Source organism: Humulus lupulus, chromosome 8 (genome assembly GCF_963169125.1).
Source record: "Humulus lupulus chromosome 8, drHumLupu1.1, whole genome shotgun sequence".
In the NCBI taxonomy this organism is placed as follows: domain Eukaryota; kingdom Viridiplantae; phylum Streptophyta; class Magnoliopsida; order Rosales; family Cannabaceae; genus Humulus; species Humulus lupulus.
In genome coordinates, this window is record NC_084800.1 from 52,225,166 (window position 1) to 52,297,254 (window position 72,089).

Consider the following 72,089-nt stretch of genomic DNA (forward strand, 5'->3'; position numbering starts at 1 on the left):
AGGTCATAGCTTCCACCTCCAGCTCGTACCACAAGCTGGATGCCTCCTCGACCTGTGGCCTTCATAGACCTGACTTGGTCCTTAAGTAATCTTGGCGAACCTCTTGATACCCCGAGCTAGTGAGGTAGGTCCTGACGACAACAGCTCCGTTCATGGGGGATCCACGTGGGTGATATAATTAGGCCATATCTCAGCTCACTAATAGCCTGTTGGAAAATTAGGGCGTACAGACTCAAAGAGCATTAATGCCGGACTGACCTCAAGTTCAATGAATACTATAAGCGCTTGTCTAGCCAAAGGCTAGTCATTTAGAGCCACGATGACTATCTAGTCACATAGTTGTGGGTGTTGAGCCCGTGAGACTTACCCATCAGTCTCTCATCTGTTTAAGCTAGTGACTACCCATCAGTCACTCATCTGATTAGAGCCATTGCAAGAAAGCCCAAGTAACAGTTTCGTACACGGCTATGGGCACCGAGCCCCATAGTGACTTATTTGACAGTCACTCATTATGGTTTAACAGAACCTCAAAGTGATATTCACCCATCTGTTTTGAGTTATAAGCTCTGTATGATCATTTTGATCATCATATGCATGGATTTGGGTGCTGAGCCCCATAGTGACTTGCTTGTTGGTCACTCAACATGGCTTACCATAACCTCAAGTGTCGAAACACTCATCTGATTAGGATTGACTTGATAGTCATCCTCAGAAGGGCAAGATTTCTTATCTTGGATACCCCAGCATTGTCAGAATTCATTTGCATGCTTGAATAAAGCTATGTTTGCTAGGCATGCCAGATATGATTTGATATCATGATATGACTGTTCATGAGCATATTGAGTATTCTTGCTGGGCTTTGGCTCACGGGTGCTATGTGGTGCAGGTAAAGGCTAAAGAAAGCTGGACCATCCTTGAGTTGGAGAGCTTAGGTGACGATGTGTACATATGCAGCTGCTCGACCACCACGGCCGAGGTTTGAAGGAAAGGAACCAGGGCTAAACCCTGTTTTTCCGCTTAAATCGGTTGGTTGTAAATATTTTCTTGTAATAGACCTTTAAATTATATTTTTGGGATCCCAATGTATACAGTAAACGTTCTAGTAAAATGTTATATCTTAACTGAAATTTTTAATCCCTAAACTGCTAATCATACTTTGTTACACGTTTATGGCCAAATGACTCGATTAGCGAGTTTAGCACTGTTTGCAATGTGCACCGTAACGGTCCCTGGAGTTAGGGCGTTACAGGTTCCAAGAAACAAACCTGTATATCTCATTCCACTATGGAAGCAGAGTTCATAGCTCTAGCTACTACCGGCAAAGAGGCCGAATGGTTAAGGGATCTGTATCTACTATATCGATACATTGTGATAGCCAAGAAACATTGGCTAGACCATACAACGGAGCGTATAATGGGAAGTCTAGACACATTAGTCTAAGACATGGATATGTAAGAGAATTGATTCAAAGAGGAGTCATCTCAATATCCTATGTGAGAACAAGTGAAAATCTGGCGGATCCTTTCACTAAGCCACTAACGAGGGATTTAGTGGCTGCATCTTCTCGAGGGATGGGACTTAAACTCCCTAAAGAGATTCACGATTGATGGCAACATATCTTAACACTAGTTATTCAACTAGTGTTAGGTTCAATAGGTAACAACATGTCAATCAAGTGAATATTAGTTGTACTCAAAACAAGTCCCATCTGAGATATTGAGTACTTGTGTGTTACCAAGTTGAGGGTTAAAACCGAAAGGTTTTTTTAATAGAATTCAGTCTTGTAAAGACAAGTATTTTTGGTAACAAAATACTGTAAGAATTCTACCTATATGGACCTAGGGGTGGTGCCGCCTCTCATGAGAATTGGGAGTATTCTCAAGAACGTCCATGAATGGAAAGTGCACATGGGCATTAACGGTGCAAAGCGAGACATAGAGGTCTCGAGTGAACATCGCAAAGGTGTGTGTGTTATCATCGATTTGTTATCATGAAAAGATGGTTCAATGCCTAGTGCAACCAAATTTTTGACAAATTTTGTGATAATTAAACTATAGTAAAGTTCAAGTTGAAAAACACTTTGCTTTATGCACTAATGCAATGACTCCTATAAGAGAGAGTTCTTATTTAATCAAGTGGGGGATATGCTATATTTCAAAATATAATGATTGATTAAATAAGTGTTACAATAGATAACTATTTAATCTAGTGGGGGAATGTTATATTATTTTATAATATAATGTAATATTATATTATATTATAATATAATGTTTTAGATTAAATAAATGTGACAAAGTGTGTCACATATTGTAACATATAATAGAGAGTTACAATATTTAGATATATGAGATATATTCAAATAATGTAACATATTTGGTATTACAAATTTGTAACTTCCAAATATTACCCTTTATTGTGTAAAATTGTTGTTACACAATATTGTGATGAATTTCATAAAGCCATATGTGATATGGCTGTTAGAGATATGATTTTAACCCCAATAATGTGTTTTGGGAGTTACAAAATCATTTGGGAGGGTTTGGAACCGTTTGGAAAAACAACACATTTTTTAGTGCTGAAAATGGTCGGTGGGCGTGGCCACTGAATGTTGGTGGCCACGGCCTGTGGGACAGAGGCTAGTGGCCGCGGCCAGTAATGTCTCTGGCCGCGGCCACAGGCCAAAAACTGACCATTTTTTCAGTTTTTTCAATCTTTGTTGAACGGCTCAAAAAACCCAAATAACTCCCAAATCTCATTTTTAATTCCATACTAATCCAATTAAACATTGGTAAGAGCCATGGGGGTTGGTGGAATTTGAAATTCAAAGGGTGTCTCTAAACTCTATAAATAGGAGCCTATAGCTCACTTGTAAGACACAACATTTCTATCCATTAGAGCACTTGGCTAGAAACACCTTGAGGCTTGATAATTCCAGAAAGCATTTCCAATATCTGAGAGAGATCCCTTAGTGCTTAGTTAGGGGGAAATAAGCTTTTGGACAAAGGTTTTAAACCTTGTTCAAGTTGGTGATCCCCAACACTCTTCACTTTGGTTGTGTGAGTGAGAGTTTCTTGTTATTTTGTTCTTGTTCTTATTCTTCTTCTATTGTTCTTGTCCTATCATTCTTGTTATATTTACTTGTATCTTCGCTTAGAGTTGTAATCTCATCTTCATCTTTCTTTTTACTACTTCTAGTTTATTTGTATCTTTTTGTCAAAGAGTTGTATTTTTCTATTTCTATCATCTTGCATCTCCTTCTCCTTTTATTTGTAATTTTCAGTTATAGAGTTGTAACTCTTTTTAAATCAATCATTATTATTTGTAATATATTGCATAGAGTTGTAATATTATTATCAATTTCCATTGAGGCAAATTTATATTTTCCTAACAAACTTAACTGCCAAGAGGCTAAACAACTTGAGGTTGATCTGATCGCGAGCAGAAAGGAGACTAAGGAGTTGGAGGGGCGCGTCAAGGAGCTTGAGGAGACAAATGCCAGCAACTTGGAGAAGTATAGGGAAGCCACCCACCTTTGCTTCTATGAGTTTTGGAAGCATAACCGTGGGGCCAACTTCAACTATATTTCTGAGCGCCTGAGGCGAACTCAAATAGCCCGGTGCACTATTTGCCTGGAGGAAGAAGAAAGAGCCAACAATCCTGCCTCCCCAGAAATCTCCTTAGCAACGGGGATTAGTGGCGCGGAAAATGAAGCTGGAACTACTGTCGACCAGGACACTCCTCAAGACCCTCCTGCCTCATAGTATTTTTATTTGTTTATCTTTTAGATAAATGACCTACGGGTCGTGATGTAAAGACAATTTCTATTTTTATTGCTGCATGGACAACTTTTTTCCTTTTAACAAACAATTACATCCGAGCAGTAACTGCTCGCGATGTAAAATGATTCATTTTTGGTATTATAAAATATTTGCATCTTATCATAACACATGTTCGCATGACTGAACTTAGCATAGTACTTTGGTTTGATTTAACAAAATAACAAAATTTTGAAAAATACTCTAAGTACCCTAGCATGCTTTCACTTATTTTTCTCGTGTGTTTACATACCTTTTGATATGCTTTGCTTACTAGATACCTTATATGCCCCCCAAGTGATTGAGGAGCTTTAGGTCCTCAGTCACTTGCTTTGACTAGGACTTGTTCGAGCATTTCTGCTCGTAGGAGAAATTTTAAAATGAGAGTATAGCAAAACAACACACGTAATGAGAAAATACTTGTAATAAATACAATAGTTGGCAAGATTGACTGGTTGCGCACAGTCCCTTTTATTTCTCGTAGTAAATGGACAAAACATGTCTGTATGAGTGATCACCAAAATGATCTTACACTTATAAGCGACCAGTCACATAAAATGACCAACCCTTTTTCATAACTTGTAAAAAGTAAAATTAATACAAGCCAATTCTTTAAGAAGAATTGTTTATTGATAGTACTTGCGCAGGTGTTCTCCATTCCAATAGCGAGGAATGAGATCTCCATTTAAGCAAGCAAGTTTGTAAGTGCCTAGATGGAGGACTTCTTCAATTTGGTACGGTCCTTCCCAGTTAGGTCCGAGTACTCCAGCAGCCTGGTTCCGGGTGTTGAGGAAAACCCTTCTAAGTACTAGATCTCCTACATTGAATTTCCTTTCATGTACTTTAGAATTAAAATACCGGCCGACCTTTTGCTGGTAAGTCGCTACTCGAAGTTGGGCTTGCTCGCACTTTTCATCGACCAAATCTAGAGATTCCATCAATAGCTGGCTATTAGAGCCTTGATCGTACGTCATTCTTCGATGTGATGGCAGATTTAACTAGACAGGCAACATAGCCTCATATCCATAAGCCAAGGAAAATGGAGTATGGCATGTTGCTGTGCGATGGGATGTTCCGTACGACCAGAGGACCTCAGGCAATTGCTTTGACCATGCCCCCTTTGCTTCCTCAAGCCTTTTCTTCAGAGTATCCTTTAGCATTTTATTGACTGCCTCGACTTGTCCGTTTGCCTGAGGGTGGGCAACTGAAGAAAAGCTTTTGATAATTCCATGCTGCTCACAAAAATCCGTGAATAGATCACTATCGAACTGTGTGCCGTTGTCTGAGACAATTTTTCTTGACAATCCATAGAGACACACGATGTTCTTGACCATGAAGTCTAGCACTTTCTTTGTAACGCCCTAAACTCCAGGGACCGTTACGGTGTGCCTTTTAAACAGTGCTAAACTCGCTAATCGAGTGATTTGGCCATAAACGTGTAACTAAGTATGATTAGCGGGTCAGGGATTAAAAATTTTGGTTATGATATAAAGTTTCATTAAAACGTTTACTGTATACATTGGGATCCCAAAAAATATAATTTAAAGGTCTAGTACAAGAAAATATTTACAACCAGCCGATCTAAGTGGCAAAACAGGGTTTAACCCTAGTTCCTCTTTCAACCATCGGCCGTGGCGGTCGAGCAGCTGCATATGTACACATCGTCACCCTAGCTCTCCAACTCAAGGATGGTCCAGCTTTCTTTTGCCTTTACCTGCACCACATAGCACCCGTGAGCCGAAGCCCAGCAAGAAAACTCAATATGCTCATGAACAGTAATAACATGTCATTAAATCATAAGGCACATGCCTAGCAAATATAGCCCTATTCAAGTAGGCAAATAAGTTCACGTAATGATGGGTATCCAGGATAAGGAATCCTGCCCTCCTGAGTGGATGACTATCAAGTCAATCCTAATCAGATAAGTGATTTAACACTGGTGATTTCGGCAACCATGCTGGACTTATAGCCCTAAATAGAAGAGTGACAGTTGTAAAAGTCACTAAGGTGAGTTCCGTTCCCATTAGCCATGTGACGATAGGGTCACCTAGGCTTTACAAATAAGTGATCCTTTCACTAGCTTAAACATGATAGGTGTTTGATGAACTAGTCACCAACATAACCTATCGCATGACCATAGAGTCACAACCATGGGATTCCACTCCCTAGCCACGTGACAAACAGTCACGTAGGCCTTTGGCCTGGCCCTATGTAACTAGTCCTAGACTAGTCAAGCGCTTATAATTTTCATCGACAACATTAATGCTCCTAGAGTCATTCAACGCTGATATCGATTAGATCTAATCTTTTATCGGTTCTGCGTTCATGACGCTCATGCCATTTCTGACTCTCAGTTCAGTAAAACGCGACCAGTGCTGATTCTGAATAATCAATGCCATACACAAGTAAGCAATGCTACCAAACATATATCATATGTCAAATATCCGAATACAGGGCATTCAACATGCTTACTTAACAATAGCTAGCATAATTAAGATCATGCATAAACACAGAGGCTCAAGCTCTGATTAATCTCATATTCAATATTCATGGCATGCCCTATTCACATGTTTCTCGTGCATCACATGCATCACAATTAAACATCCAACATGCATCAAGAATAACCATGCATGTCATATACACAGGGTGCAGTTTTCTTACCTTTGCTCCAAGCACAGGTTACCAATAAATGAGCCACAAGCACGATCCTGATTCCAAGCCTCTAGTGATAACCTAGTCACAACCATAAACGGTGATCCAATAAGTTCAAGTTCTAAAATCAATCCCGGAACCAAGACCTAGCCTCGGAGACATCAAATCCCACTAAACCAGGTAGTAGGAATGATCCCGAGGCCTAAGGTTTGAGCTCCCATGCTCAAAACATCATTTCGGCCATAAATGCCCTCAAGCACCGCGACCCCCAGCAAAACAGAGGTGCCAACATCAGGCATTAGCACCAAGCATCATGGCGCTACTATTCAAGGGTCGCGGCCCCCATACCTCTTCAGAAACCTTCACCTGCTTCATCGAGCTTGGGCCGCGGCGTCCAAGAACAGGGCAACGACCCAACCTCAGACCATCCATTTTTCCCTGATTTCTTCATTTTAAAACCTTCCAAAAACCTATCCAAACATCTCCAAACTCAAAAATCAAAGTTCCCAAACATCCCCATGATCCAAAACCCATAAAACCCAAGCATTAATTCAATCAAAAATTCATCAAAACACAAAGTCCAATTCAAGCTTAAAAACTTTAAAAACTTAGAACTTAAAACTTGAATTACCTCTGATTGAGTTGTTCCCAACTAAATCCTTCGGCTAATAAGCTTTTAATCTTTCTTAGGACCGCTATGCCTCGATCCTCGCTTGAATCCGAGTCCTAAAACTCAAGTTTCCTTCGAAAATGCTATCGGGAGAGAACTTATTGAACGTTCTTTTTATTTCATAAAAGGTTACTTCAAGCTTAAGTAGCCTCAAACAAATCCTAACGCTCAGGGTCCCGAAAACACCCCCGGAGACAAAATAGTCAAAACCCCCCAGAATTTCTCCCTGATCTTACTAACTCCCAATTTATCATCAAATTCTTATTCCCATTACCCAATAACCCGGTAATGCTCTAAATACCCCTTAACTCACTCCGAGTAAAAAAAAAAATCCCGTTGTGACTTTCCCACTAGCTTACCTCCTAGGATCGTCTCGTGTTGAGTAACCCTGGCATAACCAAATAATAATAAAGAACCACACACATATCACATATATGCCAAATATGCCTGAAATGGACAAAATATGAAAATCATCCAATTAATCAGAAATGGGTTCACATGCATATTTAATACACCTAAACGTGCATATTATCATTTAATAACACAATAAATTAATTATGGCCCTCCCGGCCTCCTAATCAAGGTCCTAAACCTTATTAGGAAATTTGGGGCATTACATTCTTGGTCGTTATAGTTGCAAGTGGCTCAGCTTCAGCCCACTTTGTGAAGTAATCTGCGACCACTACAGCATACTTGACGCCGCCCTTTCTTGTGGGCAAAGATCTGATTAGGTCTATACCCCAGACTGCGAATGGCCACAGACTTTGCATCTGTTTTAGTACATTAGGGGTTGCTCGCGGAATTTTGGAGAACCTTTGGCACTTGTCGCACCTCCGCTCGAATTCTATCGAGTCTTCATTCATTGTTGGCCAGAAGTATCCTTGCCTTAGGATCTTTTTTGATAAACTCTGCCCTCAGCATGGTCCCCACAAAAGCCTTCGTGGACCTCTTTCATCAATTCATTGACCTTCTCTTTCGAAATACACCTGAGGACTGGCATTGAGTATCCCCTTTGGTACAAGATTCCATTGACCATGATATACCTAGTAGCCTGTCGCTGAAGGGTCCTGGTTTTGTTTCTGTCCGTCGGTAACACACCCTGCGTCAGGAACTCTATGTAAGGAGTCATCCATGTATCCGCCGCCTGAATTATCAAAGAGGTTTCTTCCGCTTAGATGCTTGGCGCAGACATCTGCTCAACTGGTACTATATTCAGGGCATCAACATCCTTGGCGCTTGTTAATTTGGCCAAAGCATCAGCGTTTGAGTTTTGGTTGAGAGGTACTTGCTGGAGAGTGTACTTGTCAAACTGTGCCAACAGATCCTTTGTTTTATTCAGGTAGGCAACCATCTTTAGACCTCGGGCCTTGTATTCTCCAATGAACTGATTGACCACTATCTGAGAGTCACTGTAGATTTCAAGTGACTTTATGTTCATGTCTCTGGCTAATCGTAATCCTGCGAGCAATGCCTAGTACTCTACTTCGTTGTTGGACACCGTGAAGTCGAATCTAATCGCGCAGTGAAATCGATGCCCTTTAGGCATTATCAAAATCACTCCGACTCCAGTGTGATGCTCATTAGAAGAGCCATCCGTGAACAACTTCCATGAAGGAGTTTGGCGTTGAGGTTCAGGCTTTTCTGTTCCTTCTGGCCGCTCGCTATCTGGAAGACCAGTGAGTTCTGCGACAAAGTCGACTAGAACTTGTCCTTTTATTGCTGCTCGTGGTAAGTAAGAGATATCAAACTGCCCAAGTTCAACCGCCCATTTCAACAATCGCCCTGCAGCTTCTGGCTTCTGCAGAACTTGCCGTAGAGGTTGGTCAGTCAAAACTGTGATTGGGTGAGCCTGGAAGTATGGCCGCAACTTTCTGGAGGCTAAGATCAAGCAATAGGATAATTTTTCAATAGGTGGATACTGCAGTTCTGCTCCTATTAGCCTCTTGCTTACATAATAAATGACCTTTTGCATGTCTTCTTCCTTTCTCACTAGAACAACACTAGCAGCGTATTATGTGATCGCCAAGTAGATGAACAGAGTCTCTTTATGAACCGATTTTGATAGAATCAGTGGTTGTGACATGTGCATCTTTAAAGCTTGAAAAGCTTGCTCGCACTCCTCCATCCATTCAAACTTCTTGTTGCCTCTAAACAGATTAAAAAATGGGACGCATTTGTCCGTACATTTGGAGATAAATCTGCTTAGAGCAGCAATCCTTCCGGTTAAAATTTGAACATCCTTGATCTTCATTGGCGATTTCATATTGACCAGGGCTTTGATCTTCTTGGGATTGGCCTCAATTCCTCACGAGTTTACTATAAATCGCAAGAATTTCCCCGATCCAACTCCGAAGGAACACTTGAGGGGATTCAGCTTCATCTGATATTTGTTCAAGATGTTGAAGCACTCTTGCAAGTCCCCTATATGTCCTTATGCCCTCTTCAACTTAACCAACATGTCATTAACATATACTTCCATGTTTGAACCGATCAGCTCCTTGAACATGTGATTGACTAGTCGTTGGTAAGTCGCACTAGCGTTTTTCAAACCGAAGGGCATTACTTTTTAACAATAAAGCCTTGTATCAGTTCAAAAGCTAGTGTGATCCTCGTCAGGGGGATGCATACTGCATTGATTGTACCCAGAGTATGCATCCATGAAAGAGAGGATCTCGTGCCCTGCAGTGGCATCGACCAGCTGGTCGATCCTAGGGAGTGGGAAACAATCTTTAGGGCAGGCTTTATTAAGGTTTGTGAAATCCACGCACGTTCTCCACTTGCCATTCGTTTTGGGAACCAGTACGGGATTAGAGACCCAGGATGGATAAAACGCTACCCTGATGAATCCATTCTCCTTTAGCTTATCAACTTCTTCCTTTAGAGCTATTGATCTGTCTATGTCGAGCAGCCTCATTTTCTGTTGTACTGGTGGAAAAATCTTGTCTATGTTCAGTACATGGCTAATGACCGTAGGGTCTATTCCAACCATGTCTTTATGCGACCAGGCAAAAACTTCCTGGTTTTTCTATAAAAATTCCACTAATTCTTGTTTCGTTGTTGTCTCTAAGTTTTTACCGACTTTCACAACCCTGGTCGGGTCTGTTTCATTGAGTTGGACCTCTTCAAGGTCGTCGATGGGTCCTCTCTCTTCATCAAAATCCACAAAGTGAGGATCCAAATCCCTGTCCTCACTTTGGGCAACACCCTATTTGGTGACACCATCACCTGATTGGGCTTGTGCGTCACTAGCCGTTTGCAACTCCTTCCCGGCAGCTTCCCTCGATCCACCTTTCTTCGCCTTAGATATCGAGGCGTTGTATCACTCCCTCGCTTTTCGCTGGTTTCCCATCACGCATCTTACCCCTGTATCGGTTGGGAATTTCATGGCAAGGTGCCAAACCGAGGTGACGGCTCGTAGGTCAACCAAAATTGGCCTCCCAATTACAGCGTTATACGCTGAAGGACAATCAACTACTATGAAAGTAGTGAGTAATGTCCTATTTGCAGACGTAGTTCCTGCTGTAACTGGAAGCCTAATCGACCCTGTCAAGGCGAGCCCTTCACTAGAAAAACCATATATGGTTTGGTTGCACGGCTCCAGGTCCTTGACGGACAACTTTATCCTTTCCAGTGAAGACTTATACAAGATATTGATTGAGCTTCCTGTGTCAACCAACACCCTTTTAAGCCTCATGTTGGCAATTTGGACGTCAATGGCCAGTGGATCGGAGTGTGGGAATCGAACGTGCTGAGCATCGTCTTCAGAGAAGGTTATCAACTCCTCCTCTGTTCGAGCTTTCTTTGGTTCGTGATCCTCCACACTCATCATCTCGATGTCCTAGTCGTGGCGTAAGGTCCGAGCGTATCACTCTCTTGCTTTCCCACTATCCTCTACAAGCTGTGGGCTGCCACAGATGGTGAGTAACGTACCTGCCACAAGAGCTGGTTGTAAAGGTGGCGAGCGTTGGCGTGCAGGCGCCTGATCGTTGCCACCTTGAGCCTCTCATTGAGACCCTCCTGTGGCTCGTACGTATCTCCTTAGATGTCCCTGCCTGATCAGGAACTCAATCTCGTCCTTCAACTGGTTACACTTATTGGTGTCATGTCCGCAGTCGTTGTGAAAATGACAAAATTTTGTTGTATCTCTCTTGGAGAAATCCTTCCTTACAGGTGCTGGTCGCTTATAGGGGACATTGGCATTGGTCGCATGGTAGATCTCTGCCCTACTTTCGACAAGGGTCGTATAGTTGGTGAATCTTGGCTCATATCTATTGCCTTTGGGGCGTTTATTTTCAGATGTTGATGGCTCATTGCCTGCCCTTTTTCCACCGTTTCTGCCATTTCCGTTCTCGTTGCCTTTGCCGTTGCCATTGGGTTTATCTGACCCATTGGCGGCCTTGGCAGGATGTTCCTTTGGTCCCTTGTCTTTCGTAGGCGACTTACCCTCGTTGGCGATCGCATCCTTGATCTTGATGTATCGATCAGCTCGATCCAGAATCTCCTGGGTACTCTTTACCCCATTCTTTCTTAGGTTGTTCAAGAGGGGAGAATGGCGTCTAACCCCAGAAGTTAGGGCCATCATCTTTCCCTCGTCGCCCATTGTTTTGGCTCCAGCCGCTGCTCGCATAAAGCGCTGGACGTACTCCTTTAAGGGATCTCCCTCTTTTTGGCATATCTCGACCAACCAGTAGGCCTCAGTGGGGTGTACGCGAACCACGTAGAATTGTCCATAAAATTCCTTTACGAACATTTCCCACGATACTATACTAGCAGGAGGGAACTTAAAGAACCACTCTTGGGCAGTGTCAGACAGAGTGGCGGGGAAGATCCTGCAGCGGGCATCGTCTGAAACCTTCTGAATATCCATTTGTATCTCAAACTTGTTCACATGAGATACTGGATCCCCGTACCCATCAAAGTTTGACAGTTAGGGCATTTTGAACTTGCTGGGGGTTTCTTCCACATCAATCCTCTGCACAAACGGAGTGCCTCTCCTCCGGTCATACTCTATGTGGGATGTCCAGCTCTCGACCAGCTACTGCACCGCCTGGTTCAGAGCATCAATTTGAGCCTGAACCGCGTCTGGGATCGCTGGGGTGACTGGGGCCAGAGGAGCGTACTCATCGTGCCTCTCGCATTTTTCGTTGAGTACGTCCCTCAAGTCATCATCCCTACACCTTTGTTTGCTAGCGCCCAGCCGATCAAAGACGTTATGTTGTCGGGGTTTCCCCCCAGCTTTATGGCTCGTAGGCCTATTTTCTCTTGGTGGGGGGTTTCTATCTCCACCTCTTTCCTCATGCGTTCGACCAGCATTCCCCCTGCCGGAATCAACCTCATTGTAGTCATGACCATCCCTAAATTGCGGCCGACTATGGCGCGACCGGCTGGTCACGCTGTTTCCTCCTCTAGCGGGTATCTCCCGAGCGTCAAAGGGAGGCCTGCCCTGGTGAGTGGGTCCCCCTGCATTATTATGTCGTGGGGGGCCCCTGACCGCAGAGACTGACTCGTTATGCCTTATGTGGGCAGAAGGACGTTGCCCCTAGGTCGGTGGATTTGGCTCATCGTCCCCTGGGCGTCTAGGGCTGCGGGGTGGCTGCTCGGCCCTATTCGGCCTCTAGCACTGGGGATTGCCGCGACCAACTTGAGAGGGTGGCTGTTTCTCAGAATCCCTAATTGGGACATCATCTTGAGCAACAGGTGGCTGCTCCGGCCTTTGAGGGCTTGCTGGCTGGAGCAGAGGACTCGGATTAGGGGCCCGTTGCGGTGGTGCACTTGGTGGCTGATCCAGTTGAGAGGCCGACACATCATGTCCTCTAGCCAATTGAATGGTTGCTTCAAGAGCGGTCGTGGCATCTCTCTGCTGACGATCCATTTCTGTTTGCCGCTCATTCAGCTCCTAGCGCTGACGCTCAATATCCCTTTGTTGCAACACCAAGGTCTCTGATGCATTCTCCTGATTAGCCCTCAGATTGGTCAACTCATCCTGCAACACGCCCAATGTTGCCCTCAACATCTCAGAATCCATTTCCTCCTCCTGAAAATCCAAGTGTGGTTCATTTTTTACCACATTTGGAGGAGGAGGTTGAGATGACGCAGCGCCAGCAGCTTGTCCAGCTCTCTTGGATGTCTTCACCATTTGATCTTCCTAAAGCTTTTTAATTAATCTCTCAATGAAAGCACCAAAATGTTAACCCTTGATTTGGACAACGACACGGGGTCAATATAACTGATTAGTGGTGAAAAATACACATTTATTGATCTTAAATGTCAAAATAAATTAAGTTTTGATTAGTATTTTTATTTAATTAATATGATATATTTTATAAATGAAAATATTTAATTATGATTTAATTTATTGTTATTTTGTAGGAATTAAATTTGTATTTTGATACTTTGAAATGAAGAGAAAAGAAAATAATTAAATCTGAAAAAAGAGAATAGAAAGTGGCATTTTTCTTGAAAGAAAGTGGCCCAATCTGAAGGAGAAGCCCAGGCCTGTTGGCCCAAGCCCAACCTTTTTCTCCTTGCCCAGCTACCAGGTGTCATCTTCACGGCCTGCCACGCATTGCCTAGATGCCTAGCTGCTGCCTCCTCGTGCACCACATGTCAGCTGCCCAGCAGCCTCACTCCAACGTGACCCTCCAAATCCTCCTTTGTAATGACCTAACTACTCTAGACTTTGGACCATTAATGACTGACTACTATACATAGACACTAATTTTTAATAAAACTTACAAGTGAAATAATCATAACTTCATTAAAACTTGTAAAAACAAATGTTAAACTACATAAAATTTAAAGTAGGATATGGGATCCCATTGTTTTAAAAGAAAAACATAACATAATTGTAAATAAATGAATTACATAATAAAGTGCGGAAAATACATATAAAATTTAAAGAGACTTCATCCTCGAATCGAACGCTCGGTCCTTCGATTCCATTCTGCCTCAATACACATCCCCAAGCTTCCAAGAACCTTTCCCGCCACCAAAGCTATTTTCCTACACATATAAACATAAAGGAGTGAGCCTAATGCCCAGTAAGGAAAATCTAACACATAAATCATTTACATAAAATTCATATCAACATATACTAAAACATATCATAACATATGTCACACATACTATAATGGCCATTATTACTTGGGGTCCTATAAACTAAACAAGTCATATGCCCATTTGATTTGTGGGGCTTGCTAGCTAAGCAAGTCATATGCCCATAAATTTATTGGGGCTTGTTAGTTGTACAGGTCATATGCCCAAGTCTACAAACATACATAACACACAAATCATAAGTTAACATAACACATAAATCATAAGATAACATATGGCATAACACATAATATCCTATCCTATTTTCCTTACCAAAAGTACTGGGATATGAGAACAGGTTTGGGACTTTGGAACACTCCTAAAAACCATAAATGAAAGGGTGAGTATGAAGAAGAAAGAGGAATGAAAAGAATGGACGAACTATACCATCACGAATATACTTACCAAAAACCTTATGTTCAAGATCTTAGATATCCTATCCAAAAATAAAGAATAAAGTTAGGGTGTTGAGTAGAAAACTATAAGAACTTAAGGAAAACAATACCAAAAATGAACTAGAGTTTGGAATACCTTGAATGCTTCTATGACCGATCTAAACCTCGAACTGAAATGTGCTATAAACCTTACTTCCCAAGTGTTTGGTAAGCTTATAATGATTAAGCTTATAATCCCCAACCCAAGTGTTTACACTCTCAAAAATAACCTAGCAACTTGCAGCCTCTGAACTTAGCTTGACGAATGAATAAATGGCTGGGTACTAGGTCCTATTTATAGAGTTCAAGAATGAAAAGATCTTCATTTAACTTGAATAAAATAATGGCTTTTTAAGTGAAAAATATTTGAATTATCGTTCAGCAGAGGCTGAAGACTCGGCCAGAAAGATGCTGGACTTATTAAGAGGTTAAAGATTAAAATGAGAATGTTTTCAAAAACATTCAAAAATATACTAAGGGAGCTAATATATCGCCCCTTGTAGGCGATATATCGCCTGGCCAGCATGACCGAGGCTCGTCGAGGTGATCGTGCGAAGTTACGTGTTTTTCGTATCCCCGTACTGCAATATATCGCCCCTATAGCTGTGATATATCGACATACGCTGAATATTTAAACACGAAATTGCACAATTTCAGCTTAATTTGAATTGGGTAAACAACCTTGACTAAGTCTTCTAACGTTTTCAAAGCTGCTGACAGACCCTAGGATATTCAAATATTACTCTTAATAAACTTATTCCTCAAAAATACTTAATTATCATTAAACATACACATGACAAGTGTTACTTTCTCATTGGGTCTATCTAAACCTTATTGTAACACCCTAAGTTGCTAATAAGGTTTAGGACCTTGATTAGCGTGCCTGGAGGGCAATAAATGAATTAATATGATAATATGTGAATTTAAATTAATATGTGATTAGAATGCATGTTTAGGTGGTATAAATATGCATGTGAGCTCCGTTTGCATGATAGGGGTAAATTGGTAATTTTAGCCCGTTGAGGGCATAAATGCGATAATTGTATTGTGTGATTTGTACCATGTGAGTGTGGTGATATCAGTGTGATGCACATACCGAGAAGATCCTAAAGAGCTATTTAGTTTAAAAGTCACAACGGGATTAAATACCCGGCTCGGGAGGAGCCTATGGGTATTTTGGGGATTTTACAATTGGGTTCTTGTGAGTTAGTGGTAACTGGTAATTTGGTAACTTGTGTAACCGTTAGTAACCACTGAGAGTAACAAGTTTGGTTAAAAGAAGTGGTATAATTGTAAGGAAGTAGGAATGACAAAAAGGGCCTTGATGTTTAGTTGGAATGGGAAATAGATGGAAGGGTAAAATGGTCATTAGGCAAGGATTTGGATTACTTCAGCTGAAGGAGAAGGGAATACGTATTACACTTGGTTATATTTTGGTTTATGCTGAATTTGGAAGAAAGAGCTAGAAAGAAAGGGGAAGTGAAGAAGGAGCTGAACTTGTGAGACCTAGGAGGAGATTCAAAGGAGTTTGAGGCAACCAAAACTAGATTTAAGCTAGGATTTCTCAAAGGTAAGAATTATGCTCTGTTTATGTTGAATTCAAGTCTGAATTTTCAGAGATTGAGTGAGAAAACCTAAAGGGAATATGGCTGGTTTTACTTGGAAATTCAATTAGGATAATCAAGAGGAAGGAGGTTGGGAGTTGGAATTGGGAGGAGTTCAAGTTGAGTTTGATTGAGGTAAGAATCTTTAGCATGTTTAATTTTCGTAATTGGTGTGGTTCAAGATTCTAGAGGCATGATTTATAGTTTTCAAGTTCTGGTTTAAGTCTTGGAAGCCATGGTTTAAGTTTTAGGAATTTGAAACTCAAGATGGGATCTTGGGTGTGTTTGTGTGATTGGGGTTGTTTATGATGTTTATAGGTTGTTAAAGGGTTCATTTGGGGTTTTGAAATGATTTTGGGACTTAGGTATTAGCTTGGAATGATTTGGAATGGTTTTAGCTCGGGAAAAACACAAGGAAAAACTCAGATTTCTGGGTTCGCGAAGGAGCGTCGCGGCCCTGTTCTTGGGCGTCGCGGCGCGAGGCTGTTTCTGGGCAGGGGAGGCTTTCTGAATTGCTGGGTGCCGTGGCCCTCTAGGGCTGTGCCGCAGCGCTATGCCATTTTCAGAGCATGAAATTTTGCAATTTTGAGCTTTTGCTCCGGGGGTTGTTTCCGATGAATTGTTTTAGGAATTTGGGGATTCCGAGAGTGTGGGATTGGTCTCGGGAAGTAGTTTTGGATTGATTAGTATTAAAGGATGTTTTTTTATGTGTTGTGACTAGGTCTTTGGAGAGGCTCGGGTTAGAGGACCGTGCTCGCGGCCTTAGAGCATTAGAAAGCTCGGGATACAGGTAAGAAAACTGTAGCACCCGTAGAGCAGGGCTTGGGCCCATAGTTTTGTTGCAGGGCACGGCCCTAGATTGTATTATTGCTAGGATGTAGCATTACATGAATGATTATATATTTGATTGTTATTTGAGAGTGCTAAATGTGGAAATAGCATAATGAACGACGAAGGGTCGGGAACGAAGAAGGGCCGAGAACGGCAGTGGGGCCGAGAATACCACTTAGCACATGGAGTGCTCGTGGTTAAGGTGAGACCCCAGTGGATACTTGGGATATCCTTACGGTATAGACCGAGATCCCAGGCTTTGGTAACGCCTCTGGGACAGCATGGCTGTATATGTGTTTGATTATATGGACCGTCTGACTAGTTATGAGATATATGTTGTAGTGACTGTATATTATGCATATGTTATGTACTGTTTGAGTTTTCTTGCTGGGCTTCGGCCCACGGGTGCTCTGTGTTGCAGGTAAGGGCAAAGAGAAAGTCAACCAGCCATGAGTACGGAGAGCGTGGGGGCGGCACGTACATGTTTGGCCTGCCCAACTACCTGGTTGGGGGTGTTTTGTTGGAAAGGCTGTGTAAACCCTAATTTTGGTAGTTAATTATTTGTGAACTTGTTTTTGAGTTGTAAATATTTTATAAACCAAGTTTTGGGATCCCGAATGTTAAACTCTTGAACTTTTAATGAAATAGAGTACTTTTAAAGGTTACAGCCTTGTCTTTTTGTTTAAATCACACTTTTGTTCTAAAAACCTCGCTTAACGAGTTAATTGCACATTTTAAACTCACTTAGTAACGGCTCTAAGGTAGTAGGGCGTTACACTTAGAATATAATAAATATCACCATCAATATCAGTCATATTAATTAAACCTTAGGTTAAAATTAATATTCTTAAACTATAGGTTAAACTTAGAAAATCTACAAGTGTTACTATGAGTGTCCAATTAAATCCTGGTCTGAACCAAAGTCCACAGTCATAAAAATACTACTACTATTACTATTATACTACTATCTAACTAGCTAAGTAAAGTTCTTGGACTCTACATCCTTCAGCCAGCTTCTCACACACGAAGGCCCAACTCCAGCTGCCCAAAGAGACCCCACGACCTAAGGCACCCAGCAAGCCCATCCAAGTTTGAATAAGCCCAGCTCCCCATCTGCCTTCTCCTCTCCCAGCCAATGCCACGTGGCACCTCCCCATTGGCTGGGAGTGGGTCAAAACCCTCTTGTACCATCAGCCACCTTCAACCCATATTTTGTGGGTATTGGGCCTTGCAAAATTGTCATTTTAAGCTTTAAAGCTCATCTTTTTTGGTGTTTTTGAAAAATGACATTTTGACCATACACCAAAATAACTAGGTTAATATTTATAATAAGATTTTATTTTTCAAAAATCATATTTTATTATTAATATTTCAAATTTATTTTGTAAACCCCAAATTGTCGTTTAATTTCTTTTTAGTCCTTTTCTCCCTCTATAAATAGGGACTCTTCTTTCACAATTTCCATGTAATTTTTAGGTAGCAAAACTCTACCAAATTCTAGTCTCATTTCTCATATTTTCTCTCTAGAATTTCATGAGAATGTCTAGCATAATAGGCTAACCTTCTTAGGAAGGTTAGGATGATCCTATATACACTATGACTTTGTTTGGTATTTTTGATTCACCATGTGCTTAAAGTTTATATATTTTAGTGATTTATTTTCTTTCATCTCTACTTCTTCATCTTGTTATCTATATTTATGTTTACTAATAGTATATAGATTTTGTCATGCACTTTCTATGTATTATCAAATTAGTGAAAATAATATAGATAATATCTTTATCATTTTCTCCATCTAATTCATCTATTTACTTTTGCTAAATTTATATAGAATTAGTCATGCTCTTTCTATGTATTTTATAAATAGTAAAAGTAATATTTGTGTTAGGTTTTATGTCCAATCTCTTATTGCATTATTGCCAATGGTATAATGTCATTTTTAGATTTCTCATAAGATTTATCTCATCTTTCCATGGTAAAGAATAATAATCACTTGAATACATTTTTGTAAAACATATTTGTGCTTTAATGTTAAATCTTCCAAATGAATAGTTGGGATGTGAACTTCTCATTTGTGTAACTTTTGTGAATCAAATATCCAAATAAATAAGTATGCATATTGGTGACTCTTGATCCTTCCTACTTGTTACCTATTGTACATTACACTTTATTCTATCTTTATTTCTAATCTTTAAATTTCAAAAACAACAAAAATATCACTTGTTCTATTTTCCTCACATTATTTATCTCTAAAATTTATTTAATGATTAACTTTATTTCTTTGCCTCCTTGTGGAATCGACCGCCCGATCTATACTACGACTACTGCTAAGTGGAAGTCACGTTTGGGCGTTAAACAATAACAACAAAGAATAAAAAGGAAATTAAGAAGAGAATCAAATGGGAAGAAAGTGACACAAGCGATTTATAGTGGTTCGGCCCCAACTGGGTGGTAATAACCTACGTCCACTTAGTGTTCTTATTGATGTTGAATCCCAATGCCATAATTAAAGAACTAGGGTTCTTGAGTTTCACAAGCCTTAGGAGAATTACAACTTTTTGTGAATAATCACACTATGCTCTCTCTCTCTATGAGTATTCAAGTTCAAGGTTCAAAAGTCCCTTCCTTGAGCCCTCTCATTCATATTTATAGGCTCAAGGGGGTTACATGGGCCAATGAGCCTTAATTATCCTTAATATCAGCGTATCAAGGCAATAAAGAGCAAATATAATAAATGTAGTTATTACAAGATTACGTATCTTAAAGGAAATAAATTGAAGCATGCGACCAGACTGGTCGCATCTAAATGCGAGATCTAATGAAGCAATAAACATCTGGTCGATAAGCGAACATCATCCCTTCACTTTAACGCTGCCACGTGCCAACCACGTGTAATAAATTATTGTCACGTCATCAGGAGCCATTTTTGGCTAAACAATAGTTTTTATGTTATTACTGTGCAAAAATATAGGATTTATACTTTTCTTAATTTGTATAAGAAAATTTATTAAATAAAAAAATAAAGTATGAGAAACACAATTACTAGCTAACTAAAATATGGATGCTAAATTTAAAACCAAGGCACATAAGCCAAACAGGGGTACTATTATAAATTAGAATTCCACTCTTCTCTCTCTCAAACCCTAGCCACACAAATCATTTCTCTCTACAAACACAGCCATACAGTTTTCTCTCTCCCATCTCTCTTCTCTTTCTTTTTGCCGTAGCTGCCACCTCCCTTGTCTTCCACTCGCCTGCCTCACCATCTCCACCTTCACCACATGTGATTCACCTTAGGCGCACACCTATGGGAAACCCTGCCTAGAACACCCATCCCCAATCCGCGCATCTCTGCACGATTCCATTCTCGAGCCCCCAATCCAAAACTACGGGGCTAGGGTGAGGTGAGGGATGTGTTGGTGGTGGTCGGAGGCGAAGGAGAATGGTGGTGCCTGGGCTAAGTGCGATACATGGTGCTTGGAGCTACGCAAAATGACGGGGATGGCTGGGGTTGCGACGGAGTTCTGCCCGCAGGGGACGGGGGGTTCTGGTGGTGGTCAGAGGCAAGGGAGGAGTGTGGTTCGTGGTCAGATCTGTTTTTTTTTTCTTTCTATCTTTAGGTTTGTGGTAATGGGTTACCATCACGTTCTTTGTGTGTATATTTCTGGGGGTAACTAGTTACCTTCATATTCTGATGTGTGTATATTTCTGGGTTCTTTATGGTAATTAGTTACCTATGTTACTAAAATCATATTTACATCTTCTTCCTTTTTTAATGAAGTGTTCTTCCTCTTTTTCCTTCAAATTTGATGTTTCTTTTCATTTCTAATATGAGTGACTTATTACCCCTCTTATGGTAACTGGTTACCCCTCCTGATATTTGGTATTTAACTTAACTCTAGTACTTTTTTTATATAACTGTGAAAAATCAAACGATTAACTGGTTCACCCTTCTTATACATGTTATTTAACCTAGCTCTAGGATTTTTTTTTACATAACTGTGAAAAATCAATCAAGTAACTGGTTACCTTACCTAGACTTTGAAAAAAAATACATACAATCTAAAAAAAAAAGGAAAAAAAGTTTATAATAAATAAAAAAAATAGTAAACACAATTCATATTACAAAAAAAATAATAAAAAATTTGCAAAACATCCAAAGAAAAATTTAATATAAAAATTGTACGCCCTGATTTTCCACGGGCTATTAACGAGCTGAGATATGGCCTAATTATATCAGCCACGTGGATACCACATGACCGGGTGCTGCTGTCGTCAGGCCCTACCTCTTTAGCTCGAGGTAACCAAAGGTTCGCCAAGATTATTTAAGGGCCGAGACAGGAAGATAAAGACCGCAGGTCAGGAAGGCGTCCAACTCGGGGCACGGGCTACAGATGGAAGCCGTGACCCCTTATAAAGTCAACCACGCAATGTAAACGTGCATATATCAGACATCACGTGTCTGATATATCCCTGAATTCTCGGACACGCAGCCTGAACGTGCGTATTCAGGCACCCACGACTGGGTTGGGCCGTGCGGCCCATTATCCCCCTTACCTGTTGATTAGACCACACTTCATTTGTCAGGTTTTAGGAATTAATCATGAATGTCACATAAGTGACATGATGGGTAAGAGGGTCACGGGATGACCCCCCTTACCAACTCCCAGGTGCTCTCTCCTGTAAATATGGAGACCCTGGGAGTTGAAAAGGGTTGGATTCTATTGTGTAACGAAATACCCTGTACAGAATACCAGAAATATAGCTATAATATTGGCTGGTGGAGTAGAAGGATTTTAACCTTTGAACCATCTAAAAACGTAGTTGTGTCATCAGTCCATTTTAAGATCATTTATCTATTTCGGTTCATTATTAAGCACTGATCTCTTTCTCTTATTTTCTTAATTACCTGTTGGCGAAGAGCCGCGTCAACAGTTTGGTGCTTTCGTTGAGAGTTAGTTAGATTGGTGTTATCGCAAACATACAACTATGGTGACCACTCGATCAAGCCACGGTAACGAGGCAGAACAACATGATGGGCAGGAGGCCCATCATGCCGCCATCTCCGGTGAACAAAATCTTGAAGTCCAGCAGCGGCCGGGCAAGCAACCAATAGGCCATGATGACACTGGAAGTTCGGCACCCCGGCCACCTAATCCAAACCCGGATTTTTACACGGCGGTAGAGATGGAGAATGCTCAGCTAAGGAGTCAACTGGCGAAAGCTAGTCAGCAGATTAAGGAGGTGTTGGCCCGACTACCCCCTCTTACAACCGACGCTAACGTTGGAAAGAGGCAAGGTGAGACTCGTAAGTCCCGCCGGGGTAATCGGTCTAGGCATAGCCACTCGGTCAGACCTCCGACGTCCAACTCTACTCCCTCATCGCACCGCCGAGAAGCAAACTTTAAAGAAATACCCAGAGCCGAACAACAGTATAGCCGCTTGGTCCGAACTTCAACTCCTAGCTCACTGCCAACCTCGAGCGCGCCCAGGAGGGCTCGAGGGAATTCTAGAAGGAGATCCGGGGAGGGCTCATAGCACCAGCCCGTCCCGGCCAGCCGTCCTGCACCTCATCCAGATCGCCAGGCGCAAGGCCCGTAAGTTGGCAGGGCCAAAAGGCCCCCACCAAACCTAATCCGCCCTGACGGAACCAGGATTGCATCCCCGGTCAGGCATCCTCCTTCACCGATAACATATCTGTCTCCTCCTCGGCCTATCCGAGATATTCCAGCTTATGGAAGCAGCAGGAGAAACCCGCCATCCGCAGGACCTTCCCATCGTAGCAGGGCGCCCAGAGGAAGCCCGGATCCTCACCCCCAGAGTCGGGCTCCGAGCTTCTTTAACGGGAGCTATAGGACTGGAAGTCGCCGGAGTGACCTTTCTGGTGGAGACCTGCGTCAACGCTTAAGCTCGGCGCAAAGTCCTCGAGCTACCCCGAGGGGCGACCTACGAGATCGCCTTAACTCTCACAGGGAGGACCTGGTAGGTGGTGGCAGTCATGCTCGCTCAAGGGGGGACCTGTCCGAGGTATGTAACGGCGAGAATGTCCCAAATAACCTATCTCAAGATAGGAGGGGCAATAACCCACCAAACGTATACAATGGATTCGGAGCTATTGAACAACCCCGGAGTAACCAAGGAAATCAGGACAAAACCCTCGAGTGCCTGGCTCAGATGGAGGAGCTAATGAGGAAGCTCCTGTCGGAGAAAGAGAAAGACGAATATGATTCGAGGGACGAGCTTGAGCTCTTCGCCCCCAGCATAGCAGCAACGACATACCCGCCCGGTTTCTGTATGCCACACTTGTCCAAATTCAACGGAGACGGAGATCCATCAGATCATCTGGGTATGTTCAATACACTGATGATGGCCCACAACATTGGCCCCGAGCTGAGGTGTCTGATATTTCCCTCCACACTGACTAGGCCGGCCAGACAGTGGTTCAAATAGAACAAGAAGCAGTCAATCAGCTCCTGGAAAACTTTCTCTGTTGACTTCAAAAGAGCATTTCGAGCCTCCCAGGCTGCTCGCGTCAAGGCCGACTCCCTGGCTAACGTGAGGCAACAACTCGATGAGCCTCTGAAGGCTTACCTGAGCAGGTTCACGAATGTTGCCGTTCGGGCCAGGGACACAGATGACATCTCCAAGCTCATGGCTTTGAGAACTGGAATCCTCGTCAGAGGGGGACTTTGGAATGAAATACAAAGGAAGGGAGTCAGCTCAATAAATGAATTCCTAAATAGGGCCCAGGGGTGGATCAACTTGGAGGAGGCCCAAGCCTCAGCTGTAGGAACCAGCCAGGTCCCTGAGCAGCCCGCTGGAGTGGGAACGGAGGTCGTGACAGTGACCCAGAACGTTACACAGAATAACCAGTTCGGTGGAGGCAAGAGAAAGGGGAACGACGAGGGCAACCAGCACAGCCCAAAGAAGAATAAGTCTGTAGGAAAATTTAAGCCGGTCTACGTGACTTATACAGATCTCACCCACTCTAGGGAGAACGTCTTCCTAGCGAACTCTGCTCGCCTCCCCTGAAAGAAGCCAGAGCCGTTAAAGCATCAGAAGGGGAAGAGAGACACCTCCAAGTTTTGCCGTTTCCACAACGACGTTGCCCACAATACCGGTGATTGTAGACATTTGAAAGATGAGATCGAAACTCTCATCAGAGCCGGCCCCTTGGCTCAATACGCACGGAATAGGGTTTCAACAAGCCGACCTACTCCGGAAGTCCCGCCCAGTCAGCCCGGGTCTCGGGTAGATCAAGACGTCCCTCCTCCGGTGATAGGAGGAAAGATATCCACAATCTCGAGAGGTCTGCATTTGGCTGGCATGAGCAGAGGTGCCCAAAAGAGATACGTCAATGAACTCAAGGCTCATAATGGAGTAGAGTTCGTCCTCGAGCAACATCTGCCAAAGAAGCAGCGATTGGAAAGGCAACCAATCATTTTTACTGAAGAAGATGCTAGCCACGTTCAGTTCTCTCATAACGACCCTCTGGTCGTAGCAGTGCAGCTCGCTAATCGGAGGGTTAGGAGAGTGCTGATCGATAATGGGAGCTCGGTAAATCTTCTATTCCAGTCCACGCTGGAGAAGATGGGTTTGACTGTCATCGAGCTGAAGGTGACCTCCATGATGATGTATTGTTTCTCAAGAGAAGGATCAGCGGCTATAGGGACGATCGAGCTGGTGATCACCTTAGGAGAGGGACCTCGGATAGTCTCAAAACTCCTTGAGTTCGTGGTCATCGACTGCCCCGCTGCATACAATGCCATTTTGGGCCGACCTACACTTATAGCTTTTGAGGCCATCACCTCCGTTCACCACCTCGCGCTGAAATTCCCTTCTTCCACGGGGATATGCACGGTCCGTGGTGATCAACTTGCTGCCAGGGAATGCTACAGCATTTCCATGAAGGGAAAATCGAAACTCGGGCAGCTAACTATGGCCTTCCAAGATGGAGAAGATGAATCTCAGGAACCTTTGCCTAATCCTGAGATTGAAAAACCTCAGAGCGCCGAGGGGGAAAGTATCCTCCTAAGTGAGGATATTGACCCCCGAATAGGCAAGGACAAGTCTGAGCTCCAAGCTATTGAAGAGCTCGAGGAAGTAAACATCGATCCATAAAATCCTTCACGGATGGTCAAGCTCGGGAAAAACCTCTGTGGCAAGAGGACAGTGGAGCTGATCAAATTTCTGCAGGATAACCTAGATGTGTTTGCATGGTCACATGAGGACATGGTGGGAATCAGTCCAAATGTCATCATGCACACCCTTCATTTGGATAAGAGCGTTCCTGCAAAGTCCCAGAAGCAGAGGCGCCTAAGAACAACTCGGGCTAAGGCCTTAGAAGAAGAAGTAGCCCGGCTCAAGAAATGAGGCTTTATCCATGAAGCCAAGTTTCTGGTTTAGGTCGCCAACCCCGTGCTGGTCCCGAAGCCCAACGGAAAATGGCGGACCTGCATCGACTTCTCCGACCTGAATAAAGCCTGCCCCAAAGATTGTTTTCCCTTGCCAAGGATTGACCAATTGGTGGATGCCACGGCGGGGCACGAGCTCATGTCCTTTATGGACGCGTACTCAGGCTATAATCAGATCGCCATGAACCCGGCTGACCAGGAGCACACCAGCTTCATGACCCCAACTAACGTCTATTATTACAAGGTCATGCCATTCGGGCTGAAGAACGCCGGTGCTACATACCAGAGATTAGTGAATAGAATGTTCGCCAACCAGATCGGGAAGAACATGGAAGTGTACATTGATGACATGCTGGTCAAGTCAAAGACTGCCGATAACCAAGCTTCCGACCTAGAAGAATGCTTCAAGATACTAAGAGAATACGGCATGAGGCTTAACCCTCAGAAGTGCACTTTCGGGGTCGCGTTTGGAAAATTCCTGGGTTTCATTGTCAACATTAGAGGAATCGAGGCTAACCCCGATAAGATCAGGTCATTACTCGAGCTTCCCTCACCTAGGTCGCGTAAGGACGTTCAAGGTCTGATAGGAAGGGTGGCAGCCCTTAATCAGTTTATTTCAAAATCCACCGACAATTGCCTGCCGTTCTACAATCTGCTCCGAGGAAATAAGAAATTCAAATGGACAGAGGAGTGTGAAAGTGCTTTCCTCGACCTGAAGGCACATCTGGTCGAGCCGCCCGTATTGTCCAAACCAAAGGCAGGAGAGCCTCTTTTCCTTTACCTAGCTGTCACAGAGGATGCAGCTAGTGCCATATTGGTCCGTGAGGAAGACCGGGTTCAGAAACCGGTCTACTACATCAGCAAGAGACTTCTCGGGGCCGAATCCCGATACCCGTTGATGGAAAAATTGGCGTTCTGTCTTACCACGGCCTCCCAAAAGCTCAGGCCATATTTCCAGTCCCACTCAATACACGTCATGACCGATCAACCTTTTAAGGCAGGTTTTGCAAAAACCTGAAGCATCAGGACGCCTGTTGAAATGGGTCATCGAACTCAGTCAGTTTGAGATTTTGTACACCCCAGGAACTGCTATAAAGAGTCAGGCCCTGGCCAATTTTGTGGCAGAGTGCGCAGGATTCAGGGAGGATCCTGTGGAAGGGTCACCCCAGGTCACCTCGACCTAGACGTCATGGAAGATCTTCGTGGATGGCTCATTCAATGAGAATGGCTCCAGGGTTGGAATCATTTTGATATCCCCAAAAGGGCATAGATTCCACTTGGCTTTGAGATTCGGATTCAAGGCCTCCAACAACGAGGCCGAATACGAAGCTTTGTTGGCCGGGCTAAGGATAGCCCAGGAGCTGAAGGCCAGCTCCGTTCAGTGCTTCAACGATTCCCAGCTTGTGGTAAACCAGGTGCTAGGTGAGTATCAAGCATAGGGAGCCAAGATGGCTGCTTACCTGGCCAAGGTAAAAGTTGAACTATCCGCGTTTGAACGAGGCTCAATCGAGCAGATACCTCGAGAGCAGAACACTAACACAGACGCCCTCGCCAAGCTCGCTACCTCAGGGGAGACGTAGGCTTTGGGGTTAGTACCGGTGGAATTCCTGGAAAAACCAAGTATAGAAGAGGTCAGGGTGGAGGTCGAGATGATTGACGCTAGACCGACCTGGATGACTCCCATCCTCGAGTACCTCACCGAAGGAAAGTCACCCGAGGGACGTAATGACGCACGGCGGGTACTGTATCAGGCTCCAAGGTATACGATAATAGATGGGGTGTTGTACCGCATGGGCATTCCCTACCTCTCCTACGATGTGTTCTGCCATGCGAGGCGAAGGCCATCTTGCAGGAAGTGCACGAGGGTTTTTGCGGGGATCACACTGGGGGGAAAAGCTTGGCCCTAAAAGTCTTAAGGCAAGGGTATTACTGGCCCACTCTATCAAAGGACTCGATCTTGTATGTCAAGAAATGCGACAAGTGCCAGCGATTTTCCACAGTTGCCCGAGCTCCCCCAGTCGAGCTGAAGATGATCTCCTCCCCATGGCCATTTGCAGTCTAGAGAATTGACTTGGTTGGTGCCCTCCCTACTGGAAAGGGCGGGGTCCGCTATGCCGTGGTGGCTATCGACTACTTCACAAAGTGGGCTGAAGCAGAGCCTTTGGCAACGATCACCTCCAAGAAAGTCCTCGACTTCGTAGTCAAGAGCATTATCTGCCGGTTCGAGCTCCCGAAGAAAATCGTATCTGATAATGGGACTCAGTTCAACAGCGACCTCTTCAACGAATTTTGTGAAAGGTACGGCATCATGAAAAGTTTCTCCTCTGTGGCCTATCCTCAGGCGAACGACCATGTCAAGGCTGTCAATAAGACGCTAAAGGCGAGCCTTAAGAAGAGGTTGGACGAAGCTAAGGGGGTCTAGCCAGAACAGGTCCCCCAGGTTCTGTGGGCATACCGGACCTCGCATCGGACTCCTACGGGGCATACTCCTTTCTCCCTGGCTTTTGGGAGCGAGGCGGCCCTTCCTGTTGAGTTAAAAGTATATGCTCATAAAGTCCAGGCATATGACTAGGATCACAATCATGAACTACTTTGCTCATCCCTCGATCTGATTGATGAAAGGCGAGAAGAGTCATAGCTCTAGCTCGCGCATTACCAGCAAAAGATTACGCGTTATTTCAACTCAAAGGTCAAAAAACGCGCCTTTAGCAATGGCGACCTGGTCCTTAGGAGAATCTTCTTAGCCGGCAAGGATCCCAAAGATGGAGTATTGAGACCAAACTGGGAAGGGCCATATCAAATCACCGAGGTCATTAAGGAAGGAACCTACAAGTTAGCCCGGCTTAATGGAGAAGCGGTCCCACGAGCTTGGAATGCCATCCACTTGAAGAAGTATTATCAATGACACCCCTGTAAGGCTTACTCAGAAAGGCCATTTCTTATGTATTAAGCAATGAGAGTTAAATCTTCTTTCATTATTGTGTATATTTGCAAATGTAATCTCAAGTAACCACGAAAGACCCTTTCCTAATTACTTGGGGGGCATATGGTACCTAGCTAATATAACCAGGTCACCTTAAAGACTTAGAAGTTGATTCAAATTGATTAATCAGTGTTTTTCTTAAAAAGTACAAGACATTAGTCAAAGAATTAACGCGAACTAAGTTTTCAAAATAACGTCCTGGACATAACCAGGTCCTAAGACTTAGAAGTTGATTCAAATTGATTAATCAGTGTTTTTCTTAAAAAGCACGACATTAGTCAAAGAATTAACGCGAACTAAGTTTTAAAAATAACGTCCTGGACATAACCAGGTCCTAAAACTTAGAAGTTGATTCAAATTGATTAATCAGTGTTTTTCTTAAAAAGCACAAGACATTAGTCAAAGAATTAACACGAACTAAGTTTTCGAAATAACGTCCTGGACATAACCAGGTCCTAAAACTTAGAAGTTGGTTCAAATTGATTAATCAGTGTTTTTCTTAAAAAGCACAGGATATTAGTCAAAGAATTAACGCGAACTAAGATTTTAAAGCAAGGTCCGGGATTCAACCAAGATTTGTCTTAAAAATTGGATCGAGATTGGTTAATATGTTTTTCCCAGAAAAATATAAGAGTATCAATCATGGCACCATGAAAAAGAAAAGCAAACTAAGGTGCATAGAATCAAAAATTGACTAAAACCAAATGTCTCGAGGTGAAAAACCTCATACAAAGTTACAATATATATATGTAAAAAGAAAAAATGAAGGCCTTAGGCTCCACCGGGCTGCTCCGTGGAGGTCGCCGTCTCCCCCTCCTGCTCGGCCACTATGGAGGCCTCCCCAGTCTCAGAAGGCGCCTCTTGCTGGAGGCGAGCTTTGAACCCTTCTCGGAAGTCCTCCCAGTCCGCTCCTAAAAAGGAGAAGTCGCCGTCCGAGTTGAAGACCCAACAATGGTAGAGCATGTCCTCCATGGCGGAGCTGGAAGCTGCCTTCTCCGCTGCCAGGGCGGCCTTGGCCTCCTCGGCTCCAGTCTTCGCAGAGTCCAACTCGGCAACTGTGACAGCAAGGGCGGCCTTGGTAGCCTCGGCCTCTTGAAGCTTAGGACGGGTTGCGTCCAACTCAGCCCGCACAGCCGCCAAGGCATCCTTGGCCTCTTTTTCCTGCTGCTGGGCCGCCTGCAGGGCAGCCAAGGTCATTTGATGGGCGGCCAAAACCGCCTGGGCTCGCCTCTCATGTCCTCGAGCTGAGCCTTAGACCTGGATATGCTCCGGTGAAGAGCCAGAGCGCCCTACAAAACAAAGAGGCAATTGCCTTAGAAAAAAAAAAAAGAGAGATAAGACAGAGCATGGTAACCAAAATATAAAAGAGCAAAGCCAGCTTACCGTTAGAGCCATTCCCAGTGAAGACTCCATCACGCTCTCCGGGCTCCTTGTCTCGATTGCCCGCAGGTTCCTTTCGGTGGCCTTGTAGTAGTGGTCGACGGTGTAGGTCGCTGTCTCGTACACCATCCCCTGAAAGACGTCAGGAATCTTCTCCAGGGCCTGGGGGTCCACCGGAATGCGCACCTCGGTGGCGGCAGCTGCCAAAGTCCCGGGCTCCATCTCCATATCCCGAACGAAGGTGGGAGCTCATGGAGGGGGCGGGGGCATCTTCTCCATTGTTGCCGGAGGTGGAGGTACCTTGGCCAGGGCAGCTGGGGTTTGGTCTTTCCCATTTGCAGGGGACTTGGTTGGTGTCCCAGCGGCTTTCTTTGCCACCCGGAGCTTCTTCACCATGGGCCCGGAGGTCCCGGCGGAGGAGTTCCCTTCGGTGAACCTAGCTCGCAAATCCTTGTTCCCGGGCTGAGACATCTCTTCTGGCAAAACAAAGGCAACGTTTGTATACAAGTTAGCATTTATGCAAGAACAACAAGGATAAAGAGAAAACAGAATTCAAAAACATATATATCATAAGGGATCCTACCCCCCGTGCTAGAAGAGGAATCTATGGTCACGACCATCGGCCCCGGAGCATCTGCGAGGGAATCTAAGACAATGACTTCGCAGGCTGGCACGGGTTCTGGGTCCGAGGCTAGCTCAGGAATAGACTCTTCTACGTACTGCCTAAGACCCGGAGCTACGATACCCTCCCGGAGCGAGGGCCATGACCGAAGGTTGGTCCCATACTCCTCAAATAAGGCCGACCTAAAGGCTAAGGTGTTGTCTACGACTACAGTACCCCTAGGGCGGCTACTCTTGTAATCCAGCATGAGCCAGTCGACACACTGGAGTAGGGTTACGTCGAGGTTGGGGTTGTTTCGATGGCGTTGGACGGGCTGGTTGGGATTAAACCTAGCTAACCGAGGATCGGCGGTGGCCCTATCTAAGCCCCTGAACATGTAAGGATTACCTTGCCCAGAGGGACCTGCGGCTTCTCCGGACTGGATCCTCTCCTCGTTCATTCTTTGGGCGATCTCCAGCGCTCGCTTCCTCCTCGTCCTTATGAGGGGTACCTCGTCCTCATCCTCTTCTTCCCCCGCGGCCTTCTCCTCGGGGATGGGCCTCATCTCGCGAGCTGGGGGAAGCCCCCGGGGTCTCCTCAGGGCCAAAGTCTGGCCCGGAGAGATCAGTTTGCACGCCAACATCGTCTCGTCTGTCACGAGCTGGCGATAGTCCTTTTCACTGGGGGGCAAACCCGCCAGTGTCTCGTACTGACTCCCGAGGATCACAGACTTGTCTGTCCTCGCGAAAATGGCTGCAGAATTGTTCTAAGTCAGAAACTGATAAAGGGGAGTTAACCAATACTTAACTTACGAGCTAAGAGTAAAAGGCACTTACGAGGACGGTTGAAGTAGTGCAGTTCGCAGTTGCGAAACCCCTTGGACATAAAGAACTGGTCTTTGAAGTCGTTGGGGTGGCTGGGCAGCTCGATGACCACAGCCGTGTTTAGGAAACGGGTCAGGTAGTAGAACTCGTCGCCTCGCCCCCGCTGCTCCGGGCTGGCCTTGAGGCAGAAAAAATATAAGATAACTGCCGGAGTGGGGACCTCCCACTCCTGTTTCAAGAACAGATATCTCAACCCCGCCAACAAACGGTAGGAGTTGGGGGGGAGCTGGAAAGGAGCCAACTTCACATAGTTGAGGAAGTCGGCAAAATATTGGTCTAGCGGGAGGAAGGCCCCAACCTTGAAGTGCTCGTCACTCCAGGCCCCGTATTCCTCGTCGCGCGGAGCGCAGCTCCGCTCACCTTCTAGGGGAGGTCTGGCGATCAGGGCGCCCCTCCCCAGCTTGATGTTGTGGGAGAGGAATATTTTATTCACTCTCCCCTGGTCGGTGATCTTCGAGACGATCCTCTCGGCCTCGAAAAAAGTGTCAGGCACCACCTCGAGCTCCCGCTCCACGGCCGGCCCAAAGGCGGGAATTGGGGAGTCTGTCATCACCTTCTTTCCTTTGGATTGTTGGGAGGATGAGCTACCTGCGGTCTTCTTGGGAGCATTCTTCTTGGGTCTCATCTAGTCGCCTAGCGAACAAAAGAAGAAATTTTAGAAAAGGCGACCTAAGCATAAGAAAGAATATGAAGGAGTGTTTCCTTTGCACGAGCTGAAGTAAGTTCAGCCCGTGGAGAGTGAGACCACGCGGTTCTATGAACACGCGCCTGTGCTCCTAACAGATCCCCGATTACTCGGAATTCGTGTGTCAGGAAGGTCAGGATAAAAGTTTGCCTTGGAAGGAAAGTTTCAGTAGGCAAGAGGTGCAAAACTGCCTGTGAAGCGTGTCCCCTAAGCTACCCGGTTTTGCACCCAAAATGCTGGATATTTTGAACAGGCATACCCCAAAAATCTACCAAGAAGGTTTCCCCAGAAAATGCACCCTATGAGCCATGCTCCTAGATAGTTTTCTTCTACAAGCGATACCCTAACCTAAAAACCTACACCCTTCATACCCACAAAAAACCAACAAAACCTTGCATGCAGCTACAGGAACTATTTACCTAAGCTACAATGAAAAGAAAATTTAAAGCATGCACGGTCAGAAAACTTACGAAGTATTTTGCTGTGGGAGGGATGAAGGGGTCGTCTGGGTTGGGGCCTCGACGGAGTGACTGGTTACAAAACCTCAAAGGAACCCTTGCGCCTGATCTTCTGGAATGCCGGGCACGGTAACCGGGAGAAAAAGAGGGTTTTTTGAGGATGAGAAGAGAGAAGAAGAATGGAAATTCAGAAAATTTTCAAATAAACGGGTGCCCCATGCGTAAGGTGGCCACCCTTTTTATATACATGAAAGGCCGCGTGAGGAGGGTCGTTGGATTGCCCTGATGTGGGATCCGAGGCTCTCCACTCGAAAGGCGAAACGACGGCTGAGTATAGGCTAGGCCATTTAATGCGGTTCTAGGAAGACGTACTGTCACCAACCACGATGTTCCACGTATTCGGCGCCTGCGTAAAAGGTGGAATATGGAGAGTCCATGGAGAAGCCTAAAAGCCCCTACTGTGGCCCTAAACGACATCGTGTACCACGAGCAGGGGCTTGGGGGGCAAATGTACGCCCTGATTTTCCACAGGCTATTAGCGAGCTGAGATATGGCCTAATTATATCAACCATGTGGATACCACATGACCGGACCTGCTGTCGTCAGGCCCTACCTCTTTAGCTCGAGGTAACCAAAGGTTCGCCAAGATTATTTAAGGGCCGAGACAGGAAGATAAAGACCGCAGGTCAGGATGGCGTCCAGCTCGGGGCACGGGCTGGAGATGGAAGCCGTGACCCCTTATAAAGTCAACCACGCAATGTAAATGTGCATATATCAGACATCACGTGTCTGATATATCCCTGAATTCTCGGACACGCAGCCTGAACGTGCGTATTCAGGCACCCACGACTGAGTTGGGCCATGCGGCCCATTATCCCCCTTACCTGTTGATTAGACCACACTTCATTTGTCAGGTTTTAGGAATTAATCATGAATGTCACAGAAATGACATGATGGGTAAGAGGGTCACGGGATGACCCCCCTTACCAACTCCCAGGTGCCCTTTCCTATAAATATGGAGACCCTGGGAGTTGCAAAGGGTTGGATTCTATTGTGTAACGAAATACCCTGTAAAGAATACCAGAAATATAGCAATAATATTGGCTGGTGGAGTAGAAGGATTTTAATCTTTGAACCACCTAAAAACATAGTTGTGTCATCAGTCCATTTTAAGATCATTTATCTATTTCGGTTCATTATTAAGCACCGATCTCTTTCTCTTATTTTCTTAATTACCTGTTGACGAAGAATCGCGTCAACAAAAATAGTTATATAAAATTAATATAAAAAAATCAAATAAGCTAAAAAAATCAAATTACAAACATACCATTCCAAATTAATAAAACTTGATTAAGAGTAAAACTATGACATAAACAAATTTTTATACAAAAATATGGGAAACTAAACCCATAAAAGTGAAAATTCTTAAAAAAATCCATAAATTAACTTTTCTTGAAAAAAAAAGTCATATTCTTGCAAACTCTATTTAAAATCTCATATAAAATATAATTTCCTAAAAAAAAATAAAGGAAATTTACACAAAATATCATTTCTTTTTCCCAAATTGTTTCTTAATTAGGGTGGATCAAGATTTTTTTCAATTCTAGGTTTTTCATTTTTTTTTACATTTTTATGGTACACAAATTAAACAACATATAAAAATGGATCTATAATATTTCAATTAATTATAGAAAAATTTATATCATTATCACTGTTATTATTAAATTTATGCTTACCAGGTTTTAATTACTTGTGATTCAGGGTATGTTTGTAGTATATATGAATTATATATAGCTAGTATATATCATCTTTGCTATATAGCTAGTATATATCATCTTTGCTATATAGCTAGTCTACCCAGTTAGTTTCTAGTCACATAGATTTATATTTAATAGGGTAAATACTTATTTGGTATCATGTGTTTTATCGAAATACAAACTTGGTACCCTCTATTTCTGATAATTATCAATCGATACCATCTGTTTGCAAAAACTACATAGTTTGGTACCATCCGTGCATTTAAATTTTTAATATTCCCATAATACCCATCATTTAATGATTTATTTGATTTTCAATTGTTTTATTATTTTTAAATGATTAAATATAATTTCAGAATTCATAAAAAAATGTTTAATTAAAACTTTAAAATAATTTCAATAAACAAAATTATTTTAAAAATAAATTTAATTAATTAAAAAAATGAAATAAAAAATGAAAAAACTAATAAAACCTTATTAAATAATTTTAAATAAATCTAAATTTTAATTCAATTAACAAATCAATCTAACTTTGAAACAAAAAAATGTGTGTGAGAACGAGAGGGTGGTGAACTTAGATGGTAAGGGTGAGATTGGGTGAAATTTGAGTTTTTTTTTCATTAATTAAATTAAAATTTATGTTTATTTAAAGTTAATTAGTAGGATTTTAATTTGTTTCTTTAACATTTTAATTCCAATTTTTGTTTATTTTGAATTAATTAAATTTATTTTAAAGTTGTAATTAAACATTTTTATTTTAATTTATGAATTGTGAAAATATATTTAAATCATTTAAAAATAATAAAACAATTGAAAATTAAATAAACCAGTAAAATGATGGATAACCTGGGAATATTAAAATTTAAATGCACGAAGGGTACCAAACTATATAGTTATTGCAAACAGAGTGTATCGATTAATAATTCAGAAATCAAGGGTACCAAATTTGTATTTCGATAAAACACGAAGTACCAAAGTATTTACTGTAACGCCCTACTACCTAAGGATGCAATTAAGATAATTGTAGCGCCCTACTACCTAGGGATCGTTACATTGTGCATTTTAACACAGTTTTAAACTCGTTATCCGAGTCATTTGGCCATAATCATGTAACTAAATGTGATTAATAGGTCAGGGTTAAATTTTTTTGTCAAAGATACGACGTTTCACTAAAATGTTCACTGTATACATTGGGATCCCAAAATATATTTTCAAAGGTTAATTACAATAAAAGAGTTACAACTAGCCGACCTAAGCGGAAAAATATGGTTTATCCCTAGTTCCTCTTTAAACCCTCAACCATGGTGGTCAAGCAGCCGCATATGTACACATCGTCACCTAAGCTCTCCAACTCAAGGATGATCCAGCTTTCTTTTGCCTTTACCTGTACCACATAACACCCGTGAGCCGAGGTTGAGCAAGAAAACTCAATATGCTCATGAACAGGTAATAACATGTCACTAAATCATAATAGCATGCCTAGCAGTAATAGCCATATTCATGCATGCAAGTAAGTTCAAGTAAATGATTGTGGGCCCTGCCCTCCTGTATGGATGACTATCAAGTCAATCCTAAGTGAATATCACTAATGATTCTGGTAATCATGCTGGGGCTTGCAGCCCATTCAGATGAGTGAATATCAATAATGATTCTAGTAATCATGTTGGGGCTTGTAGTCCATTCAGATAATTGACTAATAAGTCACGAACTTGAACCAGATAAGTAACTAATAAGTCACGAACTTGAACTAGATAAGTAACTAATACGTCAGGAACTTGGGCTCCGCACCCTAAGCCATGTGACATTACGGTCACTTGAACCTTCTGGCTCTGGCTCTAAGTAACTAACCTTTAGACTAGACAAGCACTTTTGTTTTCATTGAACTTAAGGTCGGTCAAGCATTTCATACTTATGCTGATAATTCTTATGTCAATTAGATCTAATCTTTTTAGCTTGCGTTAAACACGTTAATACCGTTCTTGAGTCATAGGTCAATTCCATATGACCAGTGTTCAGTACTACTGCCGAACTTGACTAGTAAGTCACAGCTTCACAGTCAATACTGACACCATTGTCGATTCTGACTAATAAGTCAGTACCACTCACAAGTAAGCAAGACTGCTAAGCATTTAATATTGCAATCAATGTCCACATATAGAGCACTCAACATGCCTCATCAATAACCATGCATGTCACATACTGGGTGCAGTTTTCTTACCTTTGGTCCAAGCATATGTTACCAATAAATGAGCCACAAGCACGATCCTATTTCCAAGCCCCTAGTGATAATCTAGTCACAACCATAATATAAAACATCATAAAAAATGAGTAAATAAATACTTCCAAATCCAACCGAAGCCTCCAAGACGTCGAATCCTACTCAACTGGGTAGTAGAATCGATCCCAGACCCTTAGAGTTAAGTTCCTATGATTAAAAACCAAATCTAGGCAAAAATGCCCAAGCCGGTCGCGACTTGGCCTAGTGAGTCGCGACTTGCCCCAAGTGAGAGAGCCCCCTTGCCTGAGCACTAAGGCGGCCTGCGACTTGACCCCTCTTAGGTTGCGGCGCGCCCCTAGGCTTTTGGCTTCATCCAAGTCGCGACTTGCTAGAACAAGGTCGCGACTTGACCACAAAACCAACCATATCCTTCGATTTTTCCCACTTAAAATCCTCCAAAAACCTATCCAAACATATCCCAATCTCAAAATCAAAGTTCCAAAACATCCTAATTATCCAATCAAACCAAAACTTCAATTCATTCAAAAACTCATCAAAACATAAAATCCAATCAAAACTTAAAAACTTTAAAAACTTAGAACTTAAAACTCAGATTACCTCTGATCCCCAACTAAATCCTCCAGTTAAAAAGCTTATAATCTTCCCTAAAATCGTTATGCGTCGATCCTTGCTTGAATCTGAGTCCTAAAACTCAAGTTTCCTTCGAAAATATGAGCGGATGTCGAAAAGGGAACGGGAGGGAGAGAGAGAACGTTTGGAACGTTCTTTTATAATTTTAACATGTTACTTCAAGCTTAAGTAACCTCAAGCAAATCCTAATGCCCGGGGTCCCAAAAACGCCCCACGGGGTAAAATAGTCAAAATTCCCAGAATTTCTCCCTGATCTCACTAACTTCTAATTTATCATCAAATATTTATGGGCTTCTTGGCAAAATGGCCTATTTTTTAAAGTCATTTTGCACTCTAGCCTAGTTTTAATAATTTTTTGCAAAATGACCTCTCATAATTTAGACAGGTAGTCGAAAATTTAGACAGGTGGTCGAAAAATTTAGACAGCTGGTCGAAAATTTTGACAGCTGGTCGAAAAATTTAGACAACTGGTCGAATTTTAGACAGAGGCTATTTTGCAAAAAACTATCAAACGTAAGCCAGAGTGCAAAATCACTTAAAAAAAGAGGCTATTTTCACAAATTTCCCAATATTTATTCTCATTATCCAATATTCCAGTAATGTGCTAAATACCCATTGACTCACTCCGAGTCAAGTATGGATCCCGTTGTGACTTTCCCACTAGCTTGCCTCCTAGGATCGTCTCATGCTGAGTAACTCATGTATAACAAAATAATAATGAAGCACCACATATATACAACATATATGCCAAATATACCAAAAACAGACTAAATTATGAAAATTACCCAATTAAACAGAAATGAGTCCACATGTATATTTAATACACCTAAACATGCATATCAAGTCATATTATGATATTATTCACATAATGATACACATAAATATCACATAATTCTAAAATTTGTCATCCTACCCTCTAATCAATGCCCTATTAGAAAATTTGGGTCATTACATTTACCTTGTTTATTTTTTTGTTCCTACTAGTGTTTAGGGATGGATTGTTATTTATTATGATAAACTTGATTTTGTTTCCAGCATGTTATATATTTCTTTTTCTTCTTCATCCACCTTTCCCCAAACCCATGCACAAACAAAATGCCACCATATAGATGGTCCACATGATACGTATTTACACAGGTATATTTGTTTTAAAAAAATTGTGCTTGTTAATTTTTTTCATGTTGATCTTATTTTGGGGAAACATATGTTTGAGGTATATTGTTAGTTAATTTTTTTACAATTGGTGCAGTGGTTATTATTATGAGATTGTTGTTTTGTTATTTTTTTTTAGTTTATTTCGAGTTTATGCTAATTTTTTTTTATATATATATTTATAAATTTTTTAAAATGTGATAAATATGTTACAACACCTATCAACATGCATGTCGATTTGTTTATTAAATATTTATCTTTATTTATTTTTTTCCTTTATATATTGAACATGAGTGTATAACTAGGATAGTTTTTGAAGAAAAGAGAAAGATGAGAACGAGAATTATGGAAAATAATAACCAAGTATTTTTTAGTTTATTTTAGGTTTACGTGTAGTTGTTAGTTGTTATGATGTATATTTTGGGTTGATTTCTAATTCAAAATATTTTCAGAATAATTTTTTTTAGGTATATCTTGGATTTATATATATTTTAAAATAATTTTTGTTTTTAAAGGTAATATTTTTCAAGTTTTTTTAGTTTATTTTTGGTATATATTTAGTTATTTTGATATATATTTTGAATTTATTATTTACAAATTTTAAAATGTAGGGATAAGTTTGTATTGTTGTGGGGAGGTTGACAAGTTAATTTTAAGTTTTTTTTTTTAACATTATATTGTTAAAATTAGGGGATGTAAAAATGTCAAAGAAAACATAAAATATGTGTATTTACTATGAAAAAAAAAACCCAAAAGCAATGGTTGTGGACTCGACCCAATAAGATTGTTAGCTTTAAGGGAGGCAAGGGGAGGATATCTATCGCCATTACCATGGCGCTCTCACCGTTTTCACCGAATCCATCTACTTCTTTGTCTTTGTCTTCGTCGTCGTCATCATCATGCAATTTCATTGAAACTCAGTCACTGCATCTTCTACTTCTCCAGTCCCAAACTCACTCCGTTGCTTACAGAGCTTTAAAGTTCAGAACTTGTTGTGCTCAGCAGGTTGTCCAAGTTGACACCTTGCAGCAACCCGAACGAATCAAAGTGGCGTTTGAGACCAAGAAGCAGCGGAAAAAGAGGAAGCCCAGGCCAAGCTTTTTAGAGCAAATTCAGTATAAATGGTCTGCGAAACCTGGGTCACTGAGAGAGAAATTTCCATGGCAAGAACAGAAGGAAGAAGAACAAGAACAAGAAGAAGCAAAGGAAGAGGATAAGGAGAACGGAAGCAAGGAATTTACTGATGCCTATGTAATTGAGACGGAAAATAAACCATCGTTGAGTGGCTCAGTGAATTTTGTTTCGCCGAGTAGTGTGATTTCGGCTCCTTGGGATCATGGAAAGAAGCCCGTAAAACGCGAGGTTAAGCCTGAGACTGAAATTCCACAAAATGTTGAAGAGTTTAATGGACTTAACCATAATGGTGCTAAGAAACCCAGTAGCATATTGCAAAGAGAATTTCTATACGGCAATAATGGTGTTAAGAAACCCAGTAGCACAATTCAGAGAGAATTTCAATCAACAAGTGATGGGATTTCAAAGGAGGAAAGGACGGTTTCAATGGATGTTAATGGTTTTTCATTGGATGAAACTCCTTCTGGGAGTGGAGAGAATGTGAATTTGGCTGACTCTGATTATGATTCTGATGATTCGGAGTCGGAATTGGGGGAAGGAGAAAAGGTGACTAGGAGGAGGAGTAACACGGTAATGGCGGAGAAAATGCTTCCCGAACACGAACTTAAGAGGCTCAGAAACGTTTCTTTGAGAATGCTGGAGAGGACAAAGGTGGGTGCTGCAGGTATAACACAAGCCTTGGTGGATGCCATTCATGACAAGTGGAAGTTGGATGAAGTGGTGAAGTTGAAGTTTCAAGAGCCTCTATCCAGTAACATGAGAAGGACACATAAGATTTTAGAGGTTAGTTTTTTTGGGTAATTTTGTTATATTTTTCTTGTAGATTGCTTCTTAGGTTAGTTATGGTGCCATACTAATGATTTTGAACTTCAAATTACGAATCCAATCGAGCTTTACACGTTACAAAAATGGAGTCTGTAGAAACTTATGTAGCTATCCTTTGTTCTTTGTCAGACTAAAACTGGAGGTTTGATTATATGGAGATCAGGCAGTTCAGTAGTCTTGTATAGGGGAATGAACTACAAATTTCGCTGTGTACAATCATATACCAAACAAATAAAGATCGAAACACCCACGTTGCCATACTTAGAAGATGGTGTCACAAGAGATGCCATACACAATATACAAGAGAAGGATTCTTCGGTTAGAACTAAGGAGTCTTCTTCTCCCATTCCTGAGGAGCGTGTGAAGGGTCCACCTGAAGGGGATATCAAGAACTTGAATGATCTCAACCACTTATTAGATGAGCTAGGACCACGTTATATGGATTGGTTAGGTCAAGAGCCGTTCCCTGTCGATGCCGATTTGCTACCTGCAGTGATTCCTAACTATAAGCCACCATTCAGACTTCTCCCTTATGGAGTAAAACTTGGTCTGCGAAACAGGGAGATGACAGCATTTCGTAGGATTGCAAGAACAATGCCTCCACATTTTGCTTTAGGTACTAAATACTTGCAGCATGTAATTGTAATTGGTGTTTCTAGCAATTCTCCTGAAGTATTTTGTATTTTGTAAAATGTCATAGGGAGAAACAGAGAACTACAAGGTTTGGCTCGGGCTATTGTGAAGCTGTGGGAAAAGAGTGCCATTGCTAAGATAGCCATCAAACGAGGTGTTCAAAACACATGTAATGAGAGGATGGCGGAAGAACTCAAGGTGAGGTGTACAAACACTTTCTCCAAGAAAATTTAGTCAATGCTGATTTTCATGTTTGGATTTTTTGTGTACTTTTCATGAAACAGTCCTGGAAGCTGCTGCTTCTGAGTAATTCATCACTGCTGATTATAAAGCATTTTCATTTTGAATACTCATTACAAGTGGACCATGACTTGGTACTTATTAAAAGAAAAATGAAAGAAGGGGATGGTGCTACAATCAAGTTTTATTCTAAAGCTATTGAATCCAATTATAAATTGGGTTCAGAATATTCTTTTCTGGTTGTTCTTCTTGCTTATGACTGTTCTTGTTTTGATTGCAGACATTAACTGGCGGAACACTACTTTCTCGAAACAAAGATTTTATCGTCTTTTACAGGGGAAATGACTTCTTGCCACCTGTTGTTACAGATGCCTTGAAAGAGAGGAAAAAATTAAGAGATCTCCAGCAAGACAAGGAAGAACAGGCGCGAAAGATGGCCCCAGCCTTCATTGAGTTGAAAAGCAAAGTTTTGTCCGACCAATTGGTTGCTGGAACCCTTGCAGAATCAAAGGCAGCAATTGCCCGCTGGGGTAAACAGCCAACCAATGTAGACATTAAAGAAATGATAAAAGAATCAACTTTGGCAAGACGTGCATCCATACTCAGACATCTTGAGAAGAGATTATCTCTTGTAAATGACTAATTTTTCTACAAAACTCTATAACAACCAAAATATTTCTATCAGTTTCTAACTCATTCCTAATCCTGAATGGTTTAGGCAAAAGGGAAGCTCAAAATAGCTGATAAAGCTTTAGCAAAGGTGCAGAAAAATTTGGATCCATCCGAGCTTCCAGATGACTTGGAGACCTTAACTGATGAAGAGAGATTTTTGTTCCGCAAGATGGGTCTGAGCATGAAACCTTTCCTGGTTCTGGGTAAGACTAGCCACTATGATTCTGATTATAATGGTTCTCTTGGAAAATATTCAAACATTTGTGTTATGTTTTCTCAGGAAGGCGAGGAGTTTATGATGGTACCGTAGAGAACATGCACTTACATTGGAAATATCGAGAGTTGGTGAAAATCTTTGTGAGAGGAAAGAGTTTAGCACAAGTAACGCACTTTGCTATTTCATTGGAAGCTGAGAGCAAAGGATTGCTAGTATCTATAGATAAAACTACAAAAGGGATCGCAATTATTGTCTATCGTGGGAAGAATTATCAATCCCCTCTTATTTTTAGACCTAAGAATTTATTGACCAGAAGGCAGGCATTAGCTCAATCAGTCGAACTGCAAAGACGAGAGGTCACAATATATATTTCAACCATGGTGTTTAGGCCTATACTTTTGTTCGTTTCATGATATTCCAATCTGATTGTAATTTATCATACCAGGCACTGCGGCACTACATCTCAGACTTGATGGAGAGAATTGAGTTGCTGAAGTCTGAAATGGTAAGGCAATTTACTGGCTCACAAGAATCTAGTTTTAGTTTTAACAGAATTATCGTGGCAGTAAGTTGTATTTTCTGATTTGAAATCCAGGAGGAAGAATCAAGAAATGGGAAGATGACTAATGCTGAAGGCTCATTGCAGAAAACAATGGAGTATTATCTGTCATCCAAAGATGAAGAAACAGAGGTTTATGATCTTTTTATGGGTTATATTCTGCTCTTAAATTAAATACCAAGTGGCTTAATTCATCTTCTTTATTTGAATTTGTGAACCAGGATGATGAGGGGGATGAACCATATCTTGAGATGTATGACAGTGCTGATGAGGATGAGGATGACTACAAGGAACATGAGGAAACTAGACAAATCAAGTAATTTCACGGTTTTGCCAACTGATGACTCTTTCAGAGATTGAGCATTGCATTTGACTTGTAAAAACAGCAAAAAATTCTCACTACATTCAGTATGCTCGCTCTTGTCACTGTAGCTTTTGAATCAGAGTCCATTGGAGGAGATCTTCAATCAACAGTAGTTATCACTTATTTGACTTGGGTTCTTGGCATAAACGTTGTATGGTGGAGAAGAAAGCTAAAGCCTAAAATGCAGGCAGGCTCCATTTAAGGAAGAGCTTTGATCAGCATCACCTTACTACATGTTACAAACATTATTGGATTAGAAATTCAATGGGCATTCACGGTAGGAAAATACCCGGAGCTATGGGTTACATCGAAGGATACAGTGAGGTGATTGCCTTTTATGACTTTCGATCTGAGCACACAGACATGGTGAAACTATCAGCCAAACTCAAATTGAGCTGTGACTAGAAATGTCTAGAATGTAATTCAAAACACTATATAATATAATTAGCACTACCATTGCACTATTTTCTTGTTTTTCATTTCTTTTTTCTCAAAAGCCACCATGAGAACTCGCAATACACCACCATCCTCATTTCATGTTACAGTAAAATCCTTATTCTATAAAGACTTAAGTACTAAGCAATGTACCTTTACTGTCTCCAACAAAGGCTGCTGCATATTAATTAAGGTACTAAAATTTGATTTATTAATTATTTTAGAAACATCATAGGTTTGTGTACATAATTAGGTTTAGAGTTTATTACTCCAATTTTGACAGAAGTCAAGAATTAAGAGCGTGGTGTAATTTTTTCTTTTGAGCTATTTATCAATTTTTCTTTTAACTAATGTAGTTACTAGTTACATTAGGACAAGTAGAACAAACTTTTTGGACCCCTAGAGTCAGTTTAATTAAAATCAATAGCTTTATATAATAGTAATAATCCTTCAATTACAATAGACAGTTTTCTATAAAATAGAAAACCTCATAGTTCACAAGCGCCTCTAAAGGGAGGTTTATATCATTATAAATTTACTAAAAATTTTCATTTGATACAAAGATATCATACCAAGAAAGGCAAACATGCTCTCTGCCATAGAATAAATTGGTCAAATTGCAATGTTCACACCGTTCTCTCTGACTATGTTTAAGGTCAGTGAAATAGAAGAAGAACCTAACTAGAAGCAGCCTTGTCCTGCTCCAAGGATGCCTTAATGAACTCCAAAACAATTGAAGTTAACTCACCTTCATGGGCGGAGTAACAATGATCAGCTCCTTCCACAATGTGTAATTTGTGGTCGGGTATTATCTTGGCGAACTCATGTGCATCTTTAACTGGAATGATTTCGTCCTCTGATCCGTGTACTGTCAAGACCCTGAAAATACATTTTATCAAGGTTTAAAATGATGGTAGTCAGTTCCAACGTCATAACCAATAGATGGAATTGTTTGTAAGCTAGAAGCTGAAAAATCAAGACATAGTTTGATGAGAAGAACAGATGTTTGCGTATACATATATGGGTCAACCATGATATATTTTTCTCTCTTGAAAAATACAAAAAAAAAATAATAATAAAAAATAAAAAACATGAACTGTGTCAGAAATATAGTAACATAATATGATGATAGCTATTCAAGGCTGCCAAATTGTGGTAAACTAGCATTGAACATAATGAGCTTGAGGATTCAGGAAATGCAAGAACACTTTAATAACCTGCAATCTTTATCGATCTGAAGACATGCTGCGTGCATATCAGTATTCAGACGATCCATCACACTTTCCTTGGTCACACGATAACTGGTATCTCCTACACAAAAAAAATAAGAAGTTCTAATCAGAAAGTCCAGGAAAACAAGTACCCACCAAAGATTTTTCATCACTGTTCAAAAGGTTAGCAAATTACTCTTCTCATCTTTGACGTCTATATAGCCACTCTCCCCAAGTTTTTGCATGATATCTTCTCCTAAGCGTTCAACAAGGCCACTCTTCAGATCATAACGCCCAGAAATATTGACAACTGTGTGGATATCATGATATTTAGAAGCATACAAGAGAACTGTATCACCTCCTGCAACCATAGACTTTGGTAAGCATACTGTCATGGAGGTTGACAAGTTACATAATACATTGAAGTATATGTTTTAGTAATTGTCTTATTATTTATTCAATCTGAGCAAACACATTGAAACAGAAATGAAGAATAAGGAAGTAATCACATTGACCAGCAATAATATATCATCTAGATTGTAATCTACAGCTTCTATTCATTCACCACCTAAGTTTTTTTCATTTATAGGTTAGTGAGATGTTGCAATTTACTTCCTCTTTCTACAATATCGTAAGGTTTTAAGGGATTAGAAACATGCACCTTTACTATGTCCAATAATTCCAGCTATTACACGGTTAGCTGCAGAAAAGTGCTCGATTACAGCACGTAAATCATCAGCTTCTCTCTGATAGTGCGCAAACTCAAATGTACCTTCACTTTCCCTGCAAGGCAGAGATAGCACAAGCAATTGAGCAATAAATAGTTAAATACAAATATTTGGAACCCTTTTCCAACATCCACAACTGGGCTACAACACAGACCCAAACTAGTGATGAAGTACTAGTTTAATAAGGGTCCAACTTAGTTTTTGATATATGCTATAGTTCACCACCCTGCTTTTACTAAGAAAAAATTTACACCTGCTGAATCTTTCAAGTTAGATGTTTCATCTGTAGTTTTATTTTAATGAAAAAAAGTTGTTGCATAATCTTATTAAAGTCCTTTAAACTCTGTAATAGTTCCATTTATGAATTATAAATCATCTGATCTGATTTTCAATTATGTTTTGTAGATATACCAAAAAAAATCAAAAGAGTAAATCAGTACTCTCCTACTAAAAAAATCCAATAAAGTTGGGAAGAAATCGCTCTAACATTTATGTAAAGAATTTGCTTGTACATGTATGTGATAGCATGGACCGATATGGCACTACAAGTATGATGAGGATGAATTGGTTAAAACCAATCTTTGACCATTGGCAATTGCATTACAAAACCTTACCCATTTCCAGCAAAGTCAAAACGAAAAGAACTGATCCCTTCACTTTCCAATGCAGCAGCCAAGTTTACCTGCATTCTACATTCCTGGAGGATTGAAAAAAAAAAAGATTCAAAACTTATCCACAATCAAACAGTCAATTAGTTTTATCACGAGTGATTATTGATAAATTTTCAATAGATGATTGTCTCCATTAGTAATAAACTTTACAAGAACTAGATTCCTTTGACATCTGAAAAACAGACAAAGAGGATAAGTTTTTATAAGCACAATCTATAGGACATTATAAAATAGGAATACTCTAGTGCCATGAGTAATTTGAAAATTAACTATAAATTTATTTTACATTTTAATTTTTATAAACACTAACCTTAGAGGATCGAAAGCCATGGCAAATGATTACAATCTCCAAAGATCCAGTTTCATGCAATAAGCCCACCAGCTTCTCCTCATATTTGTTTGATACTATCACTTTGTGTTGTTGAACCACTAGATAGAATCATTCACAAAGCAGTGACAAATTTGAATTTTAAACCATTATTTTGGATAAAGCTAACACAGAGTAACCACTAACCAACTTTCAATAAAACATTTAAAAAAAATTGCACACATATGAGGGTCAGAACTATTATAAGTCAATAACCATAGCATTTTGTATGTATCTGAAACTAAAAATAAGCATTTGGAGTGTTGTTCAGAAAACCCAGATCAGATTCGAGTCAAAGAAGCGAATCAAGCAGATGCTCAAATCCACTCTTTACTCATATCGATGGCAAGGGGAAAAAAGGCTAATAAACAATTGTATATTTATGAGGAAATTGAGAGTTTCGTTACCTGGTTTTGTGAAATTGAGAATTTCGTTACCTGGGTTTTGTGCAGCTTGGGCCATTTCCAACCTTCTGGGAATATGAATATGATAATATTGATCACGAATCTGTTTGTTGCAGCTGTAACTTGGATTCTTTTATGAGTCAAAGATGCCAAGGTAAATAACAGTATATGTTATTAGTCTCTAATTTCCATTGCGCAAAGTTGCATTTGTTTACATTTGTATTATTAAAATGTTTATATATACATTCTCTAAATTAGAACCGTTTCATTGTTGTCCTAAATTTTAAATTTTAAATTAATTTGTTCGGATAATGTTGCCGTCAACATGAGTGCATACTCTATTTAGAAATGACTAAGATGTTGGAAAAATTGCTAAAGTAAACACTCAAATTGTAAATGCGTAAAAAAAAACCACTAATTCCTAGAGAAATCATTAAATTCTTATGCAAAATAATATAATTAATTTTAGGGATCACACGTTTTTTTACCATATATTTTGTAAAATTATTTATATAGATCCATAAACTTAATTTTGATGAACACAATATTGAATATAACAACACAACACAACAGTTAGATAATATGATTGTATTTGTGTTCTGAATTGTTAATTTAATGAATTATTTATAATTTTAGTTAAAAAAATATTAATCAAAATTAAGTTTATAGGTATATTTAAATTATTTTAGAAAATATAAAGTCAAGAAAATATTTTTTCAAAATATAGTCTAATGGAACAAAACTTCCAAAAATATATAATTCTTTTTTTAAAATAAATAAATAATTATAAGTGCAGTAAATTTGTATAGACACTTACATAGCATGTCTTTTAAATAATAGAGTAATTGATTGAAAAAAAAACCTTATATAAGTAAATGTAAAAATTGAATGCACAATTTGTGTGCTGTTACCATGTCCAAGAAAGGCTGCTGCATTTTAATTAAGGTACTAAAATTTTATCTATTATTTAAAAAAAAAACAAAGGTTTGTGTAAATAATTAGGTTTAGGGTTTTTACTCCGAATTTGACAGAAGTCTAGAATTAAGAGTGTAGTGTAATTTTTTCTTTTGAGTATAAGAGAAAAAGAAAAAACTTTTTGGACCCCTTGAATCAGTTTAATTAACTTAATAACCTTCAAACACTGCACTTTTCTACAAAATAGAAAAGCTCAGTTTATAAGGGTCTCTAAAAGGAGATTTATATCATTTAGAGCAATTTTTTATTTTATACTTAACTTCTACAATACATCATATATGAGCTTTTTTTTTTCCTTAATATCATTTAAATATTTTATTTTAAAAAATATTTTATTCATTTTAAATATATAATAATAATAATATATGAAAAAAGTTATAAAAAATCTAAGAAAATTAATAAAAGTAACAACTTTACCTCATCTAGTAGTGAGGCTACTCTAAATTATTATTCATTTCCATTTGATACAATCATATCATACCAAGAAAAGCAAACTCTCTGGCATATAACAAACTGGTCAAATTGTAGTGTTAACATCCACCGTTCTCTCTGACAATGTTTAAAGTCAGATAAAGAAAAGAAGAACCTAACTAGAAGCAGGCTTGTCCTGCTCCAACGATGCCTTAATGAACTCCAAAACAATTGAAGCTAACTCAGCTTGATGGGTGATGTAACCATGACCAGCTCCTTCCACAATGCGTAATTTGTGGTTTGGTATTATCTTGGCGAACTCATATGCCTCTTTAACTGGAGTGAGTTCGTCCTCTGATCCTTGTACTGTCAAGACCCTGAAAATACATTTTACCAAGGTGTAAAATGATGATAGTCAGTTCCAACGTCATAGCCAATAGATGGCATTGTTTATAAGCTAGAAGCTGAAAAATCAAGACATATTTTGATGAGAAGAACTGATCTTTCTTTCAACTTTCGATGTGTATTGCATATATGGACTAATAGAAAAAACATGATAAAATATAGTAACATAATATGATGATAGCTATTCAAGGCTGCCAAATTGTGGTAAACAAGCAGTGAACATTGAAATTTATTTTTTAAGATTACCAACTGAATTTAACAAACAATTTAATTAATGTAGAATAGTTAAATAATTGTTCGATCAGAAAGATATTCTGATGAATCATGACAAATTGCTGATGAATCAGATTATACGAACAGAAAGTAAATAAACCAAAAATATCATGACACAAGAAGTTTTTTACGTGTTTCGGAAAACCTAGTCCACATGGTCACGCCCAGAGATAAAATAAATTAGTAAAGTCTCAAGAATACAATAAGCAATTGATTTATACAAGTTTAGACTCTATCTAAATTCTTGTCGCAACCGTGTCGTACTCCACTTTAATAATTTGATTTTGATAAACATCAAGAACACGAAATTCCTTCTGATCTTGATGAGTGCTCGCTTCCTCCCAAAGTGAGACGTATGGAAATCTTCTCCCGAAAATTGTATGTCACGTTCACAAGCTTTATGACTTGTTTAAGAATAAACAACTCAAAGCAAAACAAACAAATAGAAAGATAGTTGAACAAAGACTACTCTTTACATAAAAAAAGAGATGAGAATGACTCCTCTTGGGTCTAGTATTTATAAAGTTAAGAAACCCCTAAACCAGCCAATCTCGTTAATGACCAAAATCAGACCAAATTGGAAAGTTACTCAAAATAATTTCTCATTTCATTTACCGCAGTAATTTCCGGAAGTGGCGGACAACCAGTCTGTAACATCAGGAAATGGACAAATCTGGTCTTTAAACCCAACCAGGTTTATTTCGAAATTTCTTTTCTTTGGGCACAAGCATCATTCAGTTTCCTTATTTTAGACTGACAAAATCAAGAAAAAAATATAGAGAGAATAATTTTTTAATACACATACTCATTATAGACAAAGTTAGCATAAATAATTAAATAAACTTGACTATATATAAAATGCACTTAATAAAAAATTGATTATTACCAAAATGAGATACAATCACACTTAACATTTTACAAATATAATGATTATGAGCTTGATGATTCAAGAAATGCAAGATCACTTTTTTAAGAACTTGCAATCTTTGTCGATATGAAGACATGTTGCGTGCATATTAGTATTCGGAAGATCCATCACACATTCCTTTGTCACACGATAACTGGCACCTCCTACACACAAAAAATTAGAAGTTCTAACCAAAAAGTCCAGGAAAACAAGTATACACCAAATATTTTTCATCTCTTTCTAATACAATTCAAAGTACACTGTTCAAAAAGTTGGAAAATTACCATTCTCATCTTTGAGGTCTTTATATCCATTCTCCCCGAGCTTTTGCATGATATCTTCACCTAAGTGTTTGACAATGCCCCTCTTCAGATCATAACGCCCAGAAACATTGACAACTGTGCAGACATCATATTTAGAAGCATACATGAGAACTGACCACCTCCTGCAGCGATAGACTTCGGTAAACATACTGTTGTTATCAGAGTGGATAAGTTATTACATGCGCATAGGTAAAATGAGATTTTTTTAATAAGTTATTTTGTACTTTATCTAGTTTTGAATATTCTACATATTTTTGTGATTTTACTGTATTGAAAAAAATTACAATGCCTGAATAAAAAATGAACTTTAAATGTCCTATTGACAACAATTACTCTTGAAGTATATGTTTTAGTGATTGTCTTATGAGTTATTCAATCCAAGGAAACACATTGAAACAGAAATAAAGAATAAGAAAGAAATCAAATTGACCAACAATAATATATCATGTAGATTGTAATCTACAGTTACTATTCTTCCACCAATTAAAAGTTTTTTTTTATTCCATTTGAAAGCTAGTGTAAGATGTTGCAATTTACTAATTACCCTTTCCATAATAGTGTAAGACCGTAAGGTTTTAAAGGATTCAAAACATGCACCTTTACTATGTCTAATAATTCCAGGTATTACACGGTTAGTTGAAGAAAAGTGCTCGATTACAGCACGTAAATCATCAGCTTCCCTTCGATAATGCGCAAGCTCAAATGTACCTTCACTTTCCCTGCAAGGCATATATAGAACAAGCAGTTGAGCTGTAAATAGTTAAATACAAATATTTGGAACCTTTTCCAACATAATTGGGTTACAACACAGACCCAAACTAGTGAAAAAGTACTAGTTTAATAATGGTCCAAGTTAGTTTTTCATATGTGATATAGTTCACCACGCACCCTGCTTATTTTCACCACGTAGTGGGTCAGTATGAAAAACTAAGTTGGACCACCCTGGTGCTGAGGAGGCGGGCCTTATCAAGCCCCCTCCATCTGATAAACCCTTGGTTCGGTTTGTGTGCCATAGGAAGTAGGGGTGTGCACGGTGTGGTTTGGGCGGTTTGAACACTTTTTTATACACCACGCCACAAGTCCGGGGTAATAGCTAGAACACACTGTGCGGTGTGATTTCGTTGCACCAAACCGACCAAACCAAACCATTTTTTGCGGCATGGTTTTCCACAGTGTAAGTGTGTTAAAAAATGTGTGAGATAGAGATGGTAATAGGGAGGAGGTGCAAGTGAGATGAGAGAGGAAGGAGTTGTTGTTGTGTATGATGTGTTAGAGAATAAGGTTATACCTTAACTTAAGTGAGCTCCTAGTTTCATATTGGGTTACTAAAAAATGGTATACATGTAAAGTTTAATTTTTTTTAACATATTTGTAAGTATACGGTGCGGTATGGTGCAAACCAAAATTTCACACCGCCAAACCGTGCACCGCACCGCGTGGTTTAGCTAAAACACAAACCATACATAATCATTCCACTTTTGACACCGCGGTTTGCGGTGTAGTGTGGAGCGGTACGGTTGGTCACCGCGGTTTGCCGGTTTAGATGCTCACCCCTAATAGGAAGAATACTAAATAGACTCAGCCTTAGTTGTTAAGTATTCTATGAATATGCTACTGTATTAAAAGCTTATGTGTAAGCTTGTAATAGGCTATTAAGAGCATTTAGTTAGGAGCTGAGGTAGTAGAAAAAATTAGGAACCAGAAGCTATTTAGAGAGTGTAGAGGCGATCATTTAGGGTGTGGAGAAATTATGAGAGATCAATCTCATAGTTGGAGAGCCCCAATCCTCTTGAAAAGGTTGGAATAGGAGAGATAAGCCTCTCGAAAGCTTGTGATTTGTAATTCATTTCCTAATTGCAATAAATATTTTTGTGAGGGATTTCAGCAACTACTTTGTTAGATTGATAAGAATATTCTTGCTAAGAAAAAGCTTACCACCATCTTTATGATTGGAGTCGCATGGAACTGCCAGGGACTGGGGTGACCCCGTGCGGTTGATGCTTTGAGGGCCCTCATTAGAAGGGAGGATTCAGACTATTTATTTATTATGGAGACGAAGTTAGATGAATCAAGGATGAACAACATTTGGCGAAGGCTCGGGTTTCATGGTGCTTTTGTAGTGGCAGCTAATGGTTCAGCAGGGGGCTTGTGTCTAACCTGGAAACGAGGTATCAATATCACTCTCATTTCATATTCGTCTTCTGTTATCTCAGTTGTTTTTGGGGCTGTTAATTCGTCCCATAGTTGGTCTTGTTTTTGCGTCTACGCTCCTCCAATGTGTAACCAGAGGAGACTGTTTTGGCAAGCTTTGGGTGATCAAATGATGAAATCTCCAGCACGTGGGCGGTTATGGGTAATCTCAACTGTGTGATTGAGCCTCATGAGAAGGAAGGAGGGAGGTCTTTCACCTCTTCAAAAGGGGTTGGCCTAAGGGATTTCCTAGCAGTTACTGGTGGCATTGATTTGGGCAGTTTTGGGGCGTTCTTTACTTGGACCAACATGCAATTCTTTAGCCAACTGATCAAGGAGAGATTGGAATAGATAGATTAGTTTTCGACTCGAGCTGGGTGGTTGCTTCCTGAAAGCTGGGGTGAAGTCCTTGCCGATTAAGGATTTGGACCATAGTCCTCTTGTTCTGGATTTAAATCTAAATCGAGATAGGTTTCGTACCCCTTTTCGCTTCTTGGATGTATGGTTCAAGGATCCTGGATGTAGAGAAGTTATTTGCAGAGTTTGGAATCGGCCTTACCCTGGTCTTAAAAGTTTTCAACTCCAGGATAAACTTTGTAGTACTTGCAGTGCGGTTAAGGTGTGGAATAGAGAGATCTTTGGCTTTTTCCAAGGCAAGATAAGAATCTTGGAGAATTTTGTAGTGGAAGTTTAGAACATGCCCTCATCTTCGAAGAACTTGCAGCTGGAATCGTCCATTCTTTTGGAGTTGGAGGAGGTCTCCAAGTGCCAAGCTGAGAGTTGGAGACAGAAGTACCAGGAGTTGTGGCTGAGGCATGGTGATCAAAACTCTAAGCTTTTCCACGTCTCTACAATAGTGTGGTGTCATCGTAATCGTATTTGGTATATGTCTGATGATGGTAATAGATGGATTTCGGGCAGGAATAACAATGGGAATTATTTTATCCACAATTTTACTGAGGTGTTCTGCTCTTCTCTTCCAGTTATCCCTCGGGATTTATTTCAGCTGGTCCAACCGTCTATGAGTTCAGACTCAAATGAAATGTTGGTGAATTGTCCTTGTTTTGAAGAAGTGAAGAAGATAGTTTGGGGCATGGACCCTCTTAAAACCCCAAGATCAGACGATATTCCCGCTAAATTCTACAAATAATATTGGGACATTGTGGGGGTGGACCTTGTTGGGGTCGTTCAGGAGTTCTTTACTTTGGGGATTCTTCCTCGTTTGGTGATTCGTACATTTATTGTCCTCATTTCGAAAACTAATTCCTCCCAAGGATTCAATGACTACAGAACAATTAGTCTTTGTAATGTGGTGTATAAGGTCATCTCCAAAATTATTGCTAGAAGATTGAGCAGAAATCTTCATGGGTTGATTTCTCCGAACCAATTCGTGTTTATCCCTGGTCGTTGGATAACTGATAATACAATTCTGGCTCACAAGATCATTCACACTATGTAGCGGAGAACCGTCAGAGTTGGGGACTTGGGCATTAAATTGGACATGTTCAAAGCTTATAATCTTTTGGAGTGGAGTTTCATTGAAAATGTGCTTCAGGCTTTCGGGTTCTCTGAGCAGGTCCTCCATTTGGAGTCCTTATGCATCTCGATGGTCTCCTTCTCGGTGCTTCACAACGAAGGCACTCTCAAAGATTTTAAGCCTAAACGGGGCCTACACCAATGGAACCCGCTCTCCTCTTACCTTTTTATTCTGTGCAGCGAGATTTTGTCTAGGCTCTTTCTCAGGGAGGAAAGGAGAGGCTCTATCACTGGTTTCAAGATTTCTCAGGATTGTCCCCCCCATCTCTCATCTTTTATATGCAGATGATTGCTTTATGTATTGTAAAGCTAAAGATCAGGAGGTTAAGGCGGTTATGAGGTGTATTGATCTTTATTGCAAATGGTCTGGCCAGCTAGTCAATTTTTTCAAATCTTCTGTTCTCTTTTCGGACAATACTTGTAATGACTCACTAAACTAGACTAATTGGACCATTATCGAAACTATACATAAAACTTACATTTTTACGAAAATACCATAATTTATTGAGTAACTTGAAAATAAGAGTTATTTACAAATAAACAGAATACTAAGAAGGATTTTGGGATCCCATTGTCTTTAAAACAAAACAAGATTTAAAATAAAAGACATTACATAATAATGCGGAAAATACACATAAAAACCATAAAAACATAAAAGGAGACTATATCCTCGAATCGAATAACACTCGGCCCCTTGACTCCATTCATCATCGATACACATTCTCCAAGCGTCACGAATCTTTCCGCCTCTAAACTTATTTTCCTGCACATAAACAGAAAGGAGTGAGCCTAATGCCCAGTAAGGAAAATCTAACACAAAGTCACATACATAATTTCATAAGAAAACATAAAGACTTAACATAATACATATAACATACACTTATTATAATGGCCATTATTACTTGGGGTCCCATAGACTAAACAAGCATATGCCCATGGGATTAGTGGGGTCCTACTAGCTAAGTAGGTCATATGCCCATAACCCATTTGGGATCTTGTTAGTCGTATGGGTCATATGCCCAAGCCTACAAACATACACATATACATATCATAACACTTTTAATAACATAAAACATATAGATAACATAATCACATAACATGTTGATTCTAGCCTATTTCCTTACCAAAGTTACCGAGATTATGGACTGAGTTGGGATTGTTGGAACACTCCTAAAACCATAAGAAAGAGTAAGTCTAAAGAAAGGAGATGAAATGAAAGAGATGGAAAGACTAAACCATAGAAAACATACTTACCGACTTATATGCTTAAAAGCTTGGATTCCCTAACCAAAATAAGAATAAGGTTAGGGGACTGAGTAGAAGGTTTTGAGAAAGGAAATAACATAAAAATACAGAAAAGAACTATAGTTTTGGGTTTACCTCAAAGATTGCAAGACCAATCTAACATCCACCGAAATACTATAGCACTCACTTCCCAAAGTGTTTGATAAGCTTATGATGTTTAAGCTTATAGTTTTTCCCCAAACCAAGTGTTTACACTCTCACACTCACTTAACACTAGCAGCCTCTGAACTTAGAGCAAATGGTGAATAATGGCTGGGTACTAGGTCCTATTTATAGAGTTTGGGAATGAAAATATCTTGATTTTACTTGAATAAAAATAATGGCTTTTTAGGTGAAAATCATTTGAATAATCGTTCAGCAGAGGCTGAAGACTCGTTCAGAAGATGCTGGACTGTTGAAGGAGTTTGAATGGCTGAAGGGAAAGGAATTCAAAAGTATTTGAATTCATGCTGGTGGAGGCGATATATCGCCCCCTATAGGCGATATATCGCCTGGACCTTTGTTCCCGAGGCGACCGTGCATCGATTCGTGTTTTCCGTATCTACGTGCTGCGATATATCGCCCCCTGTAGCTGCGATATATCGGCATACGCTGAATATTTAAACACGAATTTACACATTTTTAGCTGAGTTTGAATGGAGTAAACAGCCTTGACTAAGCCCTCAACGTGCTCAAAGCTGCTGACTGACCCTATACATTCAAACTTTTACCCTTATTTAATTTAATCCTCAAAAATACTTAATCCTTAATTACCATTCAAAACATGTGCTTAAAATCTTATTGGTTGATGTCTAAACCTTATAATATAATAATATAATCCTTAATATCAGACACATTAATCAAACCGTAGGTTATACTTCATATTCTTAAACTATAGGTTAAACTTAGAAAATCTATAAGTACTACTATGAGTGTCCAAATAACTCCCGGTCTGAACCAAAAATCCAAAGTAACAATGATAACACTAAACATACTATAATACTACTAAACAATTAGCTAAGTAAAGTTCTTGGACTCTACAATACTAGATTGGAAGATAGATTGCTCATGAGGGAGCGATTGGGGTTCAGACTCATGAATGACAAGGCTACATTCCTTGGCAACCCCCTCTTTCTTAACAAAAACAAGAGTCACTCTTTTTCCTTCATCAAGGATAGAGTGGTGAAAAGGTTGGAAGGTTGGCGTAGCAAACTACTCTCTCAGACAGGTCGTACAACTCTTATAAAAGTGGTGGCTTCGAGTATTCTGGTGTATTCTATGTCTTCCTTTCTGCTGCCCAAGGGGTTGTGTGCTGATTTGGATAAAGCTTTTAGGATGGTGGGTGGGAGTAGTGGACAAGGACAAATTTATGGCCCTTGCAAGCTGGGATAAGATTTGTCGTTCCAAAGTGCTTGGCAGTTTGGGTTTGAGACGTCGTGAGGATTTCAACGAAGCTCTCATCATGAAACTAGGCTGGATGGTTGCTAGCAAGAAATATTGTTTGTGGGTGGATTTTTTTTGAAAAGATATTGTGGCAGCAGTGGGTTTGGGGAGTCTTCTCTCCCCTACTTGGCCTCGTTTATTGCTTGTGGTATTGGAGCATGGGAGATCTTTTGAGACACGAAACTTGTTATCGTATTGGAGATGGTAATGAGACCTCTTTTTGGGTGTCAAATTTGATTCCGTTTATGGACTTTGAGTCGGTTCAAGGCATGATGAACCTGAGGATCTGTGAGGTTGAGACTTCTTCTTTTTTTCCTTCTCCACGAGGATGGAAGTTGGTATCAAGATCAATTAAGGTTGTTGTTTTTCCCTGCCCTTACAAACAAGATATGGTCTGTTTCCCTCCTTCCCAATGGTTCGAAAGATATCCTTTTTTTAGAGAAGTTCCTCCTCGGGTGAGTTCACAGCTAAACATGCATATAGGGAAATTTCTAACTTCTCACCCTCGATTCTTGATCCTCTTCGAAAGAGCCTGTGGAATTTCCAGATGCATGACAGAGTAAAACTTTTTCTGTGGAAGGTGGCCTCTAAAGTTCTTCCTTTTGGTGAGTGGTTGACCTCTGTTTTTGGCAATTCCTCCCAATGTGTTTTGTGTGGGAATGACCCTGATTCGATGATGTGTTGTTTCTTTCATTGCTCCTTTATGGTAGCGGTGTGGTTCAGGTCTCCTTGGAGCCTCAGGATTAACGAGTTCAGCTTCAGCTTTGGAATGCAGGTCGTCAACTGGGTTCTACACGGTCCTATCATTCAGACTAGGGAGAGTGGATCAGAAAAAAATCACCTTTTTTGCGTCGTACTTGATTTATAATTTGTGGTTGAGTAGAAATGCCAGGTACCACAGGGACCAATCGATTGATCCTTGCTCTTTTCTTTTAAAGACGATGGGTAATGTGGATTAGTATACGAGAGCTACTGCTTAGGAGACGGTTGGGGAGTTTCATTGTAAGTCTTCCCATGTTCAGCAGCTAATTCCAATTCCTAGGATTACCATAATTTTTTTCGATGCTACCTTCAAGAATGGTTGGGCTTGTATGGCGTTGGTGGTTCAGGACTCGTGTTCAAAAATTATGCTCATGAAGGCTGCTCACAAAGCTGCCTCATCTCCTTTGGAAGTTGAGTCTGAAGCCCTTCTTTTTGCTCTCCAGGAAAGTGTGTTCCACCGATGGCCTTCCCCTATCTTCTTCTCAGATTGTCAAGTGCTGGTCAGTGGAGTTGTCTTGCGTTCTATTCCTCTGTGGCAGAGTGCCCATTTTTTTTTGTCCCTATTTGAGTTGGTTTCTTCTCTCAGTGCTAAGATTGTTTGGATTCCTAGGAATAGCAACAAATCTGCTCATGTTCTGGCTTTGTGGAGCTTTAGAACTGATTTCTCTGGTTTTGTTTCCTTAAGGGAAGTGGTTCCCTCTGTCTCCACTATTCTGTTTTTTGAGTTTTAATCTAGTTTTCTTTTCTGATAAAAAAAAAATGAGAATATTGACCATGACTTTGTTTGCAGCTGTAACTTTGAATTCTTTTATGAGTTGAATCAAATAAGCCAAGGTAAATAACACTTTCTTTTATTGGTCTCTAAATTCTTTTGCATAAAGTTTCCTTTTCTAATTTTTAGTAAGGTAATTTTTGTCTTTGCATTTTAGCAAAATTTGGATTTTACTTTAGAGGGGCCAGTGGTGGCCTCGTACTCATTTGAGCATTCACCCCTCCTGTACTTGCTGATTTGCATTAATGCTTTATCAATGAGATTCTCCTTTCAATATTTCTATAATAATATTAGAAGTTTGCATATTTTGGGGAAGGGTGCTTTTGGGTATCGCCCTGTTTTCATTCTCATTTATTGTCTTTTTCATTTACATTCTAGCTATAAAGAGAAAGAAATAGAGAAGAGCACACGGGCCTACAGTAACTCAGTAAGGTTCATATTGGTTTTTTTATTAGGGTAAGTTTACATAAATACGAGAAAAATATATATAACTTCTAAATTTATAGAAAAAAAATAATTATACAAAATATGTTAAGTTTTGGAAAAAGAAAAGTTTAAAATATGGTAATTCCATAAAATATAAAAAATAAATTACCATAAACTTAATTACACAACTCTCTCTTATTTTCTCTTCTCTCCCTCACGATATCTCTCTCTCTTCTCATTTCTTTCTTTCTCCTCCCCCATTCAATGTCCATCTCAGATATCTGCCGGTGATGCCACCTCCGTCGCTGCCCCCGACGACGACGACGACCTGGTTCTTCTTCTTCTTCCTTATTCTTCTTTGTATTTTTTCAAATATGGTTTTATTCTTCTTCTTCTTCTTCTTTTTCACATCTGATTTTGTACTTCATATTTGATTTTTCTGGGTATTTTTTTCCAAATCTGTTTAAGTAACCAGGTACCATGACGCCTGATTCATTTTATTCATATCTGATTTTTTGTAGACCTACCTGTAACCAGTTACGATTATGATCAGTTTAGATTTTTTGTTAGAATCTTATTTTTTTCCAAGTCTGGCTAAGTAACCGGTTACCATCGCAACTGTCTCTGTTTTTTTTTTCCAGACCTAGTTGTAACCAATTACCTTCACGATCAATTTAGTTTATTTTTTTCATATCATTTTTTTTCTTCCAAATCTCACTAAGTAACCAGTTACAATTCAGTTGATATTTTGATAATGGTACATTACTTAAAAAAATAAAAATTATTTTTATAGTTGTAACCAATTACTACAACACCACTTAAATAATAAAACTAATTTTTATAGTTGTAACCGGTTACCACACATCACTAAAAAAATGGACAGTGGCATACGATTATTATCACAAAAAAAAAATCAAAATTGTTTTGATAGTGGTAACTAGTTACTATGGATAAAATATTGATTGAAGAAGATAAAAAATGGAAGAAAAAAAAGAAGAAATGAGAATAAAAAGTATGGTGATGAATGTCTCAGTTTTTTCATTCAAAGAATTATGTAAAAAAATATTTTATCAAATATAAATGATAAAAATTAACACAAATAGTTAAAATTATAAAAATAATATCAAAATATATCTATAATAAGTACTGAAAAAAGTATAAAAGATGTAATATGGTATACAAATAAAGTTTTACAAATATATGGGAAAAAACCTCCCATAAAAATGTAAACAAAAAAAATATGCCATAAAAAACTTTAAAAAAAACTGTCATATTTTTTAACGTGTATAAAAAATTCTCATATTTGGTGTAATTTCCTCTTTTTATTATTATTAATTTTTGAAGTGATGCGAGTAAAGTATTTTAGTTCCAAATATAATCACTCTCTTTCCTTTTGCATTTTTAATTTATTTTTTATGATATAAACTTTGTTGATATTTTATAACTGAAATTTTATTTTTAGTAATTACCAAATTAATTAAACCAGATGAATTAATTAATGTGCAGAATGGTAATTAAATGTTGAAACAAATTTTAGATCTGTCAAGACAGAATAAGAATTCGTCATGACAGAAACTGAACACAATAAAAAGACAGTGCAAAAACAATAAAGAAAACAACAAATTTTTACAAGATTCAGAAACCCTTTCGGATAACCTACTCCTTGGGGCCATGCCTAGAGAATAAAACCAATTAATAAAAAATCACAAGTACAAAAATATTGACTTAAACAAAACAAAACTCCCTCTTGAGATTTGCCGCAACTTTGTTGTACTTCTCTTCACTAATCCGATTTTGATTGAAGCACCTAACCACTTGAACTCCCTTCAATGGCCATCGAGTGCTTGCATTCTCCCGACACAAGACTTGTAAAAATCTTCTCCCAAAGACTAAGAATTGTGTTAAAATTACCCTGTATTCACTCATGAATGTGGTATAGACTCACCACAAAACTAAACACTCATTTTACTACAAGAACACATAAATACTATGCTCTTGAATGCAAACTATGAACCCTTACAAATATTACAATTCACTCACAAAACTATGCACCAAAGAGTTCACTTTTTCTCAATGCCCTAAAAGCTTATTTATAGAGACCATTTTGTGCTCAAAAAGACTGAGAAAGAATCTTTAATAAAAGCAAGAATATTTAAAGATATTCTTGATTAATGAAGATTTGCCAATTTAGTTGATTCTGATCCGACAGACACGGATTTTGTGGGGACAGCTAATACCTGTGTCAGATTAAATTTCTCAAGATAAAAATAATAATTAATTTATCAAAGATTGTATTTCCTGTAGTTAATAATATTGGAAAGCACGAAAATCAATAGAAAATATTTCAGAAATGAATTCGAATAAGCACACAATATTTTCTTTATAAAATCAAGATATAAATTCATTTTATAAACATATTGTGATAATATCAAACTAAATAAGGAATTATTTGCAAACCTTACCAATTAATCCAAGATATTAATTCCGAAAATCACAATAAAAAGGAATTTAAAATCATCTTTTTAATAAAAATATATCTCTATAAAATTTGCCAATTTTAGAATTTACAATCTCCCCCTTTAGAAATTTTATAAACAAGGTATATCTATTTTTAAAAGACCCTGTAAAAAACAAGTTAGTGCTTAAATCTACAAATAATGAAAAGAGTCCCAAAATGACCCCCCTACCAAGTATAACCAAAGCACATAACTAGACATGTAACCAATGTAGGTCAAAAACATAATCAAAGCACCAAAAAAAATTTAGAGTACTCTCCCTCTTTCCCCCACATTGTCTAAGAAAATGCCAAAGTAAAAAAAACTAGAACCAAAACAAAGACACATTTAGTGTTCTTTTACATTTATTGAACTCAAATAAAAGTAGATTGAGAGGAACTGAAACCATCATGGAGCTGGAGTGGTAGGGGCATTGATGGTCTTTCAAAGCAGTCCACGAAATCTGCAAAAATCAATTAACACAAGAACATGGAACTTTTTATACTCCCTAAATAATTCTGCTCCCCCTTTTTGTTTATCAAAAGAGCCAAAGGAACACCATCAGGGGCCAAACACACTTCCATCATAGTTCATCATCATGGTTGCTTGCACACAAGTTAGATGAAAAACAAAACAAAGAAACAAGAAGAAGAAGAGAAAATGAAGGGGAAGGAAAAAAAAATGGGTACCAACCAAAACACCACAAAAATTGGGAAAATGAAAATTTTTTCTTGTCTAAGAATATGATCTTCAATGCACAAAAGAAATTGTCAATATTTTCACTATTCCCACAAACGATCAACCTTTTTTTGTTTTTTTTTTTTTATAATAGCACAAAGGTATATATATATAAAAATATAAAAATTCCAAAATATCATTTTGTGCCCAAAAAATCTTTTATGACCTGCCCATTGAGAAAAAACCAAACATTAGTACATTTTAACAAAACTTTACTATAATGTTTAGCAAATCTAATTAACATATCATGCTTTTATTTGTCTCAAGAAAAATAGTTAGTCATATCCCATGAAATATTTAAAGTGAATCAAATGATGTATATGCATTTTAATATATGTGTTTTACCACTAAAATCAGTCTTAAGCATTTGTGTGTGCATGTGAAAGAATTGGACATTGCCCTTTGGTGGAAAATTTTAGCATTTTTTGCAAGTTGCATGAAGTACCCATCTTAGACGCTTTGACACTACACCGATGGTAGCCCTTTTCACATGGTAGAGTATCTTCTACATAATTTTAGTTACATAGTTTCAACTTACTCTTGGATGACTTTCACACACCAATGCAAGTAGCTCTATTCTTAAGATGGAGCCCAAGACAAGATAAAAAATGTTATATACTCACACACTACATACACATATTGATTCATAAAAATATTAATTGGATATACCTATCAATTTTTCGAGACCACTAAGCATGATATATTAAGTAGAAAAACTAACAAAGTAGTAAAATAATGTTAAAAACTAATTTTTACAATTTTCTCAATTTGGAGAAGAACAAGACAAATTTTGAGCAACACAATGTCAAGGATATGAAAAAAAATTAATTAGTACAAACCCCCAAGGATTTCCATAGGGAATCAAACTTGATCGTATCTAGGGATTTTGTGAAAATATTTGCAATTTGTTTGGCAATCTCAACATATTCTAAGGCCATAGTTTTATTTTCAACAAGTTCCATTGTACGTTGCGACACATCATCAACACAAAAACATTTTTCATGGGAAATTTTCAAATGTTTTCCCAATCGACATGATTCACATTTACCAAAATAATATTTACTTAATTTTGGTAAATCATGGACAAGACTCACACTTCCAATTTTTCTCAAATTTTCAAAATCCACATGAACATGTTTTTCATGACACAAATTAGTATCACTCCTAGTGTCCCGGGACACAAATTAGTATCACTACATAAATTCATGACACAAATTTATGTAGCGTCTCAAATTTGCTAATAAGGCTTAGGGCCTTGGTTAGTGTGCCGGGAGGGAAATAATTGATTTAACTATGCTAATATGTGAATTTAATGATTATGTGATTAGAAATGCATGTTTAGGTGAATTAAATATGCATGTGGCCTCATTTGGATATTAGGGGCATATTTGTAATTTTAGCCATTTGAGGGCATAAATGTGATATATGTGTATATTGTGATTGATACCACGAGTGAGTGGTGATATATTTGTGATGCATGGTCCGAGGCGGTCCTAGGGAGCAGTTTAGATACATAGTCACAACGGGGTCGAGTACCCGGCTCAGGAGGAGCCTAAGGGTATTTTGGGAATATGATATGTGTTCCGGAATTACCGGGTAACGGGTAGTAATTTAGCAATTATTTGGGCATGTCGGGATTAAATGGGGATTTATAGGAACACTTGAGGACTTAGCGGGATGTGGCAAATGACAGGATTGCCCTTGGTGGCATTGAAGGATTGAGGATAGGCTTGAGGACATTTTGGTCATTAGGCAACTAGGATAGACTTAGGCAGCTAGGACTCTAGGGTCACTTAGAAGGAAACAGAAGGAAAGGAAACAAGAATTCTCAGCTCTCTTTCTCTCATTCAGCTCTCTCTCCCTCTCTATGGTGCTTGAAGATTTTTGGTGAAACCTTGAGGATTCTAGGCTAAAGAATTGGAGGATTGGACTTGCTGTGCTAGGGGATTAGCTCAAGATTGAACATATCTCAGAGGTAAGGGCCTAAGCTTAATCTATTATGTATAATTCTGTTGAATTCGGTTAGAATTATAGGTTTGCATGTGAAAATGAATTCTAAGATTGGTTTTGGGTGTTTGATGAGTGTAGGGAATTGTTTAGATGTTTAGGCTTTGTGAATAAGGATTCTAGGCTTAATTCTAAGTTTGGCTGGTGTTTGAAGTATGAATCATGGGTTTAGGCTCAGGGAAAACATGAAGAAAAAAAATGGCTGGTTTCTAGGTTTCTAGGACTTGCATCGCAGCCCTGTTCTTCAAGCGCCACATCCCGTGTGTGCGAAAGGGCCTAGGGAGGCTTGAGATTGCCCAGGCGCCACGGCGCAGGGCTTAGCACGCCGCGGCCCATGTCCTCTAGCAAGGAGGGCTTTTCCCTCTATCTAGTAGCAGGTCGCGGCCCTAAAGGGCATGCCGCGACCCTAAATGGAAAGAAATGGGGGAAATGAGGTTTTTAGCTCAGGAACTTGAATATTAAGTGTAACGCCCTGGTTACTCCAAGAATGTTACTGTGAACTTTGAGCCGTGCTTAACTCGCTAATCAAGTCATTTGGTTATAAATGTGCATCTAGGTGTTATTAACAGGCTAAGGTGAAAAAAAATCGATCAAAAGGAAATGATATATTTTATTAAAACATAAAAATGTTCATGGCCCCATAAAAGCGTTTACAAGTTGTTTACAATCCAAAATGGTCATTACAGTGTAAAAATTACAACCCGCCGACCTAAGCGGCAAAAATAGGGTTAACCCCTAGTTCCTCTGAGAAACTCCTTGGCTGTGGTGGTCAAACAGCCGCATATGTACACATCGACACCTAAGCTCTCCACTCAAGGCTGGGTGAGCTTTTCTTTCCCTTTACCTACACCACATAGCACCTGTGAGCCAAGACTCAGCAAGAAAACTCATTACTGCATGTATATAATATCAAATGATGATCATGATAAATAACCCTAAACAAATGAGTGAATACCACTTCAAGGTTTTGGTAACCTTGCTGGGGCTTGCAGCCCTAATCAGATGAGTGACTGATGAGTAAGTCACTAGCTTCAACAGATGAGTGACTAATGAGTAAGTCACTCGCTTGAAATCAGATGAGTGACCATGGAATCACAACTTGAATCAGATGAGTGACCAATGAGTGAGTCACTAACTTGGGCTCCACACCCTAGCCATGTGACGATGCAGTCACCTGGGCCTTCTGGCCCTAGCTCTAAGTGACTAGTCATGAGACTAAAGAAGCGCTTTTAGTTTTCATCGAACTTGAGGTCGGTCAAGCATTAATGCTCATGATGATTCATTCAATGCTTATGTCGTGATGAGTCATTCAATGCTTATGTCGATTAGATCTAATCTTTTCAGCTTGTGTTAAACACGCTAAAACCGTTCTTGACTCATAAGCCAATACCATATGACCAGTGCTCAGTACTACTGCCGAACTTGACTAGTAAGTCACAGATTCATAGTTAACACTGACACCATTGCCGATTCTGACTAATAAGTCAGTGCCATTCACAAGTAAGCAAGATTTTCTAAGCATTTGATATGTAATCAATGTCCACATTTAAACATTCAACATGCCTCATGAATAACCATGCATGTCACATATGGGGTGCAGTTTTCTTACCTCTGGTTCGAGCGAGAATTAGTAAAAGAACGACCCTTGAGAACGATCTATCTTTTAGTTCCTTAGCGGCCACCTAGTCATAACCAATTGGAATCCATCAATAAAGTAAATCAATAAAAGGTTCATAATCTAAAACCTCACTCCCAGGATCAATCCCATGCTCTCGAGACTCCCAATCCACCCAAATGGGGTAGTGGAACCATCCCCCAAGCCCCCAAAGTCATCTCGAGCCCTAAAAATAGGCCTAGTTGAGAATGACCTAGTGTTGGGGCGCTGCTAGGTAGTGCTGGGGCGCTGCCCCAAGTCAAAGAGAACCTTACTCTCTGCTCTGCCTAGCGCTGGGGCATCAAAAGTGGCGCTGGGGCGCCACTGACAGACCATATTTTTCTAGTCTTCTCCCCTACGATTTCCCCTGAAAACTAAGCTTCCAAACCAATCCCAAACATCATCCAAACATACAATTTAACCCCAAAACTTCATCCATACAACATTCTCATCAAAACCCAAACAAACTTTCCCAAAAAACCTCCATGAATTCTCAACTAACCACTTCAAAATTCTCAACTGTAAACTAATAGAAAAATAGAGTATAAACAGAATTTCATGGCTGAATTCTTACCTCAAGCTTGAATTGAGTCATCTTCAATGGATGAACTAAAGTTCTAAGCTTCAAACCTTGATTTCCTAGCTTGGTTCTTCAAATAGAGTTAAAAAATTCCAAAGGAAGAAGGAGAAGGATGATGGTCATGAGAAGGGAAAGAGAAGGGCTCTGTTTTGGTAAGTTTCTACAACTTTAATGGTTATATTTATCCTTAGGGTGAAAAGACCATATTGCCCCTAAGCTTAATTAAAACCCTAAACAGCCTCCAAGGGCAAAATCGTCCTTTACCGCCTATTTCGTTAATTATAATTAACGCCCTCCAATTCTCATTATTCCCAAAATTCTCAAATACCAATAAATCATATCCCATTACCCTTTTATTCCCGGTAACGTTCTAATCACCAAATTACCTCGAGACTCACCCCAAGCCCCGAACTTAATCTCGTTATGACCAAACCGCTAACTTGCACTCAAAGATCGTCACATGTCGAATGGCTCGAACAAATCCACATTATAATGTGGCATCATCAATAGTTCACCAACATGCATACAAATATACAATTATGCCCTCAACGTGCCAAATTACCAAAATGCCCCTATCATGAAATGTGGACCCACATGCATGCATTTAACATCATATTATAATATAATTCACATAACACATGCACATAATTATTTAATGGCATAATAAATCAATTATGGCCCTCCTGGCCTCCTAATCCAACCATTAAACCTCATTAGGGATTTTTGGGCATTACTTTAAGGCTCGGGAAGGATCCTACTACCCGGTTTAGTAGAATCCAAGGACCCGGAGGCTAGATTAATATTCCGAAGTTATTTATTGGTTCAAGCTTGATGGATTTATATTATGAATGTGTTGTGACTAGGTTTTTCAACAAGGCTCAAATTAGGGGACTGTGCTCGGATCGCATTGACTTATTAGCTCAGGACATAGGTAAGAAAATGGTTGTACCCGTAGAGCAGGGCACGACCCTATTGTTTGTGTTTCAGGGCGCGACCCTATTATTTATGCTTTATATATATGGATATCTATGATTATTATACTATGTTATGCATGTTTGTGAGTGAACGGCGAAGGTCGGGAACGGCAAAGGCTGAGAACAGCAAGAAACTAGGTACGATAAGGGGCCGAGATCGGCATTGAGCACACTGAGTGCAAGCCACTAGGGCAAGACCCTCCTAGGGTGCTGTATCCATCCTCTTGGTGAAGACCGCGAACCCAGGGCTTGGTAAAGCGCCTGGGATGGCGTAGGTTGTGTTTAACTTGTTGACTGCTTTGTTGTATACTGTGGATTGTTATGTTATATGTTATATGTTGAGTTTTCTTGCTGGGCTTCGACTCACGGGTGGTCTATGGTGGAGGTAAGGCCAAAGGGAAGGTTGACCAACCATGAGTACGGAGAGCATAAAGCGATGGGTACATGTTCGGCCTACCTAGCTGCCACGACCAGGGTTATTTTGGGGAGAATGTTGTAATGAACTGCTTTGTCGCTTAGGTCGACCGTAATTATATTCTTGGGTTGTAACACATTTTCTAAATAGTATTTTGGGATCCCAACTGTATAACTTTTTATGATTTTAATGAATGTCCAAATTTTTATAATTACTGTCATTAAACGAGTTTTATTTCATTTTAATCACACTTTTAACCTAAAACCTCGATTAGCGGGCTAGTGGCACATTTTTAACTCACATAGTAACGACTCTAAGAAGGTAGGGTGTTGCAATTTCCATCTTGGTCAAGCACAAAACAATTATCATGATAAAAATTTACAAACAAGTCTTGGTCAGAAATTTGACTTATACTAATTAGATTAGTTTTAAGTCCATCAACCAAAAGAACATTTTGCAACTTTGGTAGTCCTTCAAAATTTAGAGTGCCACTACCAAGTACCTTACAAGACTTACCATCTCCAAATGTGACTTCCCCATTTTTCAAAGTCTTGAAGTCAGTGAGTATGCTTTTGTTACTCGTCATATGCCTAGAACAACCACTATAAAAAAAACCAAGAGTTAGAAGCACATGTTCTAAGATAAGTAAAGGAAGCAAAACATTTTAATTAATTTTTCTTCACCCAAACTTTCTTAGGTGGAGTCCTTTTCTTCAAGGGAATTTTTCTCAAATTACCATGATGCTTAATTTTTTTTTAAGAAAATTCATCAAGGTAAAGCATTTAGGTCGAATATGACCTTTCACTCCACAGAAATGGAAAATTGGAATAAAATGACCAGTTTTTTTATTCTAGAAATGTCTGGTTTGTTTTTCATGTGTTGTGACAGATTGAGAAGATGATGTCACATAAGTCTGAGTAGAACCTGTAGAAGGGTCAGTCATCGAAACAACAGGAAGATTTCCAGAAATAAAAATTATTTTTCCTTTAGGTTTAGATCCATTTTATCATAACCTAGAAAAATCACAAGCTTTTTGACCTACAAGCAGAACATCATCCAAAATCATAAATCTATAATTAAGCATTTTGACACCTTTCACAATTTGATCAACTTCATTAGACAAACGTTTGATTTCAGAATCTTTAGCAACAATATAAATTTCATATTTTTTAACAAGAGAGTCAAGTTTTTCATTTCTCTTCTCGAGAACTTTGTTATTGTTTGCATTAAAAGATTATCTGAACACACTTTCAACCATTGATAATACATGTTTTTGTATGATTCTTTCAAAGAATCCTCATCCAAATCAGATTCATCTGAATCACCATGGGAACCCTCATCTATTGAAATAATATTATTTAAACAAACAATGTAACGTCCCAAATTACCTAATAAGGCTTAGGGCCTTGATTAGGGGGCCAGGAGGGAAAATTATGGAATTATATGTTTGTGTGTAATTATGTGATCATATGAGTTGTATTATAATATGACTAGATATGCATGTTTAGGTGTATTAAATATGCATGTGGGCCCATTTCTTATTAGAGGGGAAATATTTTTAATTTGGCCCGTTGTGGGCATAATTGTATATATGTGCATATATGTGATATATGTGAGAGACCACATTATTCTATGAGTTTATTTGGGTTACTCGGCACGAGATGATCCTAGGGAGCAAGTTAGCGGGAAAGTCACAATAGGACCCAATACCCGAGTCGGGGTGAGTCAAGGGGTATTTTGGGTAACTAGTACATTACCGGGTTATCGAGTAATGGGAATAGATATTTGACGATATACTTGGAGTCAGTGAGAATAGGAGGGGATATCGAGGATTTTGACCATTTTGCCCTCGGGGACATTTTTGGTACCCCGAGCCTCGGGATTAGCTTAAGTTACTTGAGCCTTAAGAAAACAAAACACTCAAACACTTTTATCAGCTCACATACTCTCCTAATCGACTATCCCCTCTCCCTTATTCTCTCTCAATTCTAAGGGAATTTCTTAAGAACTAAGGGGATTAGTGATTGAAAAGCTTGGGAATTGAAGGCCTGAATTTGGGATTGGATTGGCTACAACTAAGAGGACTTGAATATAATTGAGGTAAGTTTTAGACTATGCCTTCCATTGAATTTCTGATAAGGTTTCTTAATGTTCTTGAGGTGTTCTTGAGCTTTGTGACTCAAGTGTTGAGTGGGGAGTTTTTATGGGTTTTAATCAAGTTTCAGGTTGGGTTTTGTTGCTGGGAAAATGTTGAATCTGTTCTGGGGATTGAATTATGGTTCTAGGATTGATTTGGGGTGGTTTTTGGTTGAGTTTGGCTGAAGAAAAAACAGGGAATTCTGGGTTCATAGGGTCGGTTTGTGGCCCTGTTCTTGGGGTGTCACAACCCTCTTGAACCCAGAGGTCAGGGGCGGTTCCTAATGCGAGGTCGCGCTGCGACACTTGTTAGGCTGCGCTGCAGCATTTGGTCAGTGAGAAGAGGGGCTGGGGCCTTTGACTTGGGCGGACTGTTGCTCAGATGCTTGGAGCCACGACGCTTAAGGGGTTTTGAGTCTCAGGAGGGTTTTTGAGTGCGTGAATCAACCCTAAGGGCTCAGGATCGACCCTACTACCCAGTTTAGTAGAATTCAACGCCCCGGAGGCTAGGACTTGGTCCAGAAGCTTTTATTTGCTCGTTATTGACGGGATCCTATATTATGGTTGTGACTAGATTATCGGTAGGGGCTCAGAACCGGGATCATGCTCGAGGTTCGTTCTTATTATTACGCTATACTCAGACCCAAGGTAAGAAAATTGCACCCAATACGTGATATATGTGATTAGGGCTTGGCCCGATTGTTGATTATAACTATGAATAAGGCTCGAGCCCCTGTGAATGAACGTGATTGAGTTATGTTTGTGTTTGTTGATTAAACATACTTGAATATTTTGTTTTTGGCTAAGTGTTATATGATTGTTTGCATGGTTTGTGTAGCTAGGGCTCAGGCCCGTTAAGGAACATGGTTATTACTATGTTTGCATTTAATTGATGGTATTATATGATTAATATGTATGCATACTTGTATTGTCTAAAGTATGTTTATCTGTATCTGTATCTGAATACCTGGCTCAAGGCTTGACTTATTAGTCAAGGGCGGCAATAGCACGCTGCGCACTAGTCAAAAGGCATAGGCCCAATCAGGAATGTACTAATACGTTCACCGACCCTATGGCCGTTAAAAAATTAAAGTGCTAGGTACGTTGGACTAGCTCTATGGCTAGTTACTTAGAGCTAAGGGCAAAGGCCCCAGGTGACTCTATGGTCACATAGCGAGGGCATAGGGCCCGAAGTTGACTCTATGGTCAACTATTTAGGGCAGCGAGCCCCAAAATGATCCAATGATCACTTATTTGTGATTGTATGCATTAATGAGTAGGTTTTTACTGCTGGGCATGCTAGATAGATATGCATTTAGATTCTGTATTTACTGTTCATGCACATGTTTAAGTTTTCTTGCTGAACCTTGGCTCACGGATGCTATGTGGTGCATGTAAGAGAAGAAGAAAGCTTGACCAATTATGAGTTGGAGAGCTTCGGTGGCAGCGTGTACATATGTGGCTGCTCGTCCACCACGACCGAGGGTATCTCAGAGGAACTAGGGTTGTATCCCTTATTTTGCCGCTTAGGTCGGCCGATTGTAACTTTTAATGTATATACACCCTTTTAAATGATTTTTTGTTATATTTGGGGATCCCATGTATGTATGAAACTTTTAAATGAAAAGTCAACAGTTCTTTTGACAAAAAATTTTAACCCTGACCCTTGACGTTAACCTTAGTTACACATTATAACCAAATGACTTGATTAGCAAGACTGACACTATTTAAAGTACACAGTGTAACGATCCTATATTGGGAGGATGTTACAACTTGGTACCAGAGTTGCCAAGGTTTAAGAGTTCCTGAAAATTGGCCGGGCATGTACACTCACCACTAAAGACCAGCTCGACTCAGGGTTCGGTAACTATTTATGTGGTTAGGTGTTTAACTGCTTCAATAGGATATAAATGTCTTATCTGCATGTATGTTTAGGGAGGATGAGATAATCTGATTTCATGAGGGTGGAAGGAAATGGAGAGTAGCTTGCGCCAGCTACATGTTGAGAAACGATGGCCACGTTTGGTGGGATGTTGTGTCACATAGAAGGAATATAGCAGTCATGACCTGGGAAGAGTTCAGAAATATATTCAATGAGAAGTATTATAGTGTCGCAGTCTGAGCTGTGAAGGTTGATGAGTTTACCAACCTAACTCAGAACCGGATGACAGTTACTGAGTATGCTTTGAAGTTTGACCGGTTAGCGAAGTTTGCACCTGATTTGGTGCCGACTGACACGACACGAAGAGATCGATTTGTGCTGGAATTGAATGTCATGATCGCCTATGACATCAAGATAACATTGGATTCGGGGATGACCACTTATTCACATGTAATGGACAAGGCCCTTATGGCTGAGGGGGTTGAGGATCAGATATGGAGAGAGGGCGCTGCTAGGCGTGATGCTCGGAAGACGGTGCCCCTTTTACTGGACCTAGCCGAGGTAGTTGCCTCAGTGAGCAGAAGAGAAATGCCTCAGACTCTTTTGTTCCTCCTAGTCCAGATAGGAGGGCACTGGGTGCTTTCGGTGGCCATTAGGGTGGATGAGACAACTGGAGGAATTTCCTAGTGTGTCCTCGATGCAGACGACAACATCAGGGAGAATGCAGGATCAAGGCCTGCTTTACTTGTGGGAGCATTAG

At 39.8% G+C, this 72,089-nt stretch overlaps 3 protein-coding genes across 6 annotated transcripts; 1 reads left to right on the top strand and 2 right to left on the bottom strand.

The window, feature by feature from the left end:
- The first annotated feature begins 39,028 nt into the window (after positions 1–39,028).
- Positions 39,029–43,389, top strand: LOC133797223 (CRM-domain containing factor CFM3, chloroplastic/mitochondrial). 3 transcript variants are annotated; one of them, XM_062235054.1, is made up of 11 exons: positions 39,029–40,198; positions 40,370–40,856; positions 40,941–41,071; positions 41,158–41,247; positions 41,394–41,744; positions 41,832–41,988; positions 42,066–42,358; positions 42,448–42,507; positions 42,598–42,693; positions 42,783–42,877; positions 42,994–43,389. In XM_062235054.1, exons 1-11 carry the CDS (start codon positions 39,113–39,115, stop codon positions 42,998–43,000), a joined length of 2,853 nt encoding a protein of 950 aa, XP_062091038.1. In that variant the 5' UTR covers positions 39,029–39,112; the 3' UTR covers positions 43,001–43,389. The 3 variants fall into 3 exon arrangements, with proteins under 3 accessions (XP_062091038.1, XP_062091040.1, XP_062091039.1); XM_062235056.1 differs by having other exon boundaries at positions 41,158–41,179; positions 41,482–41,744; XM_062235055.1 differs by lacking the exon at positions 41,158–41,247 and having other exon boundaries at positions 39,031–40,198.
- Positions 43,390–43,769: 380 nt separating this feature from the next.
- LOC133797224 (uncharacterized) lies at positions 43,770–46,943 on the bottom strand. Of its 2 annotated transcripts, none has more exons than XM_062235059.1 (7): positions 46,775–46,943; positions 46,281–46,399; positions 45,914–45,996; positions 45,233–45,354; positions 44,768–44,920; positions 44,578–44,671; positions 43,770–44,239 (listed from the first exon to the last, which is right to left on the bottom strand). In XM_062235059.1, the coding sequence occupies exons 1-7, from the start codon at positions 46,797–46,799 to the stop codon at positions 44,038–44,040; spliced, it is 798 nt and encodes a 265-aa protein (XP_062091043.1). In that variant the 5' UTR covers positions 46,800–46,943; the 3' UTR covers positions 43,770–44,037. The 2 variants fall into 2 exon arrangements, with proteins under 2 accessions (XP_062091043.1, XP_062091042.1); XM_062235058.1 differs by having other exon boundaries at positions 44,768–44,932; positions 46,775–46,940.
- A 1,359-nt stretch (positions 46,944–48,302) lies between these two features.
- On the bottom strand, positions 48,303–50,765 carry LOC133795397 (uncharacterized). The gene is made up of 4 exons (XM_062232846.1): positions 50,630–50,765; positions 49,997–50,155; positions 49,783–49,876; positions 48,303–48,504 (listed from the first exon to the last, which is right to left on the bottom strand). Exons 1-4 carry the CDS (start codon positions 50,763–50,765, stop codon positions 48,303–48,305), a joined length of 591 nt encoding a protein of 196 aa, XP_062088830.1.
- Positions 50,766–72,089: the final 21,324 nt, after the last annotated feature.

Bases quoted from the DNA above. Each gene is read 5' to 3' on its own strand.
- LOC133797224 (XM_062235058.1), bottom strand. From the start codon at position 46,799: ATGGCCCAAGCTGCACAAAACCCAG. The intron at 46,400-46,774 runs GTAACGAAATTC...GATTCTATCTAG, and splicing joins CCAAGCTGCACAAAACCCAG to TGGTTCAACAACACAAAGTG. The intron at 44,240-44,577 runs GTTATTAAAGTG...ATGTATTTTCAG, and splicing joins CAGATCGATAAAGATTGCAG to GGTCTTGACAGTACACGGAT.
- LOC133797223 (XM_062235054.1), top strand. From the start codon at position 39,113: ATGGCGCTCTCACCGTTTTCACCGAATCCATCTACTTCTTTGTCTTTG. The intron at 42,359-42,447 runs GTCACAATATAT...TTATCATACCAG, and splicing joins TCGAACTGCAAAGACGAGAG to GCACTGCGGCACTACATCTC. The intron at 42,694-42,782 runs GTTTATGATCTT...TTTGTGAACCAG, and splicing joins CCAAAGATGAAGAAACAGAG to GATGATGAGGGGGATGAACC.
- LOC133795397 (XM_062232846.1), bottom strand. From the start codon at position 50,765: ATGCCTTGCAGGGAAAGTGAAGGTACATTTGAGCTTGCGCATTATCGA. The intron at 50,156-50,629 runs CATGTTTTGAAT...ATCGCTGCAGGA, and splicing joins TATTAGACATAGTAAAGGTG to GGTGGTCAGTTCTCATGTAT. The intron at 49,877-49,996 runs GTAATTTTCCAA...TTTTGTGTGTAG, and splicing joins AGACCTCAAAGATGAGAATG to GAGGTGCCAGTTATCGTGTG.